The following is a 72,089-nucleotide window of genomic DNA, read 5'->3' as shown; positions in this document are numbered from 1 at the left end:
TATATGTAGTGTTCTAATAGCTGTAAAACATGGGAACATATTGTTCAACGGTGCAAGAATGAACACCAGGAAAATAATCATGGGAGGGCTTTACTAACATTTCCCAGAAAACAGCAGATTTTATCTAAAAAGCAAAAAAGCAATCAATGAATCTGTTGCGAATGTGCCATTTCAGCACTCCATGAGACACACAGGCTGCTCATTTAGACTGAGCAAAATATCGAACTGCCCCCTCCAACAAAGGCATGGGATTTTATTAAGCTCATGGAGCAAACACAGGAGGTCAGAAAGAGCCTGCATATGTCTGCTGCTAATCGGCGTGTTCCACAGATTTACAGGCTGATCCTACTGGAAAGGAGAGGGTTGTGGAACAATACACAGTGACTCTAAACAATGCCTCTATAATACCGTCACCTGCATAATACCGCCAGACAAGTTGATTTATCGGCAGAGAGGAGTTTTATTCCCACCGTAAAATGGAAACTGGAATGACAGGGACGGCCATTTGATTCAAGTGTCACCTGACATGAATCCTGAGTGTGATGGAGAATCCCGTTAGTGGACAGCCATGGCTATGCTTACTCTGTGAGGTCATAGCCCAGGATTGTATCCCCTGTGTTGTCTACGTTCTGGTGAAATGAAGTGATTGCTGTTGCTCATAACATGTCGATTGGCCCAAATAGCTACCTCTGTTGCTAGAGAAAAAACACAGACGTTGATCAGTGTTGGAGTGACTCATGGTGCTGACTGGAAGTGAAGTGCAGGTTTGTATCAGGCAACAACCAGAAGAATCCAAACACCCCTCAGCTGCCGTTGCTGGCCTTAAGTTGCTGTGTGGAGGGCGTCCCACTAGGTTAAATGGGGACACTTGAAGCATGAGAGTCTCCAGCTCAATGGTTTTAAAAAGAAGGAGACGATTGCTAGTGATCCCCTCTTTTATATCAAGACTGTAATAAGATCAAAGAAGTAGTCCTGTGTGTGTGTGTGTGCGTGTGTGTGTGTGTGTGTGTGTGTGTGTGTGTGTGTGTGTGTGTGTGTGTGTGTGTGTGTGTGTGTGTGTGTGTGTGTGTGTGTGTGTGTGGCATGTGTAGTGCGTGTGAGTGTGTGTGTTCGTCTGTAATCTCTATTCTTCCCTTCTGAAAATGATTGAATCAGCTATGTGCACCTGCCACCTAGCACACGGCCACCGACCACACATTTTTCGACGCCATGCTCTCTCATTCACCATTCATGACGGCAGGTACTGTATGTACGCGTGTAGGAGGCATCTGAACAGAACACGTGCTTGACATGGGCCTGGTAGAAAAAGGCCCAGAGTTTTTCCTGACCAGGTCACGTGGATTAGCATGCTACACCCAACCTCAGACACATCCGCCTACAGCACAGCAGGAGCTGAATACTCTCATTGATATTATCCTCACGCTATCGAAACAACCGTAGCACAGCACCAGAGAGACAGATTAGCTAGTGTTTAGTTAGCGGTGCCCTTGCCTGTGTGGTAAACAGGTAATTACTTTCTACAGACTAATGGCACTGTGTCATTATTCAGTTAGACGTCATGCAAGCTGCTGTTATTGAGACAACGGGACTGCCCTCTGGGTTGTCTCAGTCTCGCCACAAGGCAACATGTTAGTGAGCGTGCTCGGATGTACTAACAAGCTATTTATCAGACGGACGGTCGTTGGCTGGCTTTAAGCCTGTAACTCCTACACTAAATATACACTGTATGTGGTGCTTCAAAATTGGCTACAGTAGGCCTATGTCAGAGCCTTATACAGCATATCATTAGTGTATGGCAGGGTTCATCAGAGACAATGCAAAGGGGTTGTGCTCCAGTCCTGTATCAATTTAGACAATACCGGAGGCAACTCCTGGTGTACCTCTGCGGAATATAGGTAACAGTCCTAGAGTCTTACAGTAACTCCCATAGAGCGGTAGTACGTAGTTGCCCCGCTTCCAGGGAATGGGTACACAAACAATGACAAACACTCCCTCTTTCTCTCCAAAGCCCTCCTGTCCAGGCCAGGGGAGTGAGCTGAGGCAGGGCGGTGCTGGGGCGGGGCTGGGAGCATGGAGGGGATTACAGGAGACCAGGGAAGAGCCAGAGAGACACCCCAGGGATGGGCTCAGATTATTTGGGGATAAACTATTGTTTGTGTCATGGCTTATTTTTGGGACACGTGCCGTGGAAATGCCCGCATGTGCGTGTATGAAGAGACACAGAAAGGGATATACAAAGCAAGATTCAATATGCATGTATCTTTTCCTTAAGGTTACTTACCAAAATGCATAATTATTAGAGTCAATATTGAATATTTTTCTACGTAGTTATTATTACCATGTTGAGATCATGTTAAAATGCCTCCTATTCAATCGACGTCTAGGGCTCTCTGGGTTGTCTTATTTGTGAATGAACAAGAGAGAATAGAGACTATTGAATGAAGGAGATTGCCGTACCTTGGAGAGGATGAGTGAAACCTCATTGGTCTGCTTGTCTGTGACCGGTATGAACACCTCCTCAGACTCCAGCCTGTAACTCACCTGCCAGCTGTCTCCTCCCCTCTCATCAGCATCACATGCCAACACCGCCGTTATCGTGGCTCCCAAAGGAGCATCCTCTGTCAGGTGGAAGGGGCCGTACTAAGAGAGGGGGGGAGGAGGTAGAGAAAAAGGTGAGAAGAGAAAGGGAGAGAGGAGGGGGGACGAGGACAGGGAGAAGAAAAAGATAATGAAGCAGGGGCTACTATCTGCATAGCTTTCTCTCTGGGGTTTTTATGCTGGGTATCCGTAAAGCACTTTGTGACAACTGCTGAAAAGGGCTTAATAAAATGCATGTGATTGTTTGAGAAATAGTTTTAAAGTATATTATTTAGTATTAGATGGATTTAGCTTGGAATTTGCATTTTTAGGACTACTCCATTGGTTCCGTTGTTCCAGGCAAACCATATCAAGTGCATTTCAAATATTTGAACATATTTGACATAATCTAGGTTATGCACAGTGTATTTGACTCAGGTCTGGTGTGTGTATGCAGGCATGTTCTGTGTGGTCCTGTGTTGTTGACCTTCATTCACACACCTCCAATCTCTCCGCTTGGGAGTCCTTTAATCAGCCACTCACTGTGGCCCTCCACTGAAGCGGCTGAGTCTCTGATCTGCCTGCCCGGGCTAGAGGGTCGCTGATACCATGGGCCTCATCACTCACCTGCCAGCTCCCTACAAACCCGTTCACATGTTGCTGGAAAAAGCAGGGGCACTCTGGCGTGACCCACTCAAGAGCTTTTTCCACCTCAGTGTGTGTGTGTGTGTGTGTGTGTGTGTGTGTGTGTGTGTGTGTGTGTGTGTGTGTGTGTGTGTGTGTGTGTGTGTGTGCGTGCGTGCGTGCGTGCGTGCGTGCGTGCGTGCGTGCGTGCGTGCGTGTGTGTGTGTGTGTGTGTGTGTGTGTGTGTGTGTGTGTGTGTGTGTGTGTGTGTGTGTGTGTGTGTGTGTGTGTGTGTGCGTGCGTGTGCGTGCGCATGCCAGAGTGAGAGAACATGAGCCTGGGGCTGGCATCGACTCAAAACATGATTGACAGCATTGTTGAGGTGCATAGAGAATCCAAAATGAGAATCCAAAATGAGCTGTTAAATCTTTTGTCATGGCATGCACCCAATGAAGAAGACACTGGATGACTCTGGGATGACTCTAGAATATGAAGGCAGGGCACGTCTACTGTATCGTAACAGTACCTTCTCTCACTCCGAGAGCATCTGAACTTAACAAGCACAGTTTGGGTTTACATTGACTTAGTCTAGCACCAGTGAGGACAACGAGAGCTTTGTGTCCCATTGTCACGTCCCCATTTTAAGATGACTATCCTGTCTCCTGCATTATTCATGAGGATCAACTATGGAAAAGACCACTGGAAACACTGACTGTCCCCAAAGATGCTCTCATAGATCAGAAATAGCCTTTATGTTAAGACTGAGGTCCATTTCATTGGTAGGCTCAGCTACACTCCCCCCAAACCAGAGGAGATGACAACACTGTGCGGCTAACGAGAGCTCTTATGAGTTGTTTTTATTGACAAATTGCAGAACGATGCAGTTCATTTCTGTACTAGAAGGGATGCATTTTTCACTTTTAACAAAGTATTTCATATTTCATTAAAAACTGCTTTTTTTTTAACCAGTGAGCTCAGACGTGATAGTAAATATTGCTCAGTGCAACGATTTTCCTATGAAGATGTGAAATGTTCTGACTGCTGCAAGTGTCAGGGATATCATTTAGAGCTTTCTTATGGTGACGCTGGGGATTTGCCTTATTCTATAAATAAAGGATTCTCACAGGACTCATCTGAGGCTTATTCAGATTAACTCAGAGAACATTGTCCATTTGGAGCACAATGAGAAATAAACCCTACAATAATACGGTTCCATCTCCACAGATGTAGCATATTAATTTGATCACCCTGTTGTAGGAGAGCTGACCTGCAATGCAGGAAATGTCAAACGTGTAGCTTATTTGAGATTTAAAAAAATAAAAAATGCTTCTGACGTTTGTAACTCCCACTTTTAAATTTCAAACTTGACTTAATTCATTGTCCATTAATTATAAGCCACTTAACAATTCACATTTTCTGTTGCTGAGGGATTACTTCACTGCTGTAGCGAACAGGCTCAAATGAAGGTCCTACATTTGTATAAGCCTGAGATTTAAGCTTGGATCCCCCTAAAAGCACTCCATCTCTCTCCCCTCTGGGAAATCAAATCAGTGACCTGGAGGGAGAGTTCAAACAGCAGCCATTCAACAGAAAATTTAAAAAAAACGAATATACTGTCTAAGCAGATAGATTTGCAATGAGTGCTCTGAATCACTTCTATCCCCCCCAAACCAAAAATCACGCTGTCGGTCCTCTCTTCAGCCTGGGTAAAGGCACCTCGTGTTGAGTGAAGACGGGTGGGTTGTCGTTCTCGTCCTGCACTGTCACAACCACAGTACAGGAGCTGTTTAAGCCTGCAAAGGAAATCATCATCAGAGAGAGACAGGCTCCATCAGTGAGTCACTTAGTTTGGCATGCCTCTGTCATACTGATGCCTTCAGTCTTAATCATGATCATCAGTCACTGCAGTGTCATATTTAAACAATATTCTCCTCAGAAGAAGCAGAGGGAAAACCTCCAACATTACATCTGCTAGTCTAAAACTCATTTACCCTACCACTGCGCCCGTCTACATATCACAATAGGTTACTACTGTAGAGTATCTCTGGATTATCTTTACATTGTACAATGTATACATTATCTTTGTGGAAGTAATCCCTCACCCCTCTCCCTAACACCACAGAACCACATTGCCATGCAGCACTGTTGGTCACCTTTAACGTCCTCAGCAGTGATGGTCAGTGTGTACTGTGGGGCAGCTCCCTCCAGGTTGCCTGCTTGCACTGAGATGACCCCAGAGTCACGGTCCACCTGGAACAAGGCACGAGAGCTCTCTAGGATCTGGCCAACCAGCCGCTAGAAGATTGTCACGTTATCGGTTTTCGGATCATCGTTGTCGGCTGCTTTGAACTGTGAGGATTTCTGTCCCTGGGAAAAGAGCAAAGTCCTCGCAAATTAGTGTGTGGGCAAAAACACATTTTCTTTGAACCCTCAAGTGAGAAACACAGAATCCTATTTTGAGCATCCTGATGAATTTCTCCATTGTTTTTTATTTTGGAGTATTTCGTTTTAAGCGTAAACAAAAGGCCTTTGTGATAAAGTATGTTCCAGAGTTGTCTGTAGGAGTGTGTCATATGAGTGTTCCGAGGGTTGCGCTTCACACCGTGGGGCAAGCTCCTTGACCACGGTGTGGTACTGTGTGGTAGGGAACGTGGGTGGGCCTGTTGTCGTTGGCATCGCCCGCCATCACTCTCAGCTCCACAGGCTTGGCGATCTCCCTGCCTTCCGGACGCTCCACCACGATGCTGATCTGGAACTATCAGACATGTGCTTTCACAAAGTGTCCAGATCAAATCTCCCTGTGTGGACGCACAGTGAGACCACAGACCTTCACACTGGAATAACACAAAGCGCCAGTTCTCAGCCATGGAAAGATCTTCATGTTCTGTATTGAACGATGCACAATTACACACTGGAACCACAGTCTGAGATAAAGCCCCAACGATTTTGTATTCATTATTTATTGAGCTTTCTTGGAATAGATAGGGGGATGGGAGGTGTGTGGGGTGTATGTGTGTGAATGAAATTGCTTTTTTAGAGTGCAGATTGCTCACCCCCCTCTCTCCCCTTTCACTCTGACCTGTCTTTAGAAGATGAAGCCATTAGGTGAACGATAGGCAGTGACAGTGCTAACACTCAGTGTGTCCATTGATTCCTGGGCTGCCATTCAGCTCACGGCACTGAGCCATTTTGCTTGTGTAGCGCCTTCTTTGACACGTCCAGAGATGATTCATCATACGGGCACGCAACTCTGTCAACACCAAGCGAGAGGTACTGTACACGTGCATGCATCCCCTCCTCCTCTCCTCCCTTTTCCCTCCATCAGCTGTAAGAGTCACATGGCACGGACATATGAGTCTCAGTCAGTCAGCGTGGAACCATCGCAATCAGGGAACCTGGACTGCCTCACTCGTGTTGTGTTGCGTGAGGAGGTGGATCAATAGGCTGTGACTCATGTGTGATGCATGCTGGAACATGACAGCTCCATCATGATAGGTGACAGTCACTGCCAGGCAGGGAGAGAGGATAAGGAGGGGAGAGGGGGTGTATCTGGCTTTATGATTACTGTGCTATAGGTAAGGTTCAGACAGAATAGACTCTCCGAGGCCTTTCTGTAGAAACAGAACATCCAATAACCTGATGGATTTCTCCTTACTTGTGTCAGACCAGTGAGCAGTTAAGGTCTCTGGCCAAACACGTTGCTTGTTACTCTGTGGAATGACCCCAAAGACAACCTGTGCCAAAAAAATGGATGTTTATCTAATCCTGTACAGCTTTGGAGCTTATCTTTTTGGAAAACTGCCGAGGAGGAAAAAAGACATGTTGTGATTTGAGTCATGATCCTCCTTTTCTTGTTAACCCCGATTTTCCTCTGTTCTTACAGTGTAATGCCATACATCACATGACATGACGATGCGTTCACAGTCCTAACAAGTCCTTACTATATGTTAAAGACAAGGAGGTACGATACAATATGAATGAAAACTGTGTGGCCACTCGCCTGGTCCTGAGTCTCTCTGTCTAGTGGGGCGTTGAGAGAGATGACTCCCTCTTTGCTGACAGTGAACAGCATCTCTGGGAATTCCCCCTCCAGGCTGTTCCCTACCAGACCCCCCCACTCCACTTCACCTAGACACCGCACAGGGAAGCAGGGAAGGCACGGAACAGCTCATAAACTGAACAGTCAATTCAACGGTCTCTCTGCACTGCAGGATTGTAGGATTGAGGCCCCCTTCAGCTGCTCCCACTCCCTCTCTCTCCTTCTCTCTCTCTCTCTAGTAAAGTATAGACACCTAGGCTTTACTAGAGAGGGAAACCTGTGAGGTGCTGAGTCAATGTACAAAAGCTCATGCATGTTGGATGGGGGGGGGGGGGGGCTTCCACTGATTTAAAGCACAGGGCCGGACAGGGAGCTGTATGATTAGCTCAGAGGGCCCCATGAAACAGCACCCAAGAAGGAGCCGTCACCGGCAGAGATACAGGGGGGCATGTGCATCTCCTCAACCCACTGTCACACTTCCACTCCATTGTTTTGGAGATGGCTCCCCAAACGCAGAGGCTGTGTATACACAAGTCCCTCTTCTCACGTCTTCCCATAACCAGTGTTATGGTGTTTCAGGGCCTCAGTGCTTTGAAGAGATGTAGTATATAACAACGTGATTGATGACCTGGTTGCTCTAAAAATGGATGAGTAGAGTACACCGTAGCTGATGTAATGTCTTGCTTTCATTGCTTTTTTTTTAAACAGCTTGCAGTGCACGCTCTGTCTTCTACGTCACCTTAAAAGGGCAATTCCACCACTTTTCAACCTCATATTCATTAGCTCCTGCACCATACCGGTGTCTACATATGTGAAAACGGCATGTTTCTATGACTTGTGGTTAAAAAGATAAGAAGAAAGGTCCTACATTTGTCTTTTTTTGAAAATCAGTGATTTTCAAAAACCTACAACGGGTTTCTAGCCTTGAGGGAGGGTATTTTCTTGCTCATCACGTCATCAAGAAATTCTCATAGTGTTTGAAAATCAAAATTTTTCAATGTTTTCACCTTTGATGATGTCATCATGTAGAACCTTTTAACTTTGTATAGAAATGCGCTGTTTTCACATTTGTAGACACTGGTACTGTGCTGAAGAAAATGAAAATGAGGTTGAAAAGTGGTGTAATTGCCCTTTAAGTGCACAACTACTGTATTTATAATACAGCAATTTTATTTTACAAATCTGACTTAGATGTATAAGAAGTATGCACAATGTGGAATTCTCCTGCCTTGATTTAGCCTAATTGTTAATTTGGAAAAAGACCAAAAATGCCCCAAAGATGAGCAATGCTTCTTGAGATCAACAACCAAAGTGCACCTATATCAATATCAATGACGGAAGGAGAATATTTTGAAAGAAAATGGCATAATGGAAGAAAAACCCATCAGCATAATGCATACGTGCTGCACAACATTTCACTGAGTAGAGAAATGACTTTCCATACTGCCGATAGTAAAGGGCTCCCAGTTATACTCAGAGTCTTTCAACATGACCCACTCATCTGTTTGGTAACAGCACAGCTGTGAGTCCTACCACCTACATACACATGGTGGTAAAGGCAGAGTGGGTGGAGAGAGGCTTTTCCCATCATGTGGGCACGGTCGGCCAGTGGTGGATTCTATACTGTTACCTCTTTACATGGACATGCAGATATGGTGTTGTGTTCTGCCCCTACAATACAATAGCCTAATTCATTGTAATATAGTAATAGCATTTTGACCAGCAGATTATATTTTTTATGAGGGTTTGAGAATCTCAAGGACAGAGTAGTCTTGTATTTTAAATCTGAGCCGCACACGCACACACGCACACGCACACTCACTCACTCACTCACTCACTCACTCACTCATGTTCCGGCAGAGATTTGTATGACATGTTTGAGATTTTGCCTGTCCACATTTTAGGTTGGTAAATTGGCATTGAAAATGTGAAAAAAAGATCAAATCTGCCCACGTTTTGATACCACATGTTTTGAGTCCACACGTTTTCAGTGGGCGGATGGAGCTGGCGTGAGTGAGAGGAGGAGAGGAGGAGGAGAGGGGGAAGAGGAGGAGGAGGAGGGGAGTTACTGTGGCGACACCCACAGACCACAATGAAATGTAGAAATGCACACATTCACAGCAAATCATGACTTTATGTTCTCGAGTTTGCGTTACTGTCTTGAGGTCTTGAGTTTGCATTTCTGACCATGTTCCATTGTTGTAAGCACCTGTAACTAGTAAACAGACTATTGTTCCATCGTCATAAGGACCTACATATAGAAAACAGACTATTGTTTTCCAGACTAATAAATGCTGATGGAGATGCAGATAAGATCCATACCACTGAGCAGTAACAGAACTTCCTGTTTTCCTCTTTTTGATAATGTCAGATGTTTCCAGTTATTTACACAGCTTTAGCGATTTGGTGCTGATGCAAGCACTGGGCCGTGGCTAATATTATAAATGTTGAATAACAAGCTAAAGGTCCGACTGTAAAGGAAACCAGGTGCAGATATGGCGACACTGGCCTGGCACAGAGCACAGAGACCGATCCCTATTCAATCACAACTGCTAAGTCAGAAACAAATTTAGGTTTTGAATGAACAATCTTCAACATTATGGACACACACACACACACACAGACAGACACACACACCAACCGTGGGAACGGAACCTCGAGCTACAGGGACTCAGGCAGGGGAAAGCCTAGGGGTAAGAGTGACATTAATAATGCACACCTTGGTCGCTTAGGAAAGCCCAGGGGGGGACTAAAAAGACAACACAACTGCAGTATCCTGATGCTTCACCCATTCCATTACATAATGACATTTTACAATGAACAGTCAAATAAAACATTGGATGAAATTTTACAGTGTTTGACATTTGTCAGATGACTGCTTTCCATTATTCTAGACTAGAGGCAAAGGACACCTGGGTAGGGACACCTGCAGGAATATATAGGACACCTGCAGGAATATACAGATATCTCTGTGTTCCCTGAATGCATCACTGTGTGTCACGTATGAGATGGGGATGGAGATGGAGCATGATACTATGTCACCTGTGAGATGGGGATGGGGCAGGGGCCAGGGGCCAGGGAGGTTCTACCTGTGAGATGGGAATGGGGTAGGGGCCAGGGAGGTTCTACCTGTGAGATGGGAATGGGGTAGGGGCCAGGAAGGTTATACCTGTGAGATGGGGGTGGGGTAGGGGCCAGGAAGGTTCTACCTGTGAGATCGGAATGGGGTAGGGGCCAGGAAGGTTATACCTGTGTGATGGGGATAGGGTAGGGGCCAGGAAGGTTATACCTATGAGATGGGAATGGGGTAGGGGTCAGGGAAGTACCTGTGAGATGGGGATGGGGTAGGGGCCAGGGAGGTTATTCATGTGAGATGGGGATGGGAAGGGGCCAGGGAGGTTCTACCTGTGAGATGGGGATGGGGTAGGGGCCAGGGCGGTTATACATGTGAGATGGGGATGGGGTAGGGGCCAGGGAGGTTCTACCTGTGAGATGGGGATGGGGTAGGGGCCATGAAGGTTATACCTGTGAGATGGGGATGGGGTAGGGGCCAGGAAGGTTATACATGTGAGATGGGGCAGGGGCCAGGGAAGTACCTGTGAGATGGGGATGGGGTAGGGGCCAGGAAGGTTATACCTGTGAGATGGGGATGGGGTAGGGACCAGGAAGGTTCTACCTGTGAGATCGGAATGGGGTAGGGGCCAGGAAGGTTATACCTGTGAGATGGGGGTGGGGTAGGGGCCAGGGAGGTACATGTGAGATGGGAATGGGGTAGGGGCCAGGTAGGTTATACCTGTGAGATGGGGATGGAGATGGAGCATGATACTATGTCACCTGTGAGATGGGAATGGGGCAGGGGCCAGGAAGGTTATACCTGTGAGATGGGGTTGGGGTAGGGGCCAGGGAGGTACATGTGAGATGGGAATGGGGTAGGGGCCAGGTAGGTTATACCTGTGAGATGGGGTTGGGGTAGGGGCCAGGGAGGTACATGTGAGATGGGGGTGGGGTAGGGGCCAGGGAAGTACCTGTGAGATGGGGATGGGGTAGAGACCAGGAAGGTTATACCTGTGAGAGTGGGATGGGGTAGGGGCCAGGGAAGTACCTGTGAGATGGGGATGGGGTAGGGACCAGGAAGGTTATACCTGTAAGATGGGGATGGGGTAGGGGCCAGGAAGGTTATACCTGTGAGATGGGGGTAGTGTAGGGGTCAGGGAAGTACCTGTGAGATGGGGATGGGGTAGGGGCCAGGAAGGTTATACCTGTGAGATGGGAATGGGGCCGGGGACAGGAAGGTTATACCTGTGAGATGGGGGTGGGGTAGGGGCCATGAAGGTTATACCTGTGTGATGGGGGTGGGGTAGGGGCCAGGGAGTTACCTGTGATATGGGGATGGGATAGGGACCAGGAAGGTTATACCTGTGAGAGTGGGATGGGGTAGGGGCCAGGAAGGTTATACCTGTGAGATGGGGTAGAGGCCAGGAAGGTTATACCTGTGAGATGGGGGTAGTGTAGGGGCCAGGAAGGTTATACCTGTGAGATGGGAATGGGGTAGGGGCCAGGAAGGTTATACCTGTGTGATGGGGATAGGGTAGGGGCCAGGAAGGTTATACCTATGAGATGGGGATGGGGTAGGGGCCAGGGAGGTACATGTGAGATGGGAATGGGGTAGGGGCCAGGTAGGTTATACCTGTGAGATGGGGATGGAGATGGAGCATGATACTATGTCACCTGTGAGATGGGAATGGGGCAGGGGCCAGGAAGGTTATACCTGTGAGATGGGGTTGGGGTAGGGGCCAGGAAGGTTATACATGTGAGATAGGGATGGGGTAGGGGCCAGGAAGGTTATACCTGTGAGATGGGGATGGGGTAGGGGCCAGGAAGGTTATACATGTGAGATGGGGGTGGGGTAGGGGCAGTTGAGTGAGGGGCCTGTAACTCACCGTCCTCAGTGAGAGACACCTCGGCGGTCACAGAGTCTATGAAGAACATGTGACTGGAGGGGATCCTGGGGGTCTGGTCCATCAGACTGATGCGCAGGTCTCAGCACGGGCTGTGTTACATTCGTCGCAGTCACATGGCCCCCACTTGCATGCATCAGATCCTTAGCCAAGAGAAAGATAGACAAACTTCTGTACAGCTGTGTACATTCACACGGTGATTTGACTAGTCAATCATAAGCAAGGGTGACAATAGCTCGTTCTGGTAGTGAAACATCCTTACTCAGTTCAAATGCTAGTATTCCTCCTGGACAATCTTGATTTAATCATGATAACCTTCTGTCTTTATTCTAAGATAATTTTACATTTGGTAAGAACATGAGTTGTTTAACATATTCATATCTACTGTAGTTAATTTGAATAGAGGCAGACTTTATGAGATATTTATGAGATATATAAGATATTCTCTATGTAAATTCTGCTCCTATCCTTTCCTGAAAGTCATGTGACAATGTAATCAATGGCAACCCACTATTATCTGGTGGTGTGATGCACACCCACGCACACAGCTCCCTCTGTTCATCCACTCAAACGTGAGTCCCCTCAGTCACATAAATCCAGATGCTTGAGTCATCTCTGACGCAAAAACGCAAAGAACTACCCCACAATAGCCCAAGGTCAGACTTTAGTAAGACTCCAAGAAAAGAAAAGAAAAAGTCCCCTCCACTTCTAATACACATAGCGTATATGTCCTTCACTAGAGACATGTGGATAGTTCAAGTGATGCTATTTCTGTATAAGCCATAAAGATTCAGACAATGCAAACATCACTCATCAGTATGTATTGAAAAATAAACTCACGAATGGGTCATCACTTAAAATCCCTTCCGTGAACGAACAATGATTTCTCCTGAATGGCGAATTATCTGGATTTCTGCACAAGTTGGTCATAACATTTTATCTGATGTTCATCTAAGTCACAACAACAGACAAACACAGTCTGCTTCAACTAATAACACACAAGCAATTATAATTGTTCTTATCTTTATTGAACACACTGTGTAAACATTCACAGTGCAGGTTGGAAAAAGTGTGTGAACCCTTGGATTTAATAACAGGTTGACCCTGCTTAGGCAGCAATATCCTCAACCAAACTTTTTCTGTAGTTGCGGATCAGACCTGCACAACGGTCAGGAGGAATTTTGGACCATTCCTCTTTACAAAACTGTTTCAGTTCCACAATATTCTTGGGATGTCTGGTGTGAACCGCTCCCTTGAAGTCATGCCACAGCATCTCAATCAGGTTGAGGTCAGGACTCTGACTGGGCCACTCCAGAAGGTCAGGACTGACTGGGCCACTCCAGAAGGTCAGGACTGACTGGGCCACTCCAGAAGGTCAGGACTGACTGGGCTACTCCAGAAGGTCAGGACTCTGACTGGGCCACTCCAGAAGGTCAGGACTCCGACTGGGCCACTCCAGAAGGTCAGGACTGACTGTGCCACTCCAGAAGGTCAGGACTGACTGGGCCACTCCAGAAGGTCAGGACTCCGACTGGGCCACTCCAGAAGGTCAGGACTGACTGTGCCACTCCAGAAGGTCAGGACTGACTGGGCTACTCCAGAAGGTCAGGACTGACTGGGCCACTCCAGAAGGTCAGGACTCTGACTGGGCCACTCCAGAAGGTCAGGATTGACTGGGCCACTCCAGAAGGTCAGGACTCTGACTGGGCCACTCCAGAAGGTCAGGACAGGACTGACTGGGCCACTCCAGAAGGTCAGGACTCTGACTGGGCCACTCCAGAAGGTCAGGACTCTGACTGGGCCACTCCAGAAGGTCAGGACTCTGACTGGGCCACTCCAGAAGGTCAGGACTCTGACTGGGCCACTCCAGAAGGTCAGGACTGACTGGGCCACTCCAGAAGGTCAGGATTGACTGGGCCACTCCAGAAGGTCAGGACTCTGACTGGGCCACTCCAGAAGGTCAGGACTGACTGGGCCACTCCAGAAGGTCAGGACTCTGACTGGGCCACTCCAGAAGGTCAGGATTGACTGGGCCACTCCAGAAGGTCAGGACTCTGACTGGGCCACTCCAGAAGGTCAGGACTGACTGGGCCACTCCAGAAGGTCAGGACTGACTGGGCCACTCCAGAAGGTCAGGACTCTGACTGGGCCACTCCAGAAGGTCAGGACTCTGACTGGGCCACTCCAGAAGGTCAGGACTGACTGGGCCACTCCAGAAGGTCAGGACTCTGACTGGGCCACTCCAGAAGGTCAGGACTGACTGGGCCACTCCAGAAGGTCAGGACTGACTGGGCCACTCCAGAAGGTAGGACTCTGACTGGGCCACTCCAGAAGGTCAGGATTGACTGGGCCACTCCAGAAGGTCAGGACTCTGACTAGGCCACTCCAGAAGGTCAGGACTGACTGGGCCACTCCAGAAGGTCAGGACTCTGACTGGGCCACTCCAGAAGGTCAGGATTGACTGGGCCACTCCAGAAGGTCAGGACTCTGACTGGGCCATTCCAGAAGGTCAGGACTGACTGGGCCACTCCAGAAGGTCAGGACTGACTGGGCCACTCCAGAAGGTCAGGACTCTGACTGGGCCACTCCAGAAGGTCAGGACTCTGACTGAGCCACTCCAGAAGGTCAGGACTGACTGGGCCACTCCAGAAGGTCAGGACTGACTGGGCCACTCCAGAAGGTCAGGACTCTGACTGGGCCACTCCAGAAGGTCAGGACTCTGACTGGGCCCCTCCAGAAGGTCAGGACTGACTGGGCCACTCCAGAAGGTGTATTTTCTTCTGTTCACGCCATTCTGTTGTTGATTTACTTCTGTCTTTTGGGTTGTTGTCCTGTTGCATCACTTAACTTCTGTTGAGCTTCAAAATGATTTGATAAACTAATTTTTACGTCGGTGATAGCAAGCTGGCAGCAAAGCAGCCTCAAACCATGATGCTCCCTCCACCATAGTTTACATTTGGGATGAGGTTTTGATGTTGGTGTGCTGTACCTTTTTTTCTCCACACATAGTGTTGTGAGTTCCTTCCAAACAACACTACTTTAGTTTCATCTGTCCACAGAATATTTTGCCAGTGGCGCTGTGGAACATCCAGGTGCTCTTTTGCAAATTTCAGACGTGCAGGAAAAAAAAAAATTGGGACAGCAGTGGCTTCTTCCATGGTGTCCTCCCATGAACACAATTCTTGTTTAGTGTTTTACCTATTGTAGACTCATCAACAGAGTTGTTAGCATCTTCCAGATATTTCTGTAAATCGTTAGCTGACACTAAGATTCTTCTTAACCTCATTGGGCATTCTGCAATGTGCTCTTGTAGTCATCTTTTCTGGGCGGCCACTCCTAGGGAGAGTAGCAACAGTGCTGAACTTTCTCCATTTGTAGCCAATTTGTCTTACCGTGGACTGACATTTAGAGATAATTTTGTAACCCTTTTCAGTGTTATGCAAGGCAACATTTCTTAATCTTAGGTCTTCTGAGATCTATTTTGTTAGAAGCATGGTTCACATCAGGCAATGCAGTGTTTTTTATGGGGCAGGGCAGTTCTAACCAAAATCTCCGATGTCGTTTTATTGATTAGACTCCAGGTTAGTTGACTCCTGCTGAGAACGACACCTGCGAAAAGCACAAAGGTTTCAAGCACTTAGTATCTAAACGTGCACCTCATAACATGTCAAAAATGTCTCCAATGCTATTTGAAGACATTGTAGTCTCTCACCTTTACATATACAGTATTTCTCACCAAGATTTTATTAGGAATGTTGTACAAAGATTGAAATTAAGCATGGAGGAAATAGCATTCTTTCACTCAGACTGCTACTCAAATGGCAAATATTGACTTCCTAATTTACAGTTGAAGTAGATGCCTTTTGTGAAGTGGTGCCTGCAGCAAACCACCCCCACGACATGATTCTGCCACCCCCATGGGGATGGTGTTCTTTGGCTTGCAAGCATCCCCTTTTTCTCCAAACATAACAATGGTTTTAATTAGCGGCGCCAACAGAGATGGCCGCCTCGCTTCGCGTTCCCAGGAAACTATGCAGTATTTTGTTTTTTTCACGTGTTATTTCTTACATTGGTACCCCAGGTAATCTTAGATTTCATTACATACAGTCGGGAGGAACTACTGAATATAAGAGCAACTCACCATCATTACGACCAGGAATATGACTCTCCCGAAGCGGATCCTGTGTTTTGCCTTCCACCCATGACAATGGATCGGATCCCAGCCGGCGACCCAAAACAACGACGCCGAAAAAAGGGCAAACGAAGCGGTCTTCTGGTCAGGCTCCGGAGACGGGCACATTGCCCACCACTCCCTAGCATACTACTTGCCAATGCCCAGTCTCTTGACAACAAGGTTGATGAAATCCGAGCAAGGGTAGCATTCCAGAGAGACATCAGAGACTGTAACATTCTTTGCTTCACGGAAACATGGCTCACTCGAGAGACGCTAACGGAGTCGGTGCAGCCAGCTGGTTTCTTCACGCATTGCGCCGACAGAAACAAGCATCTTTCTGGTAAGAAGAGGGGCGGAGGGGTATCCCTTATGATTAACGAGACGTGGTGTGATCATAACAACATACAGGAACTCAAGTCGTTCTGTTCACCTGACTTAGAATTCCTCACAACCAAATGTCGACCACATTATTTACCAAGGGAATTCTCTTCGATTATAATCACAGCCGTATATATTCCCCCCCAAGCAGACACATCGATGGCCCTGAACAAACTTTATTTGACTCTATGTAAACTGGAAACCACATATCCTGAGGCTGCATTCATTGTAGCTGGGGATTTTAACAAGGCTAATCTGAAAACAAGACTCCCTAAATTCTATCAGCATATCGATTGTGCTACCAGGGCTTGTAAAACCCTGGATTATTGTTATTCTAACTTCTGCGACGCATATAAGGCCCTCCCCCGCCCTCCTTTCGGATAAGCTGACCACAACTCCATTTGGTTGCTTCCAGCCTACAGACAGAAACTAAAACAAGAAGCTCCCGTGCTCAGGTCTGTTCAACGCTGGTCCGACCAATCTGATTCCACGCCTCAAGACTGCTTCGATCACGTGGATTGGGATATGTTCCGCATTGCATCCAACAACAACATTGACGAATACGCTGATTCGGTGAGGGAGTTCATTAGAAAGTGCATCGGCGATGTTATGCCCACAGCAACGATTAAAATATTCCCAAACCAGAAACTGTGGATTGATAGCAGCATTCACGCGAAACTGAAAGTGCGAACCACTGCTTTTAACCAGGGCAAGGTGACCGGAAACATGACCGAATACAAACAGTGTAGCTATTCCCTCCACAAGGCAATCAAACAAGCAAAGTGTCAGTATAGAGACAAAGTAGAGTCGCAATTCAACGGCTCATACACAAGAGGTATGTGGCAGGGTCTACAGTCAATCACGGATTACAAAAAGAAAACCAGCCCCGTAGCGGACCTGGATGTCTTGCTCCTAGACAGACTAAAAACTTTTTTGCTCACTTTGAGGACAATACAGTGCAACTGACACGGCCCGCTACCAAAACCTGCAGGCTATCCTTCACTGTAGCCGACGTGAGTAAAACATTTAAACGTGTTAACCCTCTCAAGGCTGCAGGCCCAGACGGCATCCTCAGCCGCGCCCTCAGAGCATGCGCAGACCAGCTGGCAGGTGTGTTTACGGACATATTCAATCAAATCTTATACCAGTCTGCTGTTCCCACATGCTTCAAGAGGGCCACCATTGTTCCTGTTCCCAAGAAAGCTAAGGTAACTGAGCTAAACGACTACCGCCCTGTAGCACTCACTTCCGTCATCATGAAGTGCTTTGAGAGACTAGTTAAGGACCATATCCCCTCCACCCTACCTGACACCCTAGACCCACTCCAATTTGCTTACCACCCCAATAGGTCCACAGACGCCGCAATCGCAACCACACTGCACACTGCCCTAACCCATCTGGACAAGAGGAATATCTATGTGAGAATGCTGTTCATCGACTACAGCACAGCATTTAACACCATAGTACCCTCCAAACTAGTCATCAAGCTCGAGACCCTGGGTCTCGACCCCGACCTGTGCAACTGGGTACTGGTCTTCCTGACGGGCAACCCCCAGGTGGTGAGGGTAGGTAACAACATCTTCACCCTGCTGATCCTCAACACTGGGTCCCCACAAGGGTGCGTTCTGAGCCCTCTCTATTCACCCACGACTGCGTGGCCATGCACGCCTCCAACTCAATCATCAAGTTTGCGGACGACACTACAGTGGTAGGCTTGATTACCAACAACGACGAGACGGCCTACAGGGAGGAGGTGAGGGCCCTCGGAGTGTGGTGTCAGGAAAATAAACTCACACTCAACGTCAACAAAACAAAGGAGATGATTGTGGACTTCAGGAAACAGCAGAGGGAGCACCCCCCTATCCACATCGATGGGACAGTAGTGGAGAGGGTAGTAAGTTTTAAGTTCCTCGGCGTACACATCACGGACAAACTGAATTGGTCCACCCACACAGACAGCGTTGTGAAGAAGGTGCAGCAGCTCAGGAGGCTGAAGAAATTCGGCTTGTCACCAAAAGCACTCACAAACTTCTACAGATGCACAATCGAGAGCATCCTGTCGGGCAGTATCACCACCTGGTACGACAACTGCTCCGCCTACAACCGTAATGCTCTCCAGAGGGTAGTGAGGGCTGAACAACGTATCACCGGAGGCAAAATACCTGCCCTCCAGGACACCTGCACCACCCGATGTCACAGGAAGGCCATAAAGATCATCAAGGACAACAACCACCCGAGCCACTGCCTGTTCACCCCGCTGTCATCCAGAAGGCGAGGTCAGTACAGGTGCATCAAAGCAGGGACCGAGAGACTGAAAAACAGCTTCTATCTCAAGGCCATCAGACTGTTAAACAGCCACCACTAACATTGAGAAGCTGCTGCCAACATACTGACTCAACTCTAGCCACTTCAATAATGGAAATTGATGTAAAAAATGTATCACTAGCCACTTTAAACAATGCCACTTAATTTAATGTTTACATACCCTACATTACTCATCTCAAATGTATATGTATATACTGTACTCTATATCATCTACTGCATCGTGCCATCTTTATGTAATACATGTATCACTAGCCACTTTAAACTATGCCACTTTATGTTTATATACCCTACATTACTCATCTCATATGTATATACTGTACTCTATACCATCTAATGCATCTTGCCTATGCCGTTCTGTACCATCACTCATTCATATATCTTTATGTACATATTCTTTATCCCTTTACACGTGTGTGTATAAGATAGTAGTTGTGGAATTGTTAGGTTAGATTACTCGTTGGTTATTACTGCATTGTCGGAACTAGAAGCACAAGCATTTCGCTACACTTGCATTAACATCTGCTAACCATGTATATGTGACAAATAACATTTTATTTTATTTGGTCATTATGGCCAAACAGTTCTATTTTTGTTTCATCAGACCAGAGGACATTTCTCCAAAAAGTATGATCTTTGTCCCCATGTGCAGTTGCAAACCGTAGTCTAGCTTTTTTAAGGCAGTTTTGGAGCAGTGGCTCTTCCTTGCTGAGCGGCCTTTCAGGTCATGTCGATATAGTGCTTGTTTTACTGTGGATATAGATACTTTTGTACCTGTTTCCTCCAGCATCTTCACAAGGTCCTTTGCTGTTGTTCTGGGATTGATTTGCACTTTTTGCACCAAAGTACGTTCATCTCTAGGAGACCGAACGCGTCTCCTTCCTGAGCGGTATGACAGCTACGTGGTCCCATGGTGTTTATACTTGCGTACTATTGTTTGTACATATGAACGTGATACCTTCAGGCATTTGGAAATTGCTCCCAAGGATGAACCAGACTTGTGGAGGTCTACAATTCTTTTTTCTGAGGTCTTGTCTGATTTCTTTTGATTTTCCCATGATGTCAAGCAAAGAGTAACTGAGTTTGAAGGTAGGCCTTGAAATACATCCACAGGTACACTCAAATGATGTCAATTAGCCTACCAGAAGCTTCTAAAGCCATGACATCATTATCTGGAATTTTCCAAGCTGTTTAAAAGGCACAGTCAACTTAGTGTATGTAAACGTCTGACCCACTGGAATTATGATACAGTGAATTACAAGTTAAATAATCTGTCTGTAAACAATTGTTGGAAAAATCACTTGTGTCATGCACAAAGTAGATGTCCTAACCGACTTGCCAAAACTATAGTTTGTTAACAAGAAAGTTGTGTAGTGGTTGAAAAACGAGTTTTAATGACTCCAACCTAAGTGTATGTAAACTTCCTGACTTCCACTGTAGATCTGTCTTCCGTTCCTGTAATGACTGGCTCTGCCTGTCACTCAATTCTGGGCTAATGTGGGTGACATTACTTGACTTCCTGTGCTAATTATTTTCTTGAATGGCAATTACAGCTGAGAAGCTGGGGGGAAAAACTCACTTCCAGCTAAAAGTAAATTCAACTGTAAGTATGAATGGCGAATACAAGTTAATTAAGACACATACGGTAGCCTAAATATCTAATCTGATTGTAATTAACTATACTGTGTCTCATTTGGTCTTGCTTGACAGTACATTGTTTGAGGACAAGCCAGAGATAATACACCCCAATTAAAACAAATCATTGCAATATATTGCATTCAATTTTATGGTATTTTTGATGACGATGACTACAATATCGTTCCATCCCATCCAATCTCATAGGTCGCATTGCATTCCATCTTTGCCAATGGCCATAATAACCGCATGGATGACTAATCACATGTATTGTAAACATATCACTACATGCAGAGATAATGCCATAAATGTGTGATTGTCAACCTGCAGGGAGTAAGATGGCTGCTTCTCTCTGTCCAGAGGCTTCAAGGCGTAAAGAAATCCTGCCTCAACAAAGATCCCCTCATCGTCCCCTGTCGCCATCACGTCAGTGGAGGGAGCTGGGAGGTTAGGGAGCTGTGTTGGACAAGGACAAAAATATGAATTCAATCTACAATTCTCCCTTCAATACAATTAGACGGTCAGTTTAGTATTCTCGGCAAGAGTAAGATTGGAGTTCAAATAAAACTGCTGCTTACTGTGTGTCGGCAAATGTTGACCTTTTACACCTAAGTTGAGAGGATAACTAACTATATGTCGCTGCAAGCACAGGAGATCTCTGGGCCTTGTGTAATGGATTTTTGCTCTGCTCATTCAAAGTCAATTGATCATTCACCCGTTCGATGATGTGTAATTGGGAGTATGCGCATGTATAGCTCCATCTGGCAATCCTTTTGAATCTTTTGAGTGAGCGGTTATGTGTCATAATGACCGTCGACATTTTCCCCCTTATGGAAAACTTGTTCACCGCTGACAGTTTGTTCTCAAGGATGTCACAAGATGCTGGCAGAGGGGCTGTCATGAAACAGACACCCTCTGTTCCAGATCCACAATACCCGTGTCTGGCCCAGCCGCGGTCAGGTATGAATGATCACGGTATCCTAGTCATGGTGGTGGTGTGACTGTATGTCGTAGAGGACTGTCATGCAGCCTGGCCTGGTGTGGGTGTGGCTGTGGCATGGTTCGAGCAGCCTATGAAACAGGAGCATGCTGGTGATCTGTGCTGCCACTCAGCACTGCATGTTTTACGGCTTCACATACCACATAGCAACTGGCTCTCAGCTGCCACAGCCGTGCCAATGATCTCGGCATGCGTTCAACTCCTGAGAACCCAACATTTTGATTTGGTCTGGGAAACTTTTTTTTTTTTTGACTGCTCCATAACCTAATTTTAGACCAACAGTTTGAAAAGTCTATATTTAAAAGCTGTGCAGTGGTTGACAACGTAGCTAATCGTTCACACCAAACATTCTTCTCTTGTTATGCCTCTAATGCGTTGACATGAAATGCAAATGTTTTCATGACAAAAATGTATCTATGTCATTCTTAGACCGGTAGCCTAGTGGTTAGAGCGTTGGACTAGTAACTGAAAGGTTGCAAGATTGAATCCCTGAGCCGACAAGATAAAAATCTGTTGTTCTGCCCCTGAACAAGGAAGTTAACCCACTGTTCCTAGACCAGTTAACCCACTGTTCCTAGACCAGTTAACCCACTGTTCCTAGGCTGTCATTGAAAATAAGAATTTCTTCTTAACTGACTTGCCGGGGAAAAATTAAATAAGAAACATTCGTGTTATGATAAAACCCCAGCAATCATGTGCCAGAGCAGAATACCTGAGAAGTTCAGAGCCATTCAAAAAGTAAAGCGGGTGAGAAAACAACTCTGACTCATAGACCTGACTGTCAGTGCCGTTTCTGCTCAAGAACACACATTTTTTGAGTAATAATGTTGTCCTTTCCACCCGAACACAAAGTAGTGCCAATTATCTGACCTCCACACCTTCACCGTGTCCGCCATTAGAGTGAATATGAGGTGTGTTTTGATCATACATCATGCAAAAAGGAAGAACGTTGACTGGATCGCGGATTGAATTTGACAGCTTCAAAAGGCCTCCAATTACGGTGTCAAACACGTGCGCTGACAGGACAAACCTGATGATTTCTAGGTGGCATTTCGAAAAGAATCCTCCTGCCATGAATGCAGTGCTGGCGGTCTAGCATTGAACAGACAGCCAGAGGCGCTCCAATTTTTCTTTAGTGATGAGGGGGCTGTGCGGGAGTAGCTCCGTCATAATTACATATTGAGCGCTGAGTGCAGTGCAACAGCGAAACGTAGCTTTTTTTTATGGCCCTTCTCCCTCTTTAATTTGCATATAGCCATTAATACATAAATCTCAGCAGGACCAGGGTATGATGCATCACATAGACTGGCAGAAATATGGAGAGAATTATTCCTTCATTATTATTTCCCGATAAGCAAGCTGTTTTGATGTAAATGTTTTGTTTTTTAAAATAAATGGTCCAACTAACTCAAAAGTCTTACCGTGGCCAGGTACCATGGGAAAATACCTTCATAGTTTTCAGGGATATCAATTTTAAGATTGGTTCCTGAGCACGGTGCAGTAGTACCACCAACCACAAAATTCCAAGGAGACAAAGGACAGCATGAATTTCAATCATTTAGTTGAAGTTTGTTTTCCCAAAAACAGTATAAATAGTACTACTAATCTGAGATGGCTGTAATAACTTGTGGCCACATTCAAAGGAAGCATACTTCTAGTCAGTGTAATGATAAAGATGGACGTAACTTATCTTCTAGTCATGTGTTTCTGTAGCTGTATGTCTGTAAAGTCAGGATGCGCAACATTTCCAGTCAAACAGTGGTAATCTTCTACGTTTGGGAACACATGGTTTCTATGGTTTCTGTCTTGTTGCTGATTGATTCTCACTGTTATGAAGCAGAGAAAGAAAGATGGAGAAAGACAGAGAGAAAAAAAACAATGTGAATGCTAGCTATTCTATTTTAATCATCTTTTCTTTTTTTTTTCTTTTTTTAAATGGACCTGCCAAACTGCGGAATCAACCATCTTTAAACTGTAAAGACAACTTCAACAGGCCTACACTTGTGCAAGAAAATGTTGCATTTAAATGCCTGTTAGGTTATACTCAGTAATACTCAGTAAACACAGGCATTAGGCCTACATGGTACATTAATGTCTCAGCACATTCAGACTTAACAGCAGAACTAACCCTGCAACCTGGAACCTGGGTCACTCAAATTAGTACGATATGTTACAAATTACAATCTGTGTGATATGTTATGAATTGCATATTTGTATAATATGTTGCATATTTGAAATACATAAGATATGTTACGAATTCCAAATTTGTTTTAGCTAGGTGGCTAACATTAGCTAGGTTAGGGGTTAGGGTTAAGGTTAGGTTAAAGGGTTAAGGTTAGGGGAAGGGTGAGCTAACATGCTAAGTAGCTGCAAAGTCGCAAAAAAAGTAGACAGTATTTGCAAAGTTATACACCCGACCAACCATCCTCCTTTAGTTTTTGCCTTAATTAAGTAACCTTATGTACCCATACCAAAACCATACTATTTTGAGTGCACTATGTTACGTCTAGTCTGTGAGACCAGGGTGCACTCTCTGTTTCCCAGCACACGATTATACCTGCGACACAAAACAGCCTAGCAATGAATTGTTCTCTCTATAACAAATAAATAAATAAATATTATGACTTTATAGTATGTGTTAGATGGTCACAAAAGACAAGGCAATAGGCACAAGAAATAGTTAATGATGAGATTTGGCACTCCAATAAATCCCCCCCAAAATAAAATAATGCTGGGCACAAGTCCCGGGAATCTCTGTGCCTCGCTGTTGGCCCATCGCGCCGAAGACAGCGCGCAGACAGCACGCAGACAGCTATTCACAACATCCATAGGCAATTCACTTGCAACAATATTTACATGTCTTATTATGATTCACAAAGACCGGCGAATGAAAACAAACTCACTCTCTGAACCTCAACCTGTAGGCCAGAATAAGAGCCTATACCTCACAAAAACGGAATCAATCAATGGCGAGCATCACTTATTTACCTAACACTCCACGATCATTTTTAGAAGAAAAATGTTCATTCGGAAAACGTTGTATTTATTTTGTCTTACCTTCTCTCAACAATATGCGTGTTCCCTATGAAGGTGGGAGAACGGTTTGAATAGTGTGGAAATACTAAGTGCGTTTGCAGGACTCTCCAGTTTCATGTTTGACTACCTTATTTCCTTCCAGTAATGCTGTTGGTCCACAAGACTCCAGTCCACTGAACAATCTAATGAATTCATATTTATGAGGACATCAATCAAATAACAAGGAAGTCTGTTTTATATGTACCCTTCCGTTCAAAAGTCTGTGGTCACTTATAAACGTCCTTGTTTTTGAAAGAGACTCACATTTTTTTGTCCATTAAAATAACATCAGAAAAAAAAGATCAGAAATGCAGTGTAGACATTGTTAATGTTGTAAATGACTATTGTAGCTGGAAACGGCTGATGTTTTTATGGAATATCTACACAAGCGTACAGAGGCCCATTATCAGCAACCATCACACCTGTGTTCCAATGGCACGTTGTGTGAGCTAATCCAAGTTTATCATTTTAAAAGGCTAATTGATCATTAGAAAACCCTTTTAAAATGATGTTAGCACAGCTGAAAACTGTTGTGCTGATTAAAGAAGCAATCAAACTGGCCTTCTTTAGACTAGTTGAGTATCTGGAGCATCAGTATTTGTGGGTTCAATTACAGGCTCAAAATGGCTAGAAACAAAGACCTTTCTTCTGAAACTCGTCAGTCTATTCTTGTTCTGAGAAATGAAAGCTATTCCATGCGAGAAATTGCCAAGAAAGTGAAGATCTTGTACAACCCTGCGTACTATTCCCTTCACAGGACAGCGCAAACTGGCTCTAACCAGAATAGAAAGAGGTTGTGGGAGGGCCGGGTGCACAACTGAGCAAGAGGACAAGTACATTAGTGTGTATCATTTGAGAAACAGACACCTCATAAGTCCTCAACTGGCAGCTTCCTTAAATAGTACAAAACACCCGTCTCAACGTCAACAGTGAAGAGGCGACTCCGGGATGCTGGCCTTCTAGGCAGAGTTGCAACGAAAAAGCCATATTTCAGACTGGCCAATAAAAAGAAAAGATTAAGATGGACAAAAGAACACAGACACTTTTTAAAATTTGACCTTTATTTAACTAGGCAAGTCAGTTAAGAACAAATTCTTATTTTCAATGACAGCCTAGGAACAGTGGGTTACTGCCAGAACAACAGATTTGTACCTTGTCAGGTCGGGGGTTTGAACTTGCAACCTTCCGGTTACTAGTCCAAGGCTCTAACCACTAGCTACCCTGCCACCCCGGACAGAGGACAGAGGAAGATTGAAAAAAAGTGTTATGGTCAGACAAATCTAAGTTTGAGGTGTTCGGATCACAAAGAACATTCGTGAGAAGCAGAAAACTTGAAAAGATGCTGGAGGAGTGCTTGATACCATCTGTCAAGCATGGTGGAGGCAATGTGATGGTCTGGGGGTGCTTTGGTGGTGGTAAAGTGGGAGACTTGTACAGGGTAAAAGGGATCTTGAAGAAGAAAGGCTATCACTCCATTGTGCAACACCATGCCATACCCTGTGGACGACACTTAATTGGAGCCAATTTCCTCCTACAACAGGACAATGACCCAAAGCACAGCTCCAAACTATGCAGTAACTATTTAGGAAAGCAGCAGTCAGCTGGTATTCTGTCTATTATGGAGTGGCCAGCACAGTCACCAGATCTCAACCCTATTGAGCTGTTGTGGGACCAGTTTGACAGTATGATACGTAAGAAGTGCCCATATCAAGCCAATCCAATTTGTCGGAGGTGCTTCAGGAAGCATGGTGTGAAATCTCTTCAGATTACCTCAACAAATTGACAACAAGAATGCCAAAGGTCTGCAAGGCTTTAATTGCTGCAAATGGAGGATTCTTTAACGAAAGCAAAATTTGAAAAACACCATTATATTTCAATTAAAAATCATTTATAACCTTTTCAACATCTTGACTATATTTCCTATCCATTTTGCAACGCATTTCATGTATGTTTTCATTGAAAACAAGGACATTTCTAAGTGACCCCAAACTTTTTAACGGTAGTGTATTTAACTTTCGTTTTTGGTGTAGTCTCATTGTTTTATGATCTGGGCAAGAAAAAATATGGGATAGTTGTATTTCATTTTTTTTATTAAAAAAGTAAACATAACAAAATGATTGAATATTAAAAGGAAGTGAAAATCAACTGTATTTAAAACAAAACATTAAATTCACATAACAAATATAACTTATTATTGCTTTCTTCATTCACATCTGGACTGAAGGATAGGACAAAAGAATCATATATTTTTTCCAAAACCTTGGCCTAACCCACATTACACATTATCCTGTCCTTAGTATCATGGCCAAAGTACGAACCTGCGTACCCAGTTTCAAGTAAAAATGACTCCATGTGACAGAATGCAGTGAAATCACTGTGCTTACAGTTCCATTGCTTTTCAGGACTGTGTACCATAATCTAATCTTTAATGAGGGCTATATACAACTCTACCAACACTAAATGGAGTAGAACCAAACACACTGTCCCCCATTATCAAGGCAATCTTACAACTCATGGTTGAAAATAACAAGCCTTGGTGGATTGAATATACATACACAAGAAGTATCAACAACTATACATAAGCAAGACCAAAAAAACTCAACTGAAACCTCATGCAGATCATTAACATGGACATGTCTGTTGGTGTTTAATGAATATAATAAAATATATAATTTCTGTACAGCTCTATCAGTCCTTGGGGTTAGTGTTCAAAAAACACACAGCGTCTGGTCTTGAAGGCCAAAGAGAAAACAGCAGTCCAGATACTGTACTCTCAGAGGACCGAGAGGTCATGGCAGGACTTGGACTTCTGTCTGAAGGCCATCTTCTTGTTCTTCCGGGCCACCATACGGCCCAGGAAACGCTTGGCCTTCTTGCCAATGCTCTCGCGTCGTTTGCAGTTGGCCATACGGCGAGCGTTCTCCTCCTTGCTGTCTTTGCGCAGCCGGATCTGCCGGACCATGCCCTCGAACAGGTCCCTGACGTTGTGGTGGAGATTGGCTGAGGTCTCGATGAACTTGCAGTCAAACACCACAGCACAGGCGCTGCCTTCTGCAACAAAAAAAAAAAGAGGGGAGGCGCAGGTGAGAATCTATAATGTTCCCTGGGGACAGTAACTTCACCCTCATCATTTTGCCTTCGCACCTTGATTACGAGCTTTAACTACGGCAGTCATTCTAACGTAAGTAGCACTATGCAAATACAAAGATGCCATGGACAGAAGAGATCACCGTCACTTACCATCCACAGAGACTTCTCTGGACCGCACCAGGTCGCTCTTGTTGCCCACAAGGATGATGGGAATGTTCTCAGACTGGCGAGCTCTGCGCAGCTGGATGCGTAGCTCTGACGCCTTCTCAAAGCTGGACTTGTCTGTCACTGAGTAGACGATGATGTAGGCGTCACCTATCCTCATGCACTGTTCCTTCAGCCACTGACTGTTATCCTGTAGGCGAAAGAGAAATAGAATTTGATTAGTTACATTGCTTATCCAATCAAAAGCTGCAGGTGCTCCAATTAAAGTTGTTATAGTGGTATATTACATTGACACCAGCATCAGAGCACTACACTTTACATCAAATGATATGCTATGACCAAGACCAATTTTCTGAGGGTCAAACTGAAATTGCATTTTATGCCTCACCTGTTCCCAAATGTCGTACAACAAGATGGACGCCTCCTCCTCGTCCACCTCGATCGATCTGTCATATGTGTTTCCTGAAACAAAAGCAAGCAGACAGATAAATACTCCTGGTCAAAATGAATTGTACCCGCTAACTGGGTCAAGTGTGAGATCTCACTCACTATTGCCCATTTCATGATGCCTTTAGAACAGCCTATTAACTTTCAATTAACCTATATCTGTGATGGGTACTACTGTGCATTACTGTCTCCTTCCCTCGGTCATTGATTTTCATATCTCTCCCATCCACTATCTCTGTGGCTGTATATGTCAACAGCAGTACTTTGATATGTGTGGCGCCTTACTGACTGGATGGAAATAGCAATAATCAATGTACTTCAGCCTGTGTGCCAAGATGATATGGAAACCAATCCTATATTTACTTAGTTTGGCCTATGGGCATTATCTCTAATGGGGTGCTGAGGACAGCCACGGTGAAACAGTTCTTGTCTTTGCTTTTTTTTTAAAGTATTGCTTTGTGGTGTATTCTCAATGCCATATAAACTTCAACTCCATCATCATCAGTAATGGTCATCAGACACACACCTGTCTCGTCGCAGTCGTGACCATCCTCGACTCCACCGAAAATACGTGCCAGGCTAGACTTGCCGACACCCTGCTCGCCGAGGAGAACCACCTTGTACACCTGTCCCTCGGAGTCGCTGCCGGAGGATATAACCGAATCGGACGAGTCCGATACACAGCTGTCTCGGTGAGGCTCACCGGGGGTGTAGGACGTTCGGCGCATGAGGTTGGACAGCTCTCCAGTTTGCGCCTTGCGCATCTCGCGGTCGTCCACTGGCATGCTTCTTCTGTGCAGGTTCTGCAGGTGCATGGGAAACGGCATGCTCCCTCTTCTTTTGTCCATGTTCCGCAATTTGTCACTTTTGTTCAAAGTCATTACTTTTTGGTCTGTGAAATAGATGCGCTCTTTAGTAAGATTCTGCTGTAAACATGAAAAGCAACCAACTCCGACAAAAAAATGCATTTCTCATCACTATGTGTTGATTTTTAAAAAAAAATCCTTTATTAGGCCACAGTTTATATGAACTTTTCTGCCATATTTATTTGAACAAAGTCATTTAAGACAATAATGTGCCTGTGTCCTAGAATATTAATTACGGTTTGATGGAGCATTGAGCAATGTTAAAATTGAAGTTGAACTCAAATTATTTGAAACAGCCATAGCCTAATTAATGTATTATCACGACTGCAAACTCATTCAATTCCATTAGCAAACTTACATTTGATGTGGGTCTGACGTATTCCAAAATCCTGAACCAGGCAATCCACTTGCGATCTATCCTTCAGTGAAGAAAAGTTTCGGTTTGATCCAGTGAAACGTACGGATCCCCATATTTATCTAGTAGCCGAGCGAGTGACGTCACCATGAGGCAGGGTTTGCCTCTTGAGAGTCACGTCTCAGGGTGGAGAGGGAGTGTGGACCGCTCTACAGAGACGTGATGGAAAAATGATGCGCAGGCGGGCTGAGGGATTCTCCTCTCCTGCAATGCAATGTCATCATGCTACTGATGTAATTATTTTTGCCGAGTAATTCGGCCATTTACTCTCAATAAATTATAGCCTACCTGCGTTGAAGGGGTTGGCTAACTTGCATAGTTTTAACACCAGTTGGCCCAGAGCCATGGAGAGTTGGTGGTGGAGGGCGCTAAAATTCATCTGGACGGTTAAGTTTTTTTCCCAGCCATTCGCAAGGCTGGCAATGTTCAATCAAACATTTTAAATAACACGATTTGTTTATAATTGATCAGTTATGTGCTACAAGTTGTCAGTGGATTAGCCAAGAGCATCTGAGACATCAAGCATTTCCAATAGATGCTTCTCAGCATTTCGGCATTTCAGCATTTTAGCCTTGGTGACACGAAGTTGTGAATGAGGCTAATGTGAGAAAAAGCAGCTGTTCACCACAGAAACAGGACACATTATTTCTTAAAACGACGCCTAGACATATCACTGGGGACACGGGTATCCCACAAGACTCAGCAGGCGACAGGAAAGAAAGCCCATGAAAGAAAGCCATTGCGATCCAAATTGATGATGATTTCACATGCATCAGTCTGATTGAGGTTATTTAACCTGGTCTGTTGTCGTCATCTGATGGTGATTATGTGAAATGCACAATGTTATTGTAGGCTGGAACTGCCAGGTCTGTCTTTTACCATTCTGCTCCCTGAGAAGGAGAGAAGATCAGTGACAAAGGAATATTTACGAGCCTACTTCATTATTATCTCTGGCAAGTTGGCAAGCCTCATTCCTCATTCCTCATGACAATGCTCAATGCATAAAGTCATTGGGTGGTGTATCGGTGGACAGACTAAAGTTAAACACCTTCTCAAGTGACATTAACAGTAACACAGTTCCCAAAGGTTGTCAGTTGAATAGCACAATGTTTCCAAAAACATGTAATCGTCAGATTTTTTCATTGATTGATTTTTTTCTTTGTTGCCGGGGCTTTTCTTCGGTGCTCTATGAAACGTGTTTGACTCACTGGGTTGCTCTGACTCAGTGGTAGCCTGTACTTTTTAAATGGGTCAGACAGTGCCATATATATTTACAGGAAGAGGAGAACGGGCCTTCCTCCCCCAGGGTTGGATAAGCGTCTCTCAACATGACCTGTCTCTTTAACAAGGAAAGTGACCTTGCATAGGGCTCTTTAATTAAAAATCTCACTCTGTGTACGTGTGTTCAGTACATGTTTTAATCTTCTGTCTCCATCACTCACATACACATGCAGAACAGTGTGGAGGAGGAGATGTTTTTCTCCATTCTCATAAACAGTCCATTAAGCTACCAGCTGTTTTGCCCTCAGTGACTCTAGCCATATTGGGTTGCTCCTGTAGTTTCATTGGCATAACATTTTGAACATTGAATAATAGATCAGTCAGTGTTTACGCAGCCTACTGAAGCCTGCTGAGTGGTCTGAGTGGTGATCACTGATTGTGGGCTATATAAATATGAACTCCTCAGCGTGAGAACCCAGGGTGTAGGCTTGTTGTTATTCATAGAAGGACATTTGCATATTTCCATTAGGGAACGCCTACTCTGTGAAGATCGCGTGTGCAATAACGCAATTCGCCTTTGCACTCCTTCTAAACAACGCAATTTAAAAAAAAACTTTGGCGAAGGGTAAAGTCTACAAATCTTAGTCCACTCTGATCGGAACAGATTCTAGTTTTGGGGACAGACATCTGTATTGAGATCAAATGTTTCATCGATGAGAAAATGTGCAGAATGTTGGCCAAAATCCATCTCGTTCCATCTTCTATCACTGGTGGACAATGTGTTTTCCATCACTACCATATTTGGCACATTTTATTAATAAAGTAATTCATCAGTTGTCTTCCTCAAATGAATGAAGTGGATTATGACGCAATCTTTGCGAGAGGGAGGGAATCTGATTTAATTGGTCCTCAACTCGAGGCTCAGAGACTTAATTCATGACAAATGTAGTTAGCCCTGAGTTAGCCTGCCCCGGAGCACGTGAGATCTGAAGATTTCGGTGACATGTAAATGTGCCTGGCTAAAAGGAGAGCGACTTTATTGGTAGCAGTTATCCCAAGTTGAACTCAGAGTTGACCAAAGTTACCTCGCTAACTCCTCAAACTACATTCGTAGTATAAGGGTCTGCAGGCTGGCTCTGGCATTTTCAGGTATTTACTTTAAAAATAAATGGTAAAATGGTAATAACACAATATTAACCTATGTCACAAGGAATAGTCTTATGTACTTAAATGTCCCATAGGGAATGAAGCGGAGTAAGTTAGTAGTCGTGCAAGGAATAGTCAGCTCCACTGAGACATGCTGTATACACAAAACAAATGAAGATGTCAAAGTTGAACTTACTGTCCCATGTTGATAAACTACACACACACACACACACACACACACACACACACACACACACACACACACACACACACACACACACACACACACACACACACACACACACACACACACACACACTCTCACACAGTGCATCTAAGTAGGCCTACCTACAACCATTCTGTCCTGGAAGTCAATTCTGCCTTCCCCAGAGGTGAAATACTCAGTAAAACTTTTCCCTGACAGAAACTGCCTCCTGACCTGCTCTGTTGGCCTGGATGGCTATGCCTCTCATGCCTTGCCTCGCCTTATCCCTGCCACACCCTGCTGTAGCCACATCTCCACATCACAAGGCTTTGTGAGGAAGTTGTGGAGGATGCACATTGCAACCACTAGGGTATCAACCTCGCTTGGCAGTACGTTTATTTTTTGGTAGAGGATCCTCCATCTGGCCGCAAGGATCCCGAATGCCTTCTCCACTGTCATTCTAGCTCGACAGAGACGATAGTTGAAGATTTCTTTATCGTAGCTGATGTTATGCCCGGCATATGGCCTCATCAGGTAGGGCTTTAGTGGGAAGGCAGCGTCCCCCACCATTGTGTAGGGTATCTTTCCTAAATCTTCACCCCCAGGCAGAAAGGCATCTTGGGGCAGCTGCAGGGTTTTTGATGCCATTGCCCTTCCAAGTGGGGAGTTGGCATAGACTCCTCCGTCACTGTTTCTCCCAAAATTCCCCACTTGAATAGCTGTGAAGCAGTAATTGGCATCCAGAAGGGCGAGTAACACCACAGAGAAGGTTCCATTATAATTTTAAAAACGGCTCCCTGAGTTTGGTGGTTTGGTGATCATAACAAGTTTTCCATCAACCGATCCCAAACAATTGGGAAAGTCCCATTTTTCATGAAACTCTTGAGAAGTTTGACTCCAGGTTTCCTCAGTGGGTCGTGGCAGATGGATCGCCAGCATCTTCCTCTCTATGGCCTCATAGGTCTCCATAATGCACTGCGACACTGTCTTGAATCCAAGACGATAGGTGAAGGCCAGGCTGCAAATAGAGTCTCCAGATGCCAAATACCTGTAATGACAATAAATGTTTTGTTATTGGATAACAATCAAAATTGTATTTTACTCTTCACAGAAGTTGAATTGTGCAAAACCAGATGGAAGTCCCTCCATGACACTTTTGTAAGGCACCTACGGAAGGCCCAGCCCAGTGGTTCTGGGGGAACCAATCAGAAAGAATGGAAATACATGAAAATATTAGCATTCTTGATACCTTACGGCCAGCCAAGAAGGTAAGTTATAATATACATTTGAATTGATTGCACAGAATTTTAAATCTCAACAAATTGCAGTATTGCTGACTTTATTTTCTACCTGCTAAGTCACTACGTGATTGGTTCATGTCAGCTGGTATCCCATTTCTGAATGAGTGATTATATAGGCCTATAGATTATGAATCAGTCTCTTATTACAGAGGAATGATGAAAACCAGCAGTATTAGACATTGTGGCCTAGATTTCAGAAAAATTATTAATTGAGCCTGAGCTGAGGTTTCTGAAGTTTACTTAAAATACGTTTAACTTTTCATTTATGTTGATCTTTTTTTCAGCTCAAGAGGCAACCACAGCCTTGAAAATGCTGATTCGCCTCAGCCACAACCTACGGAACCCAATGACGCTGAAGGCGATGTGGTGTCCCTGAGCCATGACCCTGTGCTTCAGATGCCTGAACAACAGTCAAGACCAACCACTACAGGCACAGCTTAAGACTGGCAGCCAAGAAAAAGAAAACAGAAAGTCAACTATCAAGATGTGGATAAAGAGCTGCTTGCATTTGTCAGGAAGCCAATCCCTTCTGCTGTTACCTCAGTGGATGAGGCATTTGTGCTCAGCCTTGTGCCAGAGCTGAAGAAAATAGGAAGAAACAAGGGATGTCTGAAAGTGCAATTACTCTCATTGATTGTAAACTGGGGTGACCAGTATGCAACACCTCTGCTACCACCTCCACCACCACAATGGCTCTTTGATGCTCCACGTGGAAGAGCTGGACTGTGGCCTATGATGTACGGCCAGCCCAGGCATCAATACTCCTACTCACCAGGATCTAGGTCTCCAACACATAACTGGGATGACCAGCAGGCAACACCACTGCCACCACCACGGCCCGCAAGTACTCCGCACGGAAGAGTTGGACTGCAGCCAATCATGTACGATGAGCCCAGGGATCAATACTTACCAGAACCTAGGTCTCCAACATATAGCTGGGATGACAGTACATTCACTCAAGAGAGCTAGGACAGAGACTCCCAGCCACATCAATAATCACCTCCGAAAAGGCAGAACCCAGCCCTGCGCATACTTAGGCCCATGTTCTGTTTTAGTGTTTTAAAAAGGGAAACATTTATGTATGCACTATTTGCACTTTGTTGTTGCAGTTATATATGCATTGCACCTTGCATTTAACTTGAACTTGAACTTTAAATTGTTTTTTTTGTTGCTATTCAGTAGATATTGTTATTGGGAGGGATATGCCGTATTTGTTTACATGCCTTGGTGTGACTGTTAATGTCACCTACAACAGGTGCACCATGCCATATTGTGACTGTTAATGTCACCTACAACAGGTGCACCATGCCATGTTGTGACTGTTAATGTCACCTACAACAGGTGCACCATGCCATGTTGTGACTGTTAATGTCACCTACAACAGGTGCACCATGCCATGTTGTGACTGATTATGTCACCTACAACAGGTGCACCATGCCATGTTATGACTGTTTATGTCACCTACAACAGGTGCACCATGCCATGTTGTGACTGTTAATGTCACCTACAACAGGTGCACCATGCCATGTTGTGACTGATTATGTCACCTACAACAGGTGCACCATGCCATGTTATGACTGTTTATGTCACCTACAACAGGTGCACCATGCCATGTTGTGACTGATTATGTCACCTACAACAGGTGCACCATGCCATGTTGTGACTGTTAATGTCACCTACAACAGGTGCACCATGCCATGTTGTGACTGTTAATGTCACCTACAACAGGTGCACCATGCCATGTTATGACTGTTTATGTCACCTACAACAGGTGCACCATGCCATGTTGTGACTGTTAATGTCACCTACAACAGGTGCACCATGCCATGTTATGACTGTTTATGTCACCTACAACAGGTGCACCATGCCATGTTGTGACTGTTAATGTCACCTACAACAGGTGCACCATGCCATGTTGTGACTGATTATGTCACCTACAACAGGTGCACCATGCCATGTTGTGACTGTTAATGTCACCTACAACAGGTGCACCATGCCATGTTGTGACTGTTAATGTCACCTACAACAGGTGCACCATGCCATGTTGTGACTGTTAATGTCACCTACAACAGGTGCACCATGCCATGTTATGACTGTTTATGTCACCTACAACAGGTGCACCATGCCATGTTGTGACTGTTAATGTCACCTACAACAGGTGCACCATGCCATGTTGTGACTGATTATGTCACCTACAACAGGTGCACCATGCCATGTTGTGACTGTTAATGTCACCTACAACAGGTGCACCATGCCATGTTGTGACTGTTAATGTCACCTACAACAGGTGCACCATGCCATGTTGTGACTGTTAATGTCACCTACAACAGGTGCACCATGCCATGTTGTGACTGATTATGTCACCTACAACAGGTGCACCATGCCATGTTATGACTGTTTATGTCACCTACAACAGGTGCACCATGCCATGTTGTGACTGATTATGTCACCTACAACAGGTGCACCATGCCATGTTGTGACTGTTAATGTCACCTACAACAGGTGCACCATGCCATATTGTGACTGTTAATGTCACCTACAACAGGTGCACCATGCCATGTTGTGACTGATTATGTCACCTACAACAGGTGCACCATGCCATGTTGTGACTGTTAATGTCACCTACAACAGGTGCACCATGCCATGTTATGACTGTTTATGTCACCTACAACAGGTGCACCATGCCATGTTGTGACTGTTAATGTCACCTACAACAGGTGCACCATGCCATGTTATGACTGTTTATGTCACCTACAACAGGTGCACCATGCCATGTTGTGACTGTTAATGTCACCTACAACAGGTGCACCATGCCATGTTGTGACTGATTATGTCACCTACAACAGGTGCACCATGCCATGTTGTGACTGTTAATGTCACCTACAACAGGTGCACCATGCCATGTTGTGACTGTTAATGTCACCTACAACAGGTGCACCATGCCATGTTGTGACTGTTAATGTCACCTACAACAGGTGCACCATGCCATGTTATGACTGTTTATGTCACCTACAACAGGTGCACCATGCCATGTTGTGACTGTTAATGTCACCTACAACAGGTGCACCATGCCATGTTATGACTGTTTATGTCACCTACAACAGGTGCACCATGCCATGTTGTGACTGTTAATGTCACCTACAACAGGTGCACCATGCCATGTTGTGACTGATTATGTCACCTACAACAGGTGCACCATGCCATGTTATGACTGTTTATGTCACCTGCAACAGGTGCACCATGCCATGTTGTGACTGTTAATGTCACCTACAACAGGTGCACCATGCCATGTTATGACTGTTTATGTCACCTGCAACAGGTGCACCATGCCATGTTGTGACTGATTATGTCACCTACAACAGGTGCACCATGCCATGTTGTGACTGTTTATGTCACCTGCAACAGGTGCACCATGCCATGTTGTGACTGTTTATGTCACCTTGAATAATAATAAAAAAAGACTAAGCAAAGAACAGTGTGTCTTACTTACCTTGAGTATAATGAAGACACTATAACTGGTAATCTGCTTCCTAGATGTAATGGAACACAGGCCTACATCTGTGGAGCATCATGATCACAAGTTTGCTGGAGTTTCTTTACATCCATGCACCTGCTTACACAATACAACCTTTTCCAATAACTAACCTTAGAGTGACAGCTGGTCTTTGCTTGGGCTCTATTAGTAGTTGGTCCTGTAGTTGGTCGTCTGCTTGGTGAGGTCTGGGCCAACAAAAGACAGAAGAGTCTCCATCTCTTCTGCACTGATCCGGAAGTATCGGTGATGTCGGGCAGGGTCCAAGAGCAGCTCCTGGACAAGGTGGTAGTATTGCCCATGCTCCCTTCTCAGCACATTTATGGGATTTAACCTTCTCCTCCTTCCCTGTCTGCACCTCAATAATACAAGGGCGACCAACTCCTGTAGGTGGCGTCTGTTAATCCATGCTGTCATAATCCATGTTAATCCATGCTGTCATCATCCATAACTTCTTAATATGAAAACCTGTTTCTTTTTGGCAAATCGCTCTCCCTCGTAAGGATTCAAACTTGTAAAAGGGTAAATGTGTTAAACCAAAACACCACAGGAGTTCAATCTCGTTTATCTCAATTAAGAGAAAGGGCTTAATCTATACATTTAACTTAATTTTCACACTGAACACATAATGTTAGCCAAATTGTTTTGAGTGTAAATCAAGGAAGTAATTAAAGCCGTGAGAATGGCAAATCTACTCTATTGTTTGAAATCAAAGCACATAGCACAGACGTGGGGCAAATTAAATACACTGAACAAAAATATGAACGCAACATGTCAAGTGTTGGTCCCATGTTTCATGAGCTGAAATAAAACATCCCAGAAATGTTTAATTCGCACAAAAAGCTTATTTCTCTCACATTTTGTGCACAAAATTGTTTACATCCCTGTTAGTGAGCATTCCTCCTTTGCCAATATAATCCATCCACCTGACAAGTGTGGCATATCAAGAAGCTGATTAAACAGCATGGTTATTACATAGGTGTACCTTGTGCTGGGACAATAAAAAGCCACTCTAAAATGTGCAGTTTTGTCACACAACACAATACCACAGATGTCTCAAGTTGAGGGAGCGTGCAATTGGTATGCTGACTACAGGAATGTTTACCAGAGCTGTTGATAATTAAATGGTAATTTCTCTACCATAAGCCGCCTCCAACGTCATTTTAGAGAATTTGGCAGTACGTCCAACCGGCCTCACAACTGCAGACCATGTGTATCCACGCCATCCAGCCCAGGACCTTCACGCCCGTGTTCTTCACCTGCGGGATTGTCTGAGACCAGCCACCCATACAGCTGATGAAACTGTGGGTATCCACAACCAAAGAATTTCCGCACAAACTGTCAAAAACCATATCAGGGAAGCTCATCTGTGTGTTCATCAAATTCCACAGGGTCTTGACCTGACTGCAGTTCTGCGTTGTAACCGAATGCTCACCTTCGATACACAGCGTGTATCGCGTCGTATGGGCAAGGGGTTTGCTGATGCTGGGCACAGTTGTGGAGGTCACAGACAGCAACATGGTCTCAGCATTTCATATTATTCTGTAAGTAAATGTTAGCTAGCTGGCTAACATTAGCTAGGGGTTAGGATTTAAGGTTAGGAGTTAGGTTGAAGGTTAGGGTTAGCTAAAAGGGTTAGGTTAGGTTTAGGGTAAGTAGCAGAAAATGGTAAGACGTTGCAAAGTTGCTAAAGTTGTCCGTAATGAGATTCAAACAGGCAACCTTTGGGTTGGTAGATGTTTGTTACCTTATGTCTTATGTAACCGTCCTAAATGTAACATACTCAATTGCGTGTCCCTGATTTATGTTTACCATGTTACGTCTGGTCTATGAGACCGGTCTGCAGACAGAGGCCCAGCCGGGCACAGGTGTTGAGGGCACATACAACAGACAAAGGCTGGTGTCTTTCAGGCTCCTATCTGGCAACTTTTTGAAGATGGGCCACTTCATGTCTGGAAAGTTTGTAATTATGACTATAAGATGTAACATTTAATCACAGTGAGCAGATCGGATGTATTGATGGAACCTTAAATGTAGCGTGTTTAACCTTTAACATCTCAACTTGCTCAGCACATTAGAACACACACATGCATAAGCAAGTGCATGTTTAAGTGCATATCAACAACTAGTTAGCTGTAGCGTTTGTTGAGGTATCTAATGTTAGCTAGCTGGGTGTGACAATACATAGGCCTAAAATAAAATCACACAATGATTTCAGCCTAGTATGGAAATATTGGGGTTGACAGACTATTTTGATGATGATGTGACAAACTATTCTGACTATTCTGCTTGCTACTTGCCTGTTTGTGTGTGACAAGAACTGAGTAACATGGTGTGACCTGCATGTTGCAAAACTGTAGATAACAGCCCAGCAGATGCTTTGTATGTAACAATATTGAGCACATGGTGTGACTTGCTGTATCTTACAAAGTTGTGATAGGGAGGGGTGGTCATCACGAGGTTTAACTGAGATGGAAAAATACTGAACAACACAATAGCAGGAACTGAGCAACTGTTATAACTAGGGGGTGATACCAGAACAGTAGGAATCTATACATCGACGGAGGGAGGACTCCAAGAAGCGCCAAGAGGCGGGGACCCGCCTGAGCGCCTGTGATAGGCTGAGCAAGTTTAAACCACGCCCAGCCTCTACTGTGATAGGCCAACAGACGGGTTGGAACAATGTCTATCACAGTATAAGAACACTGTTTACATACATCTTGTCAGTTCTCTGTTCTGCCCTGCATGGTATTACAGTGAGCCCGTATATACGAAAGTTGCATTTGCCATTTATTACTTCGCTAATAAAAAATACATAGTGTACAATCAGTGACTCATTGTTATATTTATCCTGATACCAGATTCGAATTTACGCAATTCTAACACTAGTGCTAGTTATTCCAATCGAAAACAGCAGACAACAAAACTTCTGATTTCAGAAAAAGATCACATAAGCCGTGGAAGTTTTAAAACATATCTTCTATAGTAGTTCCGGACAATTATATAACTGTTCTCATTGGTCAATTCTTGGTTGCACTGGCGTCTCAGATTGGTTGACAAGTGCAATTCTTGGTTATTGCTTGGTTGCAGACACCGATATGTAGCAACCAGAAATATCCTTGACTCACCATTGCCAGGGGGACTGCAATACCTGAGCTCTGTTGTCCATGTTTACAGAGAACAGAAATCGGTCTTGTTTTGCAACGCAATTGACAGGTGATGGCATCTAGGTGTAGGGGAGATTCTCAATTGGTTTGCTCAACTCCTCCATCCTCTCCTCGCCTCCTTTTGAAACAGGTCCAACGTAACCGAGGAGAGGAGGGGAGGGGAGGAAATGTGGAAACAAATGGCTGGAAGGAGATGAGACTGGGCTACAAGGGTTTAATCACAACTTAAATGTGTCAAGTAAAAGTAGTAGTTGAGCTAGACATTTTATAGATAAAAGGCTAAGTAGCATAATGATTTGAAATATGTGCATGCTTTTCTCCTCCCAGTAAACAACAGCTGTTTCAAATGTGGTGTAGTGGATCTCAAAACTCTTCCGCGAAGGACAGGTAAGATACTCTTGTGCTTCCTCTTTGGGAGGAGACTATCGCGCAGGCGAGGGCACTCCTCTGTTCGCCTGCTAACTAATTGGCCCTTTCTCAATTATGGAACGCCATTTGGGTCTTAAAGCACGTGGTCAAAAAGGCGACAGTTTTAATGCTGTATGTGTAAAGTAAGCAGGTGCATGTGCTAAATTAACGTCTTCACACGCTAAATGAAGTTCGTAGGGTCCAGTGAGATACATTCCTACATTGGAGAGGGATGCCCTTCTAAGTTCTACTTAGAAAGCAGGATATGGGATGCTCTTGAGTAGTGAGTTTCCATATATCTAAGCAATCTCAAGTTTGGTTAAATTCTTCAGGGAAAATTCATTGACTTTTTTTATGTCAGGTCCGACAGCTCCTTCATGTACTCATGTGTACCATGGTAGTGTCTTGTCCATTCTGGGGATACAAATTCTGCTCCTTCATGTACTCATGTGTAACATGGTAGTGTCTTGTACATTCTGGGGATACAAATTCTTATGATAATGTAAAAAATAATCTAAATTTGTTGTTACAGGATTTACACCCAGAGCCCTGAGTCTGTTAACCAGTTTGTGGGTCAGGATGGCGTTGAAAGCAGAGCTATAAAATGCTCTGACGTATGTAAAAATGTATAATTGACATTTGTTGGGACAATAGGCAAACTGGAGTTGTACATTGTGCTGCACAATCTATTGTTCCAGTTTTTTTTTAATCGATATCGACTGTGCTGCAGTTGAAATGGTAAGAAGCTTCGATATCATGGGGCCCTAACTTCTAACGTCATTTCCTGGTACACCCACAGACACTGCAGTCCGATGCCAAACAGCGGCTCTCCGTCCTACAGTGGCTGAAGACATTTTGCCTGATGTCAAACATTAAAAAGAGTGTCAGATTGAAGTGTCTGGAAGAAAATGTAAACAGAACCACAAGAGCAGATTACTTTTTTGTCATCTTTATTTTAAAATGTAGAATTGTAGTCACTTTCAATTGATTCATTGACTCCAAGAACCATAGATTGTTTGTAGTTCATAGTTCATAACATTAACACAACTGACAAACATTGCTTGACTGTAATTTGGAACACACGTTTAAATAACATTGGCTATTATATTGGGTTTAATGTTGCATACCTTGTGTTGTGCCATGCATGGCCAACCAGGTAAGAATCACCAGAATTAATTGATACTTGATGAATCAGGTCTCCTCTGCTGCTTCATCAGCCTCCCCCTTGCCCACTCCAAGCTCCTCTTCATGGTTCCCTTTTGCAAGACACAATTTTGTGAAAATAAAGCGGAAGGAATGGGAACCCTATTCCTTTGAAGAAGTACTGGGTATATGCCTGAAGTTATTTTTACCCTAATAAGATTTGATGGAATATAAATATTCAAAAACTGAACGTGCTCATTAAAGTCTACTCTGTTCGAAAGCTGACATGTAACGTTTGCTAACTTCTAAGGTTTTACAAGGCTGTCACTAGCCAAATTTGCTTTATGTGAGCTTTTCTGTGTTTTCATGCTAATCACGAGCTAGCGTGACTAACGCTAGCATTCAAATGAAAGCCAGTCAGGCTGAAGGAGTTGCCAAGCTTAAGTTGTTTTGCTCAAATATGCGGCTTTGGGCTAAAAACGTAACTCAAAAACATATCCTGCTTCAGTACTAGCCGATAAGTCACATTTAGGTAGCTTGTCTTCCTTAAGTAAATGATAAAGCAAAATAAAGACACCAAAAATCGAGAACTACCAGGATTTTGAGCATCTCCATTGTCTAATCTACATATGCCTGGCCCTGCATTCAAGCAACAATCTTGCTAGTATGTAATATACCTTGATAGTATTAACACAGTCCAATGTGTTTTCGTGGCTGTTATAGTTTACATGTTTTTTCAGCAGGGCTTTTAATAAAACACAAGACTGTGCCGTTCACTGCGGCTAGCAGTATGACCTGGAAAAGTTTGAGGCTAACTATATGATATAATATGGCCGGGGTTCGAGGCTACCGAGGTTAGCTAAATTAGCTAGCAAGTATCTGACTTAGCCTATGCTAAGCACTGCTGATCCTGGTGCTAGATTAATGTTAGCTGCATTTTATAGCCAGTGATGAGAAACAGATCCTTCCACTGTAAAGTAGCTGATAAACATGACAATTCAGTAACAACACATTTCAAAGACAAAATTGTTGTTCAAACTCTGCTTGCAGTGGAAAAGGAAGTTCCTTCAAACTGTGAAATCTGGTTGAAAGGAGGAGCTAGGGAAATTGGCTAGTAAAAATTTGCATATTAAAGAACGAGTTAAGTTAGCCTGTGTAGGTGTATATTTAGCAGCTGTAGGCGTTAACTTGACGTGTGCAGGACCGCTTGCAGCCGTATATTTGGCACATGTTGAACCGCCTGCAAGCACATTTGCACACGCTTATTTGACGCGTGAAAAAGTTAATTTAGCGCCTGCACCTGTTTACTTTACACATGTAGCATTAAAAAGATCGCGTTTTGAGCACGTGCTTTAAGACCCAAACGGCGTTCCATACTCAATTACATTTGCTCAAGTTCTGTGTCCTCTCTCGCCTCCTTTTGAAAAGGGTCCAATTTAATCGAGTTGCGGCGGCAAGGAGAGTCACAATTCCACAAGTAGACAATGGACCTGATCGGACAGCTCAACGTGGACGAAAATGCGCTTGTATGAAATGAGAAGCTCCTCCACTCGTGGGTCATCAGGCAAATTACGTTTACAGGGTTGGATCTCAAAATAAATGTGTAAAGTCATAAAAGCAAATTAAGTCAGTTGTGTAAGACAAATTGAAATTCTTAACACAAATATTTTTCAAAATCTTAACATATTGTATATTTGGCTAATTCGAAATGTATAGTACGTTTTTGAAATTCATAACATATCATACGAAATGGATGATGGACATTCCCAAATAGTACATACAATATGAAACGTAACATATACTACATGGAGTATATTTGATATACACTGCTCAAAAAATAAAGGGAACACTTATACAACACAATGTAACTTCAAGTCAATCACACTTCTATGAAATCAAACTGTCCACTTAGGAAGCAACACTGATTGACAAATTTCACATGCTATTGTGCAAATGGAATAGACAACAGGTGGAAATTATATGCAATTAGCAAGGCACCCCCAATAAAGGAGTGGTTCTGCAGGTGGCGACCACAGACCACTTCTCAGTTCCTATGCTTTCTGGCTGATGTTTTGGTCACTTTTGAATGCTGGTGGTGCTTTCACTCTAGTGGTAGCATGAGACGGAGTCTACAACCCACACAAGTGCCTCAGGTAGTGCAGCTCATTCAGGATGGCACATCAATGCGAGCTGTGGCAATAAGGTTTGCTGTGTCTGTCAGCGTAGTGTCCAGAGCATGGAGGCGCTACTAGGAGACAGGCCAGTACATCAGGAGATGTGGAGGAGGCCGTAGGAGGGCAACAACCCAGCAGAAGGACCGCTACCTCCGCCTTTGTGCAAGGAGGAGCACTGCCAGAGCCCTGCAAAATGACCTCCAGCAGGCCACAAATGTGCATGTGTCTGCTCAAACGGTCAGAAACAGACTCCATGAGGGTGGTATGAGGGTGACGTCCACAGGTGGGGGTTGTGCTTACAGCCCAATACCGTGCAGGCCGTTTGGCATTTGCGAACACCCAGATTGGCAAATTCGCCACTGGCGCCCTGTGCTCTTCACAGATGAAAGCAGGTTCACACTGAGCAACATCCTCCAGCATGACCGGTTTGGCGGTGGGTCAGTCATGGTGTGGGGTGTCATTTCTTTGGGGGCCGCACAGCCCTCCATGTGCTCGCCAGAGGTAGCCTGACTGCCATTAGGTACCGAGATGAGATCCTCAGACCCCTTGTGAGACCATATGCTGGTGCGGTTGGCCCTGGGTTCCTCCTAATGCTAGACCTCATGTGGCTGGAGTGTGTCAGCAGTTCCTGCAAGAGGAAGGCATTGATGCTATGGACTGGCCCGTCCGTTCCCCAGACCTGAATCCAATTTAGCACATCTGGGACATCATGTCTCGCTCCATCCACCAACACCACGTTGCACCACAGACTGTCCAGGAGTTGGCGGATGCTTTAGTCCAGGTCTGGGAGGAGATCCCTCAGGAGACCATCAGCCACCTCACCAGGAGCATTCCCAGGTGTTGTAGGGAGGTCATACAGGCGCGTGAAGGCCACACACACACACACACACACACACACTACTGAGCCTCATTTTTACTTGTTTTAAGGACATTACATCAAAGTTGGATCAGCCTGTAGTGTGGTTTTCCACTCCAAATCCAGACCTCCATGGGTTGATCAATTTGGTTTCCATTGATCATTTTTGTGTGATTTTGTTCATTTCATTCATTCAGATCTAGGATGTGTTATTTTAGTGTTCCCTTTATTTTTTTGAGCAGTGTACATACAGATGGAGGAGTTGAGGAGAGTCTTTTGTCCAAACGATAATCTAACTACATTCACTTCCCACCAAATTTGACCTTTGAAACAGGGATTGAAATCTTAACCTGGCCAAAATATAGAACTCTCGCAAAAGAACAAAAAAAAGAACCAAAAAAAAGAACACTTGCCGAAACCCGGGATCGAACCAGGGACCTTTAGATCTTCAGTCTAACGCTCTCCCAACTGAGCTATTTCGGCTGCACTGTATAATTATATCACAAAATACTAGATAAACATACATCAAAACATTTTAGCATTGTTTTCTAAGGTGTGTGATTGGCTGTCCGGTGTAATTCAGTTGACTTCGGGACCATTAATATTTTCTAACAGGGAGTGAATGACAAATGCCTCCACATTAATGACATAATCACGGACACGTTCTTTTTCAAACTGCTAGAAAGACAATGCTGCCACCTGATGGTCCCCTGACAAACTCACACATAGTTTTAGTTAGAATTTTTGTTAAAATTAGGCTAACCTTTTACCGACGACAGGTACGAATAGGAGCCTTAGTTGATCTGGTCTGGAGTCTTCTTGCTAACAGACACAGGCTCTCAATATGTAATGAAAGTTCTCCAACTGCTCAGATAAAATGACCTGTTATTTAATCTATTGTCCATGAGAAGGTGGTAGTGAGCACCTCAAATTTGCACTTAACCTTCAGGATGTTGCAATATTAATGTGGTCTAACTCAACCATTCTAATAGTTATAGTTTATTTATTATATAAGTTATAGTATTGCTTACGAACACTATTTTAAAACATTCTTTGAAAACAAAGATCTCCTTTTATTTCGTTTAATCATAACTGTACTTAGGTATCATCTCTATTGCATCTTGATGTTTTATATTATCTTTTTAATTCGTGTTTTTTTTCTCCCCCTTGCTGAATTGTCCACACGTAAAAGAAATAGCAGAGGATGGTTTCGATCCATCGACCTCTGGGTTATGGGCCCAGCACGCTTCCGCTGCGCCACTCTGCTGTCTGGTGAATAAGAGATGAAATGTATGGTTTGAACAAACCTCTCACTGCTATAGCATAATAAATATAAACAAATCTAATGACAAAATGTGTATCATTAAACTAAATTAGCATTTCGCTACACTCACATTAACATCTGCTAACCATATGTAACCCATTTTTTTACATTTTATAAACTAAGACCTTTCTTAGTATGTGGTTAAACTCAAATATACTAATTGACTAATCGATAAAAACAAGGTATAATCTTTGTAAATTATATCATAAATAGTACTGATGGAGTTATGTCACACATGCAACTAACACAGACATATAGAAATGTCTGCTCTACCCAAAATTACAACCAACTAATTGCAGCATTACCACAAAAATGGAAGTGGCAAGTGGAAGGGGGAAAAAGTAAGGAACTTGTCTGTCGGCCCTGCATTAAAGACCAAAAATGGTTCAAGAAAATAAAAAAATAAAAAAATAAAAATATATACCAATTTAATTTAAGCACCCAAAAATTGACAGCTGTGCCATATACATTGCAAAACAGTTGGAAAGAGATTCGATGTACTGATTCCATGGCACATGGTTTATGAATTGAAACACAAAATGACGCTGGATTCAAAACTTAGAATTTTAAAATTATTATACAAAATTCTTGCAACCAATAGAATGTTACATGCAGTTGAAGTCTGAGGTTTACATACACCTTTTTCAAATACATTTAAACTTAGTTTTTCACAATTCCTGACATTTAATCCTAGTAAAAATTCCCTGTTTTAGGTCAGTTAGGATCACCACTTTATTTTAAGAATGTGAAATGTCAGAATAATAGTAGAGAGAGTGATTTATTTCAGCTTTTATTTATTTCATCACATTCCCAGTGGGTCAGAAGTTCACATACACTCAATTAGTATTTGGTATCATTGCCTTTAAATTGTTGAACTTGGGTCAAACATTTCAGGTAGCCTTCCACAAGCTTCCCACAACAATTGGTCCAGCATCGTTAGGGTTTGGCAAGGGTAAGGCTGTCATTGTAAATAAGAATTTGTTATTAACTGACTTGCCTAGTTAACTAAAAAAAAACAGTAATGTGAGAATATCCTTACTCTCTGTGTTTAACTTGTCATGTCTAGACTGTCTGTAAGATTATCACACTGAGAATGGGGTCAAGCAATTCAACTGTAGTCCCTCTTATTCAAAGCCATCAAATGATGCACTTGAGAATAAACTTTAACAGAACGAATCTGTGGTACTTTTACAAGAACTTCTGTCATGTGATGGCTTTTCCCTGGAGTTTGAAAATGTTTCATTTGAACAGTGAAAAAGTCAAAGGAAATACCTTCATAATTTCTGCCTAATAACAACAATGTCCATGCTGTACTCATTGGTTTGCATTGCAGTGGTTTTAAATTGCATCATTTATTGGAGGCCAAGCTCCCCTCCTCCCCTTTATACAGGAAGTGAAGGGGCTGCTGCTGGCTGAGAGGATATGATTATTGACAAAAGAATAGAAGACACAGTGCCCAGATCCCAACCCTTGTCCTCATCACAAACATGACGTAGGAGAACTTGTGCCGGTGGAGCAGGTGCTGGAGGAAGTTGGAGGTCTTATAGCTGGGGATCCCCACCGGCATGGCTGAACATACAGGACACACCTGGAGGCACACCAACCAATCAACAACCCTGTCATTACCTCACCAGTACACCAAAACAGAATGCAGTAGAATCTCTGTTGGTTTAGGATGCACTCTCATGCAGTTACGTCAACGTTGCGTAACACTTCATATCAGCACATAAAAGCTTGAGGAAATTCATACTAGGACAGTGTCCATGTTCAGACTAGGACAGTGTCCATAGTTCAGGGTATAACATAGCAGACTAACCACTTTGTTGGGATCGTTGCGGTGGTTCTCCATACAGTGTTGGGCCAGCTTCTGTTGGTCCAGATTGCGGGCTCCACAGAACATGGGCATGAAAAGTGGAATGGTTTGGAATATTGCTGCAGGCAGGGAGAAAACACACGTTTAGTAGGAGCCATAATGGATACAACATGGGTATGCATCACACACACACTTTGCCAGACACACACTGATGGATTGTTGTTGTGTGTGTGAATATAGCTCCAAAGTCTGAGGCCCAGTTTCCAGACATTAGCAGGATGCCAATCATGTCCAGCAGCACACCTGGAAGGACAGCTGGTCTGCGTGGACATGAGGGTCAGAAAGCAATGTGCTGCAGTGACATTTACGCTAGCCGAGCCACACACACACATAGAATAGGGTCCTTAACAATGTGTTCATTAACTCACTGCTTCATCAGCACCACACCAAGACAACAGGGCCTATTCACACACTACCCTCCACAGCTGACCAGGGGCAGCCCATTAGAGTCCCATCAGACTTAAGGTTGACAGGTCTCTCAGGTAGGACACAGTCTACTAGCTAATGGGAAATGGCTAATTTACAGACATGTCTATTTGAATAACTGATAAAGCTGCACACTGTACTGTAAATGTAATAGAACAGCAATGTCCTCAGGAAAAAATTCAAACATTATTTTAGCCTTGGTTTTAAAAAACTGTCAGTTTACACGGAACCCAAACCGGCTGCGCGCGTGCGCCATCGTGCATAAATGTATTTTGTCCCCCCCACACCAAACGTGATCACGACACGCAGGTTAAGATATCAAAACAAACTCTGAACCAATTACATTAATTTGGGGCCAGGTGGAAAAGCATGAAACATGTATGGCAATTTAACTAGCTAGCTTGCACTTGCTAGCTAATTTGTCCTATTTAGCTAGCTTGCTGTTGCTAGCTAATTTGTCCTGGGATATAAACATTGAGTTGTTATTTTACCTGAAATGCACAAGGTCCTGTACTCCACCAATTAATTCACACATAAAACGGTCATCTCTCCTCCTTCCAGGCTTTTTCTTCTCTTGACTTTATATTGCGATTGGCAACTTTCATAAATTAGGTACCTTACCACAATCAAGCTATTTCGTCTTTCAGTCACAGACGTGGGTATAACCAATGAGGAGATGGGAGAGGCAGGATTTGCAGCACGATGTGTGTCTGAAATAGAACTGACTTCTATTTTAGCCCTTGGCAACGCAGATGCTTGTTGGCGCGAGTGAGCAGTGCGGGTGTAATAATTGAATAACATAGATTTCTAAATTTATTTTGGAATTCTCGTGCAAGCTGTGTAGTCAGCCTGTGATGGGAGTGGTGTCTCCAGGGAGAAAACTAATCTTCTGAAATTTCATTCGTGATCTTATGCTGCCATCTATTGGAATTATTTAGCAACTGCAGTACTGAATAAATTGTATATCCTTACTAAAGTGGTAATTACTCCAAATGGCAAAATATAACATTTTCTAGTTCATCTTATCACTTACAACCGTAAAATAACAATTTAAACCATAACAAACCATGAAACAGACATAAACACCATACATTTAGTTTATTCTTTTACATTTTTAAAACTATTTATTTAGATGGGTGACATTATCTGCGAAAGTGACACCCCCTTAACATATAAACACAGACACTGGACACAGACACTAAAAATGTGTTCTTTTTCATTATAAATCTGGTAGCTCTCAAAAGAGCCTTTGCTTTGCTAAACAGTTCGTTTTCCTGAGTGTGCTGCCTGTCATCAGAGGGGTCTGTCTGCCCACCTGCCTGCCATATCATCAGAGGAGTAGATCTGTGAATAATGAAAAGTTAATCAATTATTGCCACACTTTAAGATAGAGGCCTAGTTTACATTTTAGTCATTTAGTAGATGCTGTTATCCAAAGCGACTACGGTTAAGTGCTTTGCTCAAGGTTTCGACAGATTTTTCACCTAGTCCATTCAGGGATTCGAACTAGCCACCTTTCAGTTACTGCCCAACGCGCTTAACCGCTAGATTGCAAACTACAAAATGTTAAACACAAAAAGGCAAATGGTAGTAAATAAATGTTAAACTGCTTAAATAAAATACTCTTTCTTAGAATTTTAAGACTGCCACTGTTTTGGGGAAATAGGGGTATGTATGTCTATTTCGCCAAATATCTCTCAATGTGTATATTTAAAAAAAAATCAAGTAGGACACCATATTAATCAGGATAATCTCTTCTATCTAATTATGTTAGGCAGTGTATCTCGTTGTCATCGATCGTTAGACCAAAAATAGTCCTTAGTTGCAATTCGTTTTCTACTTCCTCGTTATGCAGACATGAGCACAGTTGACACCATCGAGGTGCGTATGTTGACTTTCTACACTAGTTTTTTCTTCTTCTTCAGTTTCGTCCTAAAAACAAATTGTAGTGGTATTGTGAAAAGGGATACATTTTTTGTGCCATTTAGGCAAAATGGAATTCTAAGCATAATTCCAGTCAAAATAGGGTCTACAATCGCTCGATTCAATTAATTCGCTAGTGTTCCAGTTTAGCCAAAGTTCAATTTCCGTTTTCAGCCTTGGGTGAATTTGGACTCGTTCTATTGTCCAGCCTGCCATAGGGCGGCGCAAAATTGGCCCAGCGTTGTCCGGGTTTGGACGGTGTACTGTCGGCGATCATTGTTAATAAGAATTTGTTCTTAACTGACTTGCCTAGTTAAATAAAGGTTAAATAAATAAAAATATTTGCCATGCAATGCAGATGGATGAAGTATCGTAGCTAGATCATTAATTTCTTGCTGATTGTACAGTGGAGGATAAAAATACCTGTATGCCTATGGATGTGTAGCTAGCTATGTAGCCGATATGTGTATGGAACAGAATTGGTATACATATTAGTTCATAACCTAGCTATGAACCTCAGCTATCATAGCCAGTTGTATCAACTTCAAACCATTCAGAAGGACATTAACGAAGCCTATGGATTGTGTAGAATATAATATAACTTTGTGCCAAGGATGCAAGTCGTATATAAATGTAGTTATTACCATGCATGGGATCCCCACATTGTAGCCGGTACATTTAATATATTCACTGATCATGTACTCTACTTTGGCAAATAAAGGTGCAGTTCAGGTATGAATGTCTTTGAGATAATTGTTCAGTCATATCCAATACCAGGAGTATCAAATTCCAGTATTTGAATGATGCTGTGTCTGCATGTATGTATTACAATTATACTCTTCAACAGTGTTTACCAATCTTGGCCTGGGACATCAATGGTTACACATTGTAACTCTGCAATAAGCTAGAAACATGATTGAACTAGTTAAAGGCTGATTTGTAATTCATATATACAGAAATATTTTTTTTTTAAACAGTACACTACACTTCTTATGCATCATGTAAATACTCTAAAACCGGTTAATCTCAATATCTAATTTCCTTCATCTGCATTGATCTGATAAACACAGGATAGGTGTAGTATTTCATCAAATGAGAGACTTAATTTCAACCAGTAGAGAATGTGAAATGTTGTTACGGCTTTCTTCTGTCGAAAGAGAGGAGGACCAAAATGCAGTGGTTGGTTATCTTAAATGGTTATCTTTATACATCTTTAATAAAGATGAAAATACAAACAATATACAAAACACAAGAACCGTGAAAAACCGAAACAGCCCTATCTGGTGCAAACAAACACAGAGACAGGAACAATCACCCACGAAACACTCAAAGAATATGGCTGCCTAAATATGGTTCCCAATCAGAGACTGATAAACACCTGCCTATGATTGAGAACCACTCCAGGCAACCATAGACTTACCTAGACTACTTCACTAACCACAATCCCATAACCTACAAAAAAACCCTAGACAAAACACACCACATAAATACCCATGTCACACCCTGGCCTGACCAAAATAATAAAGAAAACACAAAATACTAAGGCCAGGGCGTGACAAATGCTTTATTGAAGGAAGTTCATTATCCAAGTGTTATAAATACATAATACATGCATTATAAATATTATCATTGTAATATTATATTATAAATACAAGTTCAAACTGAACTTCAATGCACATCTGTTGTGCATGATAAAATCAGAGGAAGAAATACGAGGTGGCGAGAGAGGTGTAAAAGACAGAAGGGGAAGGCAGCATATGAATCACAGTGGTACCATAATATTCTCTCAGTTCATCACAATTATATAATAGTGTCTCTAGTGGTGTCTCCTAAACAGCCTTGGGCTCCCAGTCGGCCCAAAGGTTATCTTAAGAGCGGGTGAGGTGGCGATGACGGTACTCGGGGTTGGCATCCTCTCTCACATCAAAACATACCTGCAGATGAGAAACAGATGAGAGAGCATGTTTAAGAGCATGTTTAAGCCTAGTGTTTTTTCTTTATTCTAACACTGTCAGTCATCAATCATCAGGAGGTGAAATGCAAAACTGACCTTGGATCATTAACTCTGGGACTACTGCATCTCTATCTGTATTTCAATGCAAAGCATCTCTTTAATAATACTTCCTGTTGACCCGACCAAGTGACCACTCACCTCTGATCATGCTGTGTCCTCTATGTAGCCAGTTCAAATGCAGGAGGGGTTCACCGACACAGCTGATATAACCTAGAGGATTTAGGGAGAAGGGGGGAGAGAGGGATGATGTGAAGGAGAGAGACTGTTATTGAAAAAATAAGGTAGTTAAAGAGACAGTGTTCAACAGGAATCTGTGTGTATGGCCTCACCTGGTGTCCACGCTAAGTGGCTGCAGAGTACTTTATGCTGAAAAACATGCACAAACACACGAGGACAAACAATATAGCGTAATTATAGAAATAATGAAGTGTCTTACTATTCTCCATGGTTGGCCCTCTTGCCTATTCTTTGAAGGTGGAAGGAGCCACAATTCAAATAAAATTGTATTAGTCACATGCGCCGAATACAACAGATGTAGACCTTACAGTGAAATGTTTACTAGCAAGCCCCTAACCAACAAATACGGAAAAGAATAAGAGATAAAAGTAACAAGTAATTAAAGAGCAGCAGTAAAATAACAACAGCGAGACTATATACATGGGGGGAACCAGTACAGAGTCAATGTGGGCACCGGTTAGTTGAGGAAGTATGTACATGTAGTTAGAGTTATTAAAGTGACTATGCATAGATGACAACAGAGAGTAGCAGTGGTGTAAAGTGGGGGAGAGGGGGGTTGCAATGCAAATAGTCTGGGTAGCCATTTGACTAAATGTTCAGGAGTCTTACGGCTTGGGGGGTAGAAGCTGTTTAGAAGCCTCTTGGACCTAGACTTGGTGCTCCGGTACCACTTGCCGTGCGGTAGCAGAGAGGACAGTCTATGACTAGGGTGGCTGGAGTCTTTGACAATTTTTAGGGCCTTCCTCTGACACTGCCTGGTATAGAGGTCCTGGATGGCAGGAAGCTTGGCCCCAGTGATGTACTGTGCCATTCGCACTACCCTCTGTAGTGCCTTGCGGTAAGAGGCCGAGCAGTTGCCATACCAGGCAGTGATGCAACCAGGATGCTCTCGATGGTGCAGCTGTAGAACCTTTTGAGGATCTGAGGACCCATGTCAAATATTTTTAGTCTCCTGATGGGGAATAGGTTTTGTCGTGCCCTCTTCATGTCTGTCTTGGTGTGCTTGGACCATGTTAGTTTGTTGGTGATGTGGACACCAAGGAACTTGAAGCTCTCAACCTGCTCCACTGCAGCCCCGTTGATGAGAATGGGGGCGTGCTCGGTCCTCTTTTTCCTGTAGTCCACAATCATCTCCTTTGTCTTGATCACTTTGAGGGAGAGGTCTCTGACCTCCTCCCTATAGGCTGTCTCATCGTTGTTGGTGATCAGGCCTACCACTGTTGTGTCAAATTGAATGATGGTGTTGGAGTCGTTCCTGGCCGTGCAGTCATGAGTGAACAGGGAGTACAGGAGGGGACTGAGCACGCACCCCTGAGAGTGGCGGATGTGTTGTTACCTACCCTTACCACCTGGGGGAGGCCTGTCAGGAAGTCCAGGATCCAGTTGCAGAGGGAGGTGTTTAGTCCCAGGTTCCTTAGGTTATTGTTGAACTTTGAGGCCATTATGATGTTGAACGCTGAGCTGTAGTCAATGAATAGCATTCTCACAATAGGTGTTCCTTTTGTCCAGGTGTGAAAAGGCAGTGTGGAGTGCAATAAAGATTGCATCATCTGTGGATCTGTTGGGGCGGTATGCAAATTGGAGTTGGTCTAGGGTTTCATGGAATGATGGTGTTGATGTGAGCCATGACCAGCCTTGCAAAGCACTTCATGACTACAGATGTGAGTGCTATGGGCCAGTAGTCATTTAGGCTGGTTATCTTAGTGTTCCTGGGCACAGGCACTATGGTGGTCTGCTTAAAACATGTTGGTATTACAGACTCAGACAGAGAGAGGTTGAAAATGTCAGTGAAGACACTTTCTGGTGGGTCAGCGCATGCTCGGAGTACACGTCCTGGTAATTCGTCTGGCCCTGCGGCCTTGTGAATGTTGACCTGTTTAAAGGTTCATACTCACATCGGCTGTAGAGAGCGTGATCACACAGTCTTCCGGAACAGCTGGTGCTCTCATGCGTGTTTCAGTGTTATTTGCCTCGAAGCGAGCATAGAAGTAGTTTAGCTCGTCTGGTAAGCTTGTGTCACTGGGCAGCTCTCGGATGTGCTTCTTTTGTAGTCTGTCATGATTTGCAAGCCCTGCCACACCCGACGGGCATCAGAACCGGTGTAGTATGATTCGATCTTAGTCCTGTATTGACGCTTTGCCTGTTTGATGGTTCGTCGGGGGATAGCGGGATTTCTTATAAGCTTCCGGGTTAGAGTCCAGCTCCTTAAAAGCGGCAATTCTAGCCTTTAGCTCAGTGCGTATGCTGCCTGTAATCCATGGCTTCTGGTTGGGGTATGTACGTACGGTCACTGTGGGGACGACGTCATCGATGCACTTATTGATGAAGCCAATGACTGATGTGGCGTACTCCTCAATGCCATCAGAGGAATCCCGGAACATATTCCAGTCTGTGCTAGCAAAACAGTCCTGTAATTTAGCATCTGCTTCATCTGGCCACTTTTTTTTATTGATCTAGTCACTGGTGCTTCCTGCTTGAATTTGAGCTTGTAAACAGGAATCAGGAGGATAGAATTATGGTCAAATTTGCCAAATGGAGGGCAAGGGAGAGCTTTGTCTGCATCTCTGTGTGTGGAGTATAGGTGGTCCAGAGTTATTTTTCTTCTGATTGCACATTTAACATGCTGATGGAAATTTGGTAAAATGGATTTAAGTTTCGCTGCATTAAATTCCCCGGCTACTACGAGCGCTGCCTCTGAGTGAGCGTTTTCTTGTTTGCTTATGGCGGAATACAGCTCCTTCAATGAGCCAGCCTCTGACTGTGGTGGTATGTAAACAGCTACGAAGAATACGAATGAAAACTCTCTTGGTAGGTAGTGTGGTCTACAGCTTATCATGAGATATTCTACATCAGGCGAGCAATAGCTCGAGACTTCCTTAGATATTGTGCACCCGCTGTTATTTACAAAAATACATAGTCTGCCGCCCCTTGTCTTACCAGACGCTGCTGTTCCATGCTGCCGGTACATCGTATAACTAGCCAGCTGTATGTTGATATTGTCTTCGTTCACCCACGACTCCGTGAAGCATAAGATGTTGCAGTTTTTAATGTCCCATTGGTAGTTTAATCTTCCACATAACTCGTCAATTTTATTCTCCAAGGATTGCACATTTGCTAGCAGAATGGATGGAAGTGGGGGTTTATTCGATCGCCTACGAATTCTCAGAAGGCAGCCCGCTCTTCGGCCCCTCATTCTCAGCCTCCTCTTCACGCAGATCACGGGGATGAGGGCCTGTTCCCAAGTAAGCAGTATATCCTTTGCGTCGGGCTCGTCAGAGTCATGAAAGGGAAACAAGGATTCTGCTCATCCGTGGTGAGTAATCACAGTCCTGATGTTTAGAAGTTATTTTCGGTAGCGGCAACATTATGTACAAAATAAGTACAAAAATAAGTTACAAACAAAAAACACAATCGGCTGGGGGCACGTAAAATGTCTGCCTTCTTCTCCAGCTCCATCTTATACACCAGAGCCTGCCCACTTGAGCCTGCTTACTGCACAACAAAATCCATCAAACAGATTTATACATGAGTGTGTAGGTGTGGGTTCTGGGGTGTCCAATTGTTCTACATTAAAATAGCCTGTTTTGTTTTTGTACAGACACCACACCCTTACCTAAACAGCACCCTCACCTGAGAAGTAGAAATCAAAGGGAGAGAAATTGGGAATTGAGTAACTGTAGTTGACATAGCTAAGTAAATGGTACAATACTCTTACTGCATTGCGGATTGCTCTTAAAAGAGGCTTTGGTTGTGCATAGTGTAGTCTATGGTGTTGTCAGGGAACAGCACCCTCTTTGAAGAAGTAGGAGGTGAAGATCTCCCGCACACGGATTGCCTCTCTTGCTTCATTGTTGGACCCCATCCTTGAAACATCCTGCAGAGCAGCAGACTTCTCCTCTGGTACACACCGGCGAGCTGCAGATCCCCTCCTGGTCCTCGTGTCCATCCTCATAAAGTTACGCAGGACACTCCTGAGTTCCTCCAGGAGGCAGTCCCAGATGGCCCTGGTCACCCAACCTTGCAGTGCCCTACACGGTAACTAGGCAATCATTTTGAAGGAAATCTCCAGTGACAAGGTATCTGTAGGAATATGGAAGATAATGTCATTATTAGACTTATCGTACATCATGAGGTCATTGTGGATTACTGAAGTATAATATCCCTTATAACAAATCATGATAACATTGGATTGATAGATGCATGTGCAAACACATGTGCATGTGTAGCATGTGACAATAGCAGGATCATATCAAGGATAGCATCACAAATGTATACATAAATACCACTTGAAGCATGATGATGAGTTGATCATTTGAATCAGCTGTACAGTGCTAAAGTAAAAGCAAAAAATGTGCACCCTTGAGTCCCCAGGACCAGGACTGAGAACCACTGCTCTTCATTGCGACCTCTTCATCTGCAGACAGGCTTTCACAGCTCTCTATATCTGAGGGCAGAAAACCTTACAAGAAACAGACTTCAGTATACTCAAAATTAGACCGCACTGAATATTATGTTACTTTTATATCTGTCCTCACTTCTAGGGACTGGAACTACACCAAAGTACCTGCCCTATCCAGAATAGCCTACTCTCTCACTTTGACAGTTGGGGATGCTATCCTTTCACCCTCCTCCATGGCTGTTAGCTGGCTACCTACAAATGCATTTGGAGTTTTTTTTTCAACAGTGATAAATACACCAATATAGCTAACTAATATTAAGTTAGGTAGCTGGGGATATTTAATTCACTTAGCTAGCTATCTATACAGTATGTAAAGTTGGCTAGATAGTTAACTAGCTATGTTAGCAGCTAATTTGAGTTAGTCTGCACTGTAGCTAGTTAGCTAATAACACTTTTTTTTTTTTTTACATATTCGAAATGCATTTACTTACTTCAATAGGTTCTCCCAGCCATGTGGACAATTGGAAACAGGGCAGCAAATTTTGTTTGTCACCAGAGCCTTTTAGAGCATATTACTATTGAACTATTTACCCATTTGAATAACCAGACCTTCATACAAACTTGCTATGCTGAATTCTTGACTCACATTCGAATGTGCTGCCATATGCTGCCAGCACGCCCACAAGCGAGCCACTCTGGGCAGCCTAAGCAGCACGAGGCAATTTACCATGTGCTAGTGAACACGAGATGTAAGTCAGTTGGCGTGCCTCGACCAATGGCCTCCTTAACAATAGTGAATTGAAGGCCTGCACGGCAATCCGGTGCTGTGACCTGATGGTGACATTTGAAAGAACGCCTTTATGCTTTGGATGAAGGCGTCGCACTGCCTGAGTCACAGTTAAACTAGGCTCTCTTTGCCAGGCCAACTGTCTGGTGAAAGACTTTAGAAAAATGGTGTCATGCTCAAATGAATGCATGGCTTCTGTGTGATGCAGTGCAGAGGATGTGACATTCATAGGCCTACTGATGTACAGTACGATTGACCTATGTGGTCATCCTGATGTCACATCAAATGAGAGTTGATTGCTCTGCTAATGCACTCACTGGCAGGCAACATCCATCTGCCATTATACATACATTGTAGTTTTATTGTAGCATAGGATAACATAGGATAGGATAACCTCCAATGTTTCTGCTGAAATGGTGACCATCGGCTCCATGATTACAGGCCAATGGTCCATGTCATTTCCTAAATGCCCCAGTACAGAAAGCATTACACAGCATGGAAGTGAAAGGGGGGGGAGTCTTTTCAGCACCTTTTGAAGTAACTTGACTTTATAGGAAAACATCTGGAGGATCTCAAATAGACACTTCACAGCTGGCCCTACAAAGAGAGTATGGGGTACAAACACCCTCTCTAAGTACCCCTTTACTCCCTTTGGCCCAGACCCCCAGGCAGATCAGCTGATATGAGTCAAAAACGTACCTCAATCCCATTATCTGAAATGACAAATCAAGAAGATTTAAATACAGCTCGTTTGTAACTGACTTTTTCTTTCTCATGCTTAAGTAAATGCTTAAGGTAGGATGGGAAAAAAGCAGTTTAATTAAAAAACAAGCAGTATTTTTGTCTTCTCGATTTGCCATTTCGGATAATGGGATAATTAGGAATACAGCAACATCTTCCATCCCTGGATTGAAGTACGTTTTCGAGCCATATCCTGCGCTCGTCACCGCGGTGCAAACATGGGTGGAGTGCATTTCGACTTGAAGAAAAGTACTGAACTTCAAGTCGGGTTTTGGCTAATTCAATCCATAGATTTAGCCATTTAGAACAAAAAGATTACTCAGTCAGTGTCGTAGTACATTTTAAGTGAGACACTATCAAGGTTTTAATAACTGTGTTACACTGAAACATTATGTGATATAAAAATATGTCTCTGAAATGGGCAGCAGTGTGACACGCCTTGGCTCTGATGCCCTCCCGTGTGCCAAGTTCTGCCAAACACACTGTTTGCCAAAGATGCTGCCTACTATCATGGCTGAATAAAGCTAAACCAAGGGTAACACTGAGGAGCCAGTCACCTGATAGTACACCAGGTGTTTATTAGCACAAACAGTTGTTTGCATGTGGTTTTGGCCAGGTGTGGCTATTTGAATATCCTTGCCTGGCTGATGTGCTTCAGCGCCTCGCCTCGCTGTTTTGTTTTGCTTTGCTCTGTCTGAGCCAATTAAAAGTGACATAGTGCCATAGATCAAAACTCCCCTCATTTCTTGAGAGAAGCTAGTCAATCCGAAGCATCTATATTGTGGTTGAATAGCAGGGAATAACCTTAGTAAATGAAAACAACCACCAGAAGCATTCCCATTGCATCCTCTCTGTTCTGCGCTTATGAGGGATAGCCCCACACAATCTCATTTTGTTTTGAAAGTAGGGAACAATTGAGCCCAGAGTCGCTTCATCCATCTCCTTTCATTGCCCCTTTTCCCCAGAGATGATCCAGCCTCACTGGCGTTAAAGACTCAGGCTTCCGTTGTGTTTGCCGGCTGGATAAAGCAGCAAAACCCTATAAGCTGGGGCTTAGGAGGTGCGATACTCATGGAATCCAGGGACTCTGTGAGGGGGCCTAGATAACTAAGTGCTCAAGGTGCCCCTGCCAGTCAGCAACACTCCTGGCCCCATCCCACTGCAGCATGTTTTGATCTTTACAACTGGTATCTACACGGATGGCTTTGGACACTGTTGATGATCTTGGAGTTACAAATACTGATGTGTGTGTATAATGTGTATGTTGGGGGTGCATGCGTGCAGGTGTCAGTCTTAAATAGCTTTTGGCCGTGAAAAACGTCATTTGTGGAGATTGCCTGTACCGTTCACAATTCTGCATGTTCACTTTTATTTTGCGTTTTTGCAAACAACATTTTTTGTTTTGCTGTTTGTTTCACAAATACTTTGATATTCTACCTCATATCACATGCCTTGTGTCAGTTCCCCAGTGCTGAAACCCCTAGTATCCACTGAACTCTGTTAGGGCAGTGTGGCAGAGGGACGAAATCACATTGGAAACGGGCTGCTTTCATTCTACCTCGCTGGAATCCTCTTAACACCTTGCTGCCTATTTACATAGGACCATCGAACAACCGTTCGAATCAAATCAAATTGTATTTGTCACATGCGCCGAATACAACAGGTGTAGACCTTACAGTAAAATGCTTACTTTACAAGCCCTTACAAGCCCATGTTTCGTACCCATCTCTGTTGGCGAACACATCGTTGCGGGTTTTCCTGGCTGTCTCTGTGTAGTCTTTTGTGTTCTACAGAACTTGAAAGGCACATCTGAAATAGAAAGACGTGTTGGCCCATGGGGTGGATGGATGATTATTTGGTTGACAGACAATAGAGACAAGGCATATAGATGGAGTGTAGCCAGTATTTTTAGGGATAGTTTTACAATCCATAAACATTGTAACGCCTCAGTTTACTTGAGCAGAAAGCTGTCATTCTTTCAGGCAAAGACAAGGCTCCATTTAGCTCGAGCTACCCAGTGGACAGAAATACATGTGTATTGAGTGGCCACACCTGTCTCACTCTTCCAAGGCCATTTTTCTTTGAGGGATTTATCAAAATGGACAGTTCAACAAAGGAATAACTTGGAATTATACACAACTTGACTCTCCTCTCCTCAGTTTGACAAATATATTTCTGGTTTCTCTATCGAATAATGTGTATTGTAGTACGATAGATCAAATGGAATTTGATGTAACAGTTTGAAATTCTGTGAGTTAGAGAACCATTGGATTTCTGAACTCCTATGTAATCACACTTCTTTCTAAACCATTCAGTCAAATTATTGTACAATTGATGTTGTCAGAGACCAGTATTAGTATGTGAAGACTTGTACCATCAAGGGTTCAGACATGAAAGAGTCATTTTACAACATTGGGAGTTTTATTAACTTTAAGTTAGGCATTAGTCATGTGCACAGCACATACATCAAGATATTCAACAAGATCTGTATAAAACTACAGATAATATCTAGTAAATATATATATTTTTAAAGACAATGGAAACAAGAGTAACAAGACCTCACGACTCAAAGACACTTGTTACTTGAGACCCAAGAGCCCTCCCCTGGATGCAGAAACAGCACGGCAATGGAAGAGATAAGCACCCATAGAAGAAGATAGACAATGAACATTTTAAACACTGAAACATGCTCGTTGTTCTGCATATTACGCTATTGTCTCTGTCGCATCAGGGATAGATTAAATGTCTGAACAATTGTTCAAACTGTCTTGTCTATGAGGTGCACATTTCGGGAACATTGTGTCGTGTTGCTTGTACACTTGCCGTATAAGCAAATGAGGTGACTCTCCTGGGGTTGGAACAGGGTTGAAGGGAGAGGTCACAGAATATTTGCCAGTGGCTTCTCAGTCTTTTGTAAACATTATGGTGACCCATGCAAAACAGTCTAATTGGGGAACGTTTGGCACAGCTGTGGCAAAGGAAAATAGTTATGAGATTGGCAGTGCAGCCTGGTGTCTCGGGTGACTAAATAATATTAACAACAGGGGTTTGAGCATCCAGGTCATACGTGACAATATTAAGTCAGGTACAGCGTTGGCTAGCTCTTTGACTAGTCAGTCTCAGGAGCTGGATGGTATGCAAGAGCATCATAGTCTTGACTCGTTTTGGCTGCCATGTGCTCGTGTCTTTTTGAAGGGGAAGACGGGATCCGGGATAGGGTTGTTTTGCGGGAGACATAGACTTCCACAGCAGGTGTTTAGACATGGACACAGAGAGTTCACCAACAACACCCTGAGATATTTGCTGGCGCTCCAGCCATTCTATTATTTACTACTAGCCAGTGATGTCTTTTCCCTTGACTGCATTTAGCAAAGCTATTTGCTGTGTCAAAGTTACGCCTCATTAGATTTCTCAGGATTTGGACGCTAATTGTTACTATTGTTCTATTGAATATAAAACAATGGGCCTTCGCTTCCAGTTTGAGTTGTCTAAAATCAGTACTGTTACATTGTAAACTGCCACGGTGTGTGGAATGTTGAACCTGAGATGGAACCCTCTCAGACGAGAATGAACACCATCGTACAATCTAGAACTATTCTAATAGTCCCAGTCGGTATTAGATAGAACGTTGCAGCCCCGCCCACTTGTGGGGAAAACAACCGGTGGTGACATAGGTTGACCTATTGCCTCAGAGTAAATACTCTACATTTTCAAACGCAATTTTCTTGTTGTCCGCTTGTTTTAGTCCATTACAAAACTGCATTTAAGAACAACATGCCTCAAGATAACTTTTCAACACTCAATACTTTGAAAAAATGTAATATTGTAGGTCATCCCTTGTGCCACTTTTCGTGACAGTGCTTGCAGCCACGTGAGTGAGTGCTAGCTAGCGAACGTTAGCCAAGACCAACAACACAAAGAAACGGACTATACAGCTACAAGTAGTGAGTGGAGTTACAAACAGACTATACTAATCAAGTTTAAGGTCTTACCTGTGATGAAATGTTTTCCACACACATAGCTACGAGTAGCCTACCTGGACAACGGGTCCCCACATTTCCCACTCTCCAACGCCAAATAGCCTGAAGCCACAGCACAGGGCTCTTCTCGCAGGCTCTATTTCCCTACATGGGAGCATTGCGAACCATAGGTCAGGGCCTTTGGCCTGGTTACATTGAACAACACAGCGGCTTTTCAGCAATGTTTTGTTATTTCTGTATGGCAAAAAACAGTTGCCTCTTTTACAATGGCGGTCAATAGGAAAGAATGATGGTTTTCCCCAATTTGTGGCTGTGGCTGAGGGAATTCCTTATTATTACGTGAATACCGACTGGGATTATAGAGAGAGAGACACCCTCTGGCATGGGCCATCTCCCGGTCAAACCCCTTCGTCTGTGAATGAATGTTCCCAAAGGCGGAAAAACAGACTTTGAAGCAGCATCGCTATGCTCTGCCAGTTACCAGGGGTTATATTTACAAAATATATAAAGAAAAATATAGGGTTACTGGTTAAGCATATAGTGCAGTCTAACAGCTGTCTGTAAATATTCCCACCATGATCATCCTTTCTAAAAGTAAATCACAGGGTAAAGATAGCCCAAACGTGACATGGCGCAACTGGGACGAAATGGCTGCCTGAACTTCTGCCTATGGCATGGGGCTCTGAGAAGAGATTGGGGCTAATCTAAAACTGGTTCAATAGAATTACTTCAGGACAAACTCTAGAAAAGTTTTTTTTGGGGGGGTGGGGTTTGTTGAATATGTGAGATAGAGGATAGATAACAAGGAAAGTGGGGGCAATGGGAAGAAATGGGTGGCGATACATGTCCCCAAAAATAATGTATAGCCTTTCGGTGTACCAACTGGGGGAAAACATAACCTTTTAACAATCCTTACATTATCTTGCCTTCTTCTTTTTGCACTCAGCGAGGAGCTCTGATGCTGAACTTGCGATGATTTCAATGAATCCTTTTGAGATCCATATATTTTCCATACTGCTGAGGACTTTGAGTTTTTTACTTCCCCATTTTAAAAGTTGTATGTTAAAGAGCCATGGCTATGGTTTCTGCCTTGTGTGTCAGCACACTGACCTTGCCATTAAACTCTCAAATTCTCTGCTTATACAATGTCAAGAAGATGCCTCTCTCTACCCAGAGTCTTATAGATGTGACAAAGATTGACTGCAGAAAAGTTCAAAGTTCAACCACCTGGCAGAGCTAAAAACAGATTTGAGAGGGTAAGGACTTCAACGTGGCTCTTTCTGTAACCAGTAGCAAGCTGATACTGTTTCAATTAGACTCCAAAGCCATACAAAGAGTCCTGCCATTGGACAATTGCTTCTGCTTCTAAAACCAATAATTTGATCTAATTTCACTTGTTTGAACTTCGGTCTAAGACTTTAAAGTTATTTCCATAGAAGAAAAAGAATATAAAAGTATCCTTTGCTCTGTCGCTGTAGAATATTTTGTCTATAAACAGTGCAAAGAAAACCATAATTATACAAAGGAATCTCACTTACCCAAACACTTAATAGCAGCAGACTTCTGATAAATTAAAAAACTTAAATAAATGTGTTGATTTCTGAAATTCCCCCTCATGTGAGGACCTGTTTCCCCCCAAATACAAAATTGTTGTACATAATAAATAAACTGATATACAAACGTATACATACAATTTCAACAGGATGATACACTCAGTCTTGCATAAAACTCCAGTTGAAAGTGTATCATTTTGAGTCCCCCTCACCCCACCTTATTGAGGTTAAGTCTATTTCTGAGTGACTCAGATTCTCGGCAAGAAATGCGTCACTGTCATGGCTGGTGACACTCGGTTTCCTCTTTTTGTTTTACCAGTCTTGCTTAGTCCAATGTACATCGTCGGGTATGCCACCGATTCGTAAGCATTGTAATTATTTGCCAGGAGAGTTTCTTTGAATTTGCAGTCGTTGTTGTAATGAACCTAAAAACAGAGAAGATTAGAAAGATGTTTAATTATAGGCTATATGTTTAGTGTGAGCAGTATAATGGCATAGACGTGACCTACTTTGTGGATATTGAAACTTGACAAAATATTTTATTATGTCTCTTAACAGTTATATTCCATATATCCTTAATGAATGACATAGGGGTAGGCTAGTCCATTAGACTGCTTGGTTTTGTCTTTGATGTTGATGCTTTTGTGTGGTATGGATAACCGGGGCAGGTGAAAAAAACGATTCTGTAAGAGCCGCAATCCAACTATTTAACTAACCCATCAAGAACATTAATGAATGTGCTGTGTTGTGGGGTCTATAGGCCGTGTGTGTACGTCGTCTTTTTTGGCCAGTTCATCTTTACTCTGGGGAAGGACAGTAGGTGCATGTGGTGGCTGGCAATGCTAAGAATGGAATGTGCAGTCTGAATGATCTACTGCGCTACCGTTCCTGGGTTTATCCGGCCCACAATGAAAACACGGCCAGGCACTGGAAGCATGCCATAACCTAGCCCAACAACGTGACACGGAAAGGAGCTGTCGGGGGTGCTGTGGTGGATGTAGCAGAGGAAGTGGTTGCTACAGCTCAAGTGGTGGCATGTCATCGAGTAGGCTACGGATAAGAGCATCAACCGGCGGAAATCAACCGTAAATCCTCTCGTGCACTCACAGATCCGTACAGCTTCCCTTTGCTGTTCATGGCCACGAATAGACCGCGTTGGACGCCAAAGATTGTCACAACTCCTCTCTCTACTGGAGATATCTCAAGGAGACCTGGAAAGAAGAAAACAAATAGTCTTGTATGTGGTTCACATGCAACTAACTTCACATCACGGCGCCAGTTGATTTCACTCATGTCTGGAGACAGAAACAAAGGTTCAAATTGCGCAAGCATGCATCCTCCAAGAAAGAGGCTTGTACTCACTGTCAATTTAGAAGCCTTTGTTAAGGCCTAAAGTGCACGTGATATAAAACACCAAATATCAGCTGGTATAGTGTAATATATAATTAAATATTCACTATTAGCAATTGTGAATATTAAATATTCAATGCAATTCAACAATAAAGTACTGTATTGCTGTTCCGCTATGTATTACCTGCAGCATACTGTGAATTATTGTGCATTGTGGAGAAATATTGTGGGAGGAAAATGAAGCGCTGGCTCATTAACATATTTGAAGGCTGTTGTGGCTATATTTGTTGCATCTGATAGCGAGAGTCGTGTACCAATTTAAATGATATGTGGTCGTAGTTCCCTAACAATGAAATGTATATAGGGAACAGATCAGAGTGGTAACGGGTCTTAAACCTTTTAATGGTTGAATATTTACCCATGTCCATTTGACCTGTTTTGACCTCTAATCACGACCAGTTTGGAAGCCTTTGTTTAGGCCTCTAGAAGTGCAAGTGATAGAAAACACCAAGTATTCATTAATATGCAAATGCATACAGCCAACTTGCTTGCTCTAATCCCTTGTAAAATACTGTCTAAATACTTGTTTTACAGTTTAATAGTCACTTTTAACGTATTGCACTGTGACGCATTGCTCTGGCATCAAGTTACCATGAATATCTCAGTATTGGTGTGGCAGGGTAGCCTGGTGGTTAGAGAGTTGGTCCAGTACACGAAAGGTTGCTAGATCGAATCCCCGAGCTGACAAGGTAAAAAATCTGTCGTTCTACCCCTGAACAAGGCAGTTAACCCGCTGTTCCTAGGCCGTCATTGTAAATAAGAATTTGTTCTTAACTGACTTGCCTAGTTAAATAAAGGTTAAAAATACAAAATTGTATTGGCACTATCCAGAGATAGTCTGAGAATTATCGTAACTACAACAACATTTTCAGTAATGGTTACAGAAACATTTGACTTGCTATGACTTTTTCCTTGTTATCAACCTTGGTTGAATGCACTGACTGTAAGTTGTTAAGGACAAAAGCACCGCTAAATGAACAGAATGTCAAAAATAAAAACTTGCAAAGAACACTATGTCGCTGCATTGGTAATTACAGTAATATACTGTAAAGTGCAAGTGATATACTGTAAAGTATATTACAGTAACATTTGCGGTACAGTAAAATGGATTACCATAAGATTGATAACAGTAGCTGCACTGTAAAATAAATTAGAGTAACCTACCAGCCAATTGCTGCCAGTAAGTTACTGAACATGTTACAGGAAATGTTTGACAGTGCATTAACAAACATTGGCATATTTTTTTAAGGTCAATCAAGCAGCCTATGGACCTCTGATGCTGTTCTTGTGCTTTTTTTTATTTATTAAAGGTGTCCTAACTGAACCATCATATGTCACCTTATGTCCAATTTAAGTCCTCACTTGAGCTTTAGGTCCTGGACTTTTGAGGCCAGAATGGTGTCTGACTCCTTTTTTAACGTTTTCTTTTATGGCGACTGGAGCTGTTCAAACAGAACCTATGTAATGTATCTCCCTTGAATTTTATGCCATGTCTCAAAATAGGCCAAGGGAACACAAAACAACCTTAAAGTTCACAGGCAGACCTTGTCGATATAGGCGATAGGGGCGTATTTGTCACATTATATCGTTGAAGATACCGGTTCATATTTGCAATGACAACTGTTAGACAAATACATGCTTGTTATTCTTTGTGTCTGCAAATGTAATTGAATATGACTTTGTCTCGAGCGGACATTCATTTGAGACGCAAGGCCAAGAGGTTAATTTACCGTAACAGATGGGTTTATCTCCGTCCTAACGTTAGGACGTATTGGACATTGGCTTGGTTCCTAGAAATCTCTGATTTCAGACACTGGTTTCAGAGTGGAAAGCACCCACACGTCATTTTTAGCCTCCAGATGTTCCAACGCATGCCCACCTTATTCGCTCCTTTGACACTTATGCCTATTTATTTAATAGGAGCATCGCTTTTTTAGCTAGCTAGCATAGCACTGCATGTCACGGATGCCACACAGACAACGTGTTTCATCAGCAGTGAAATAAGAGGCACATTCTAATCCTGCAATCAAGTCATATCTATTCCACTTTCAAATGAAGCACATTGGTGAGGCATTTCAAACAGTTCCAAGATACCCCTGCCCCGACACTGACACTATTACATAATATGCCATATATTCATATCGCGATAATATGTTTATGAAGACACAATCTAGCAGTCTCTTCAAATAAGTATAGGCTAATTGGAATACAAGTGGCACATAAAAACGTGTTTTTATACATATAACAAAAAAAAACATTTGCCTAAGTCACTAAAGTTATTTAGAATTGATTGCATGAAATATGTTATGATATATTAAATATTTGTATTTCATTTTATGAATAGCCTAGGCCTATTCTAATACCAATGGCTCGCACGGGAACGGGATAAGTGCATGGAATGACCAGGCAGGCCAGAGATCAGGTTGGGAATGCCAGCACAAGAGGCGCATGCAACTAATGCCAGAAGGCAATCTTATGCATAAAAGTGCAAATAATCATTTTGAACTTACTGTAACGGTTTTCATTGTGCACCCCTGTTATTCTCCCATCGGGTGAAACTTGAATATGAAACCCAATTCCTACGTTGCAATAAAGGCGTCGTAGCCGTTTAATGCCCATAAGATAGTCGCTGTCCCGGTTTATCTCTCTTTTCTCCCCAGGGATCCGAGCCAAGGACCGCGAGTACAGTGTCTCCCAGCGTCGTTCCACCGTGTCATTCAGCCTGCCAGTGAAGGGGGCACAACGCACCAAACTAGTCATCAGTCCCAAGACCAATATTGGTAAGAAGGCCGATTGAAAGGCCATCCTTACCAACACTGCAGTAGCCTACAGTGTTTGTTGAGGGAGTTTAGGGGACTAAAAATATCACCCCTGTGCCGGCCTTTACCTTGAATTCCGAATAAGACAAAATGAACGAATGAAAAAAAGCAACGAAAGAAGCTCATTCCAAGACAAAGATGACGAGTTCCGTTTGGTGCGACATCAATTCTTGCTTGGTTTAACTGTCCTCTCCGAGGTAACGTGTATAGATTCGAGTCGAACTTGTCCAAGGATAAGTTGAGAAGCGTTGGCCGTCTAGGCAAGCGCAGCTCAGCCATGCCGCTTTTCCCTCGCCGACGATATTTATATCTTCTGCGAAATTACATCACGCAATACCTACTGCATCACGGGACAGTATTCTAAGCCACTCTAAACAGACGGATCCCTCATAATGTACATGCTGTGCCAAGGGTGGGGAGGGAGGGGGGGCGTTTAACGAATGTCAAAACTAGACTTGCCCGGATAACAAAACAACATTTGCCAGTGTACACTCATATTGAAACGAGCAAGACTGCGGGAAGTTGTCTATACAAATAATGCCCTTATCAAATAGTGAAAATTAGAATAAAGACTTTGTAATAGGGTTTCATTGTGTAAAGCTTCTTTCATTTATTGGACTGAAATTAAATAATTTATGTATGGGAGGATGTAAAATAGGAAATAGCCAAGTTTACAGACTACGGTGTCAGACAGGAGACAGTTCTATAACTGAACAATAACAGGAAAAACAAAAGTTGAATTCAACGAATTGGAAACACTAATTTAAGACTGACACACACAAAAAATGACCCCGGTTCTTAAAGAGAACAATGGTGAGACTAAATATAATATGAAAAAGCATGATAAGTAGATGCTCCGGCTGATAATCTGCACAGTGAAGATAGTGACACAGAAAAGCTATTCACGACTATTTAAGTTTGTATTGCCTACCTTGTGGAGGATATCGCGACAATACCATTAAGCTATTGCTGGCTCTAACTCTGTCAAAATTCTGAAGTTATAATAACATCAATAAAGTAGTATACTATAACATAACATCACTGATAATGATAAACAATTATTACTCAATTTACGAATTAATTTGCAGTGCCAATGCTTCATTAGGCAAAAGATCATTTTGAGAATGTGGACAATGAAGCATTTTTGATAGGGGTCAATGTGGTTTAATGTGGTGTTACATAGACAATATCAGTGTCCCAAAGCAATGAACGTGTGTTTTTCTTATTTTCAGTTACTGCTTTCGTCTGTGTCCAAATAATGGCCAAATTCCATCAGTGACATGCATGAACTGTCTACTATAAGTCACCAATTTGCTTCTACACGACTTAAGTTACTTACATCTCTACACGTTGGTGAAATTGATTGGGGAAACAACATTTTCATTAGGCTAGTCAAAACTGTTAGGTCAAATAATTTGCAACTTCAATGGCACTGGTGCCATATAGGGTTGTCAACAGTAAGTACTCTACTTCTTCTCTGATAAGAAAAAAATATTTTTTTGCCTTTTCGGGTATCTCTTGGAAATCATTGGTGGGTTTACAGGCGCCCTTTTGTGGACCCTGAACCTCCCCGTCACAAGTTGATTCTCATGAAAACTTTTTCTCATGTTCACGTTTGGGTAATCCTCAATATATAGGCTAATAACATTCTCCCACTCTATGCTGCAAATTTGAACTTTGAATGCAGTCAGATATTGGAGCCGTACCCCGAGTTGCTCAACCTTTAGCTTGGCGACCCCGCTCTCCTGTGTTCTCTAGTTCACTAAACGATGCCTACTGATGACACAGAAGACGCGTCTTTTTCAGTCGGTTCATTTGATCTTTTTCCGTGTCTCACAAGTGGCTTGTTTGTTCTCTGCCTTATGGATAATCAAATAGATCGGGGGTGACATTTGTTGTTGCGTTGGCAGCGATCACTGAGGTACTCCATGGATTATCATTCATTACTATTGTACACATCCAGTACAACTTTGGTCTATTTGTACACGTTTGAGCATCGACTATGGCGGTTTCCCCCATGTCAACTGAGCTTCAGGCCTGTACTTTCCCCTGGTTTCGTTTTGGATCAATTCCGTATAACTGATGGGAAATATACTATTGTGTAAATGAAACAGGCAATACATCAAAAATATATTTCTGGACAACATCAAAAATATTTTTCTGGACGAAAATCGAACAACAAACAAATATTTGAATAATTCGTTTAATAACTTGCTGACTTTTCAAGCAAAGATAATGGACTTCCACGGTTTATAACTGTCCTTTGAAGATGCACGGTATTGACCCATACTTCAACAAGTGACGTTAATCCTTTCACGTAGTCCTGGGGTGCCGCTCTCCATGGTGCTGTAATTTGTCTCCACATTTTTAAGTAGGCTACACGTCGCGCTGCATAGCGATTCACTATCAAAGGGTAACGTTTTGTATTACTTTCTAACTGTGTTCGGTTGCTCAATAACTTTTCCCTCTCGTATTTGACTGAATACATTTTCGACGTTGCTGTCTTGATTGCTTGAGATTACTCCACGTCTAAGCCTGTAACTTTTGAGCATGTCTTTAAACGTGTTAAATAAGGACAACATTAATGTGTGAAGAGGATGTTTGAATCAGGCAGCGCTTTCATCACATGGCAGGTGGTTGTAGCCTGTTTTGGTCCAAATCTATTGCTACCTTGGCTCAATCTCTCCTGGTCAGCAAGGCAATCGACAAGTGTCTGTGATGTCCTCTGCTTTCGCCCTTTACCTGACGATATCGAGGGACACCGTACACTTAAATTACCCTCAAGTCTGCACGTGAAAACCCACCCATTGTCCCCTTAGAAAATACATCCGGCAGAGACCTATAGTGTATTATGCAAGGTACTGTTCACAGTTCCATTCACTCAACTTTAAACCTTTTTGTTTTTGTTGTAATCGGCATTTATACATAGAAATGTGCGAGTTTTAAAGGACATTGACCCAACTGCATGCAACTGTGATCTATACACTCAAATTGTAGACTATGCGTTGATAAACTGTGATAGTCACACTTCAGTGTTTTGGGCTTAGGTGTTGCTGTTAACCATAATAACCGCACATTAGTCGTAAAACAAACCGATAGAAACTGTACACTCGATAGCCCTATTTGAAATCTATTTTGTTAAAAGGAACATGATGACAGCATTTTAGCAAGCTCTAGGTCTGGGATTATGCATTTTGCATAGTGCACCACATGACCTAAAGTCCTACTCGACTATGTATTTTATGAGTAAAATCATTCAAAGCTGTATTAGATTTGTTTAATATTTCCTCAGTGCCAAAACGTTGAGAATTTCCCCAATTGTTAATTTGAATACCACCCAGTTGATGATTTTCACGTTTGATTTGGACAGTGTCAATCTTGTTGCCTATAAAGTGAGAAATCATCCTGGTTTGATCTTCTTTGATGCTTGCTACTGGCAGTTACTGCCGATACCAAACTCGAAGACCTCCTATAATATCACGTGGGTTGCGACAGCCATGGTAACCGGCGGTAGCCGTTTCAGTGACTATAATTTCTTTATAATTTTATTTCTGCTGGTGAAAGAAAATGAAATTGAAAGTGAATGTCACTAATTGTGTCAAATGTTATTTCCGGAAAAAAATGGTATAACATCATTTTGGTATAGACTCAGGGGTAGGCTACGTCACTTTTATTTTAAGGTGAA

General features: G+C 43.2%; 2 protein-coding genes and 1 non-coding gene across 3 annotated transcripts; all 3 read right to left on the bottom strand.

Moving 5' to 3' along the window:
* Window positions 1-26,854: 26,854 nt before the first annotated feature.
* On the bottom strand, window positions 26,855-29,837 carry LOC109895511 (GTP-binding protein RAD). The gene is made up of 5 exons (XM_020489232.2): window positions 29,709-29,837; window positions 29,011-29,376; window positions 28,426-28,499; window positions 28,023-28,227; window positions 26,855-27,833 (listed from the first exon to the last, which is right to left on the bottom strand). Exons 2-5 carry the CDS (start codon window positions 29,363-29,365, stop codon window positions 27,556-27,558), a joined length of 912 nt encoding a protein of 303 aa, XP_020344821.1. The 5' UTR covers window positions 29,366-29,376; window positions 29,709-29,837; the 3' UTR covers window positions 26,855-27,555.
* A 15,491-nt stretch (window positions 29,838-45,328) lies between these two features.
* Window positions 45,329-45,401, bottom strand: trnaf-gaa (transfer RNA phenylalanine (anticodon GAA)). Its single transcript has one exon. It is a non-coding gene; the product is annotated as a tRNA-Phe (tRNA).
* Window positions 45,402-61,055: 15,654 nt separating this feature from the next.
* LOC109895512 (fibroblast growth factor 4B-like) lies at window positions 61,056-68,703 on the bottom strand. The gene is made up of 3 exons (XM_020489233.2): window positions 68,096-68,703; window positions 65,283-65,386; window positions 61,056-64,600 (listed from the first exon to the last, which is right to left on the bottom strand). Exons 1-3 carry the CDS (start codon window positions 68,388-68,390, stop codon window positions 64,424-64,426), a joined length of 576 nt encoding a protein of 191 aa, XP_020344822.1. The 5' UTR covers window positions 68,391-68,703; the 3' UTR covers window positions 61,056-64,423.
* Between the last annotated feature and the right edge of the window lie 3,386 nt (window positions 68,704-72,089).

Source organism: Oncorhynchus kisutch, linkage group LG8, assembly GCF_002021735.2.
Source record: "Oncorhynchus kisutch isolate 150728-3 linkage group LG8, Okis_V2, whole genome shotgun sequence".
NCBI lineage: Eukaryota > Metazoa > Chordata > Actinopteri > Salmoniformes > Salmonidae > Oncorhynchus > Oncorhynchus kisutch.
The sequence above is the reverse complement of the archived record's forward strand: the minus strand, read 5'-3'. Positions and strand labels throughout refer to the sequence as shown.

What these genes read in the sequence shown, in the direction of transcription:
- LOC109895512 (XM_020489233.2), bottom strand. Translation starts at nt 68,390, where the DNA reads ATGGCCTTTCAATCGGCCTTCTTACCAATATTGGTCTTGGGACTGATG. An exon ending in GCACAATGAAAACCGTTACA is followed by an intron (nt 65,387 to 68,095) that starts GTAAGTTCAAAA and finishes TCTTCTTTCCAG; the next exon opens with GTCTCCTTGAGATATCTCCA. An exon ending in AAGGGAAGCTGTACGGATCT is followed by an intron (nt 64,601 to 65,282) that starts GTGAGTGCACGA and finishes CTCTGTTTTTAG; the next exon opens with GTTCATTACAACAACGACTG.
- LOC109895511 (XM_020489232.2), bottom strand. Translation starts at nt 29,365, where the DNA reads ATGACTTTGAACAAAAGTGACAAATTGCGGAACATGGACAAAAGAAGA. An exon ending in TGTACGACATTTGGGAACAG is followed by an intron (nt 28,228 to 28,425) that starts GTGAGGCATAAA and finishes TTTCGCCTACAG; the next exon opens with GATAACAGTCAGTGGCTGAA. An exon ending in CAGAGAAGTCTCTGTGGATG is followed by an intron (nt 27,834 to 28,022) that starts GTAAGTGACGGT and finishes TTTTTGTTGCAG; the next exon opens with AAGGCAGCGCCTGTGCTGTG.